Source organism: Microcebus murinus, chromosome 12 (assembly GCF_040939455.1).
Source record: "Microcebus murinus isolate Inina chromosome 12, M.murinus_Inina_mat1.0, whole genome shotgun sequence".
Classification (NCBI taxonomy): Eukaryota; Metazoa; Chordata; class Mammalia; order Primates; family Cheirogaleidae; genus Microcebus; species Microcebus murinus.
In genome coordinates this window covers 301,073-362,527 of record NC_134115.1, presented here as the reverse complement: position 1 = coordinate 362,527, position 61,455 = coordinate 301,073, and the positions used below count along the sequence as shown (strand labels likewise).

Genomic DNA, 61,455 nt, shown 5'->3' with positions numbered 1-61,455 from the left:
CAGAACACAGTGTGGATCTGGCTGTGTCCACACAGCCACGGGAGACGGGCAGTGAGGGCTCAGTGTGGATCTGGCTGTGTACACTCACTCACGGGAGACGAGCAGTGAGAGCTCAGTGTGGATCTGGCTGTGACCACTCACCTACGGTAGACGGGCAGAGAGGGTGCTGTGTGGATTTGGCTATGTCCACTGACCCACCGCAGACGGGTATGCAGGGCGCAGTGCGGATCTGGCTGTGTCCACTCACCCACGACAGACGGGCAGGCAGGGCGCAGTGCGGATCTAGCTGTGTACACTCACCCACGGGAGACGGGCAGGCAAGGCGCAGTGTGGATCTGGCTGTGTCCACTGACCCACGGCAGACGGGCAGGCAAGGCGCAGTGTGGATCTGGCTGTGTCCACTCACAAATGAGAGACGGGCAGGCAAGGAACAGTGAGGATCTGGCTGTGTCCACTCACCCACGATAGACGGGCAGAGAGGGTGCTGTGTGGACATGGCTGTGTCCACTCACCCATGGCAGACGGGCAGGCAGGGCACAGTGCGGATCTGGCTGTGTCCACTCACCAACGGGAGTGGGGCAGGCAAGGCGCAGTGTGGATCTGGCTGCGTCCACTCACCCACGGCAGACGGGCAGGCAGGGTGCTGTGCGGAACTGGCTGTGTGCACTCACCCACAGGAGACAGGCAGTCAAGGCGCAGTGTGGATCTGGCTGTGTCCAGTCACCCACGGGAGACGGCCAGAGAGGGTGCTGTGTGGATCTGGGTATGTCCACTCACCCACGGCAGATGGGCAGGCAGGGCGCAGTGCGGATCAGGCTGTGTCCACTCACCCACGGCAGACGGGCAGGAAAGGCACAGTGTGAATCTGGCTGTGTCCACTCACATACGGGAGACGGGCAGAGAGGGTCCTGTGTGGATCTGGATATGTCTACTGACCCACGGCAGATGGGCAGGCAGTTCGCAGTGCGGATCTCGCTGTGTCCACTCACCCACTTCAGACGGGCAGGCAGTTCGCAGTGCGGATCTGGCTGTGTCCACTCACCCACGGCAGACGGGCAGGCAGGGCGCATTGCGGATCTGGCTGTGTCCACTCACCAATGGGAGAGGGGCCGGCAAGGCGCAGTGCGGATCTGGCTGTGTCCACTCACCCACGGGAGACGGGCAGGCAAGGGGCAGTGTGGATCTGGCTGCGTCCACTCACCCATGGGAGACGGGAAGAGAGGGTGCTGTGTGGATCTGGCTATGCCCACTGACCCACGGCAGACGGGCAGGCAGGGCACAGTGTGGATCTGGCTGTGTCCACTCACCCACGGCAGATGATCAGTGAGGGCGCAGTGTGGATCTGAGTCCACTCACCCACGGGAGACGGGCAGTGAGGGCTCAGTGTGGATCTGGCTGTGTCCACTCACTCACGGTAGACGAGCAGTGAGAGCTCAGTGTGGATCAGGCTGTGTCCACTCCCTCTAGGGAGACGGGCAGTGAGGGCTCAGTGTGGATCTGGCTGTGTCCACTCATTCACGGGAGACGGGCAGTGAGTGCGCAGTGTGGATCTGGCTGTGTCCACTCATCCACGGGTGACAGGCAGGCAGGGCACAGTGGGAATTGGCTGTGTCCACACTCCCACGGGAGATGGGCAGTGAGTGCGCAGTGTGGATCTGGCTATGTCCACTAACCACGGGAGATGGGCAGGCAGGGCACAGTGTGGATCTGGCTGTGTCCACTCACTCACGGGAGACGGGCAGTAAGGGCGCAGTGTGGATCTGGCTGTTTCCACTCACCCAAGGGAGACGGGCAGTGAGGGCGCAGTGTGTATCTGGTTGTGTCCACTCACCCAAGGGAGACGGGCAGTAAGGGCGCCGTGTGGATCTGGCTGTGTCCACAAACCCACGGGAGACGAGCAGAGAGGGTGCTGTGTGGATCTGGCTATGTCCACTCACCCACGGGAGACGGGCAGGCAGGGCACAGTGTGGATATGGCTGTGTCCACACTCCCACGGGAGACGGGCAGTGAGGGCGCAGTGTGGATCTGGCTGTGTCCACTCACCCACGGCAGACGGGCAGACAGGGCGCCGTGAGGATCTGGCTGTGTCCACTCACCCACGGGAGACGGACAGGCAAGGCGCAGTGTGGATCTGGCTGTGTCCACTCACCCACGGGAGACGGCCAGAGAGGGTGCTGTGTGGATCTGGCTATGTCCACTCACCCACGGGAGACGGGTAGGCAGGGCACAGTGTGGATCTGGCTCTGTCCACACTCCCACGGGAGATGGGCATTTGGGCGCAGTGTCGTTCTGGCTGTGTCCACTCACCCATGGCAGACGGACAGGCAGGGCCCTGTGAGGATCTGGCTGTGTCCACTCACCCACGGGAGATGGGCAGGTAAGGCGCAGTGTGGATCTAGCTGTGTCCACTCACTCACGGGAGACGGGCAGAGAGGATGTTTTGTGGATCTGGCTATGTCCACTGACCCACGGCAGATGGGCAGGCAGGGCGCTGTGCGGATCTGGCTGTGTCCACTCACCCACGGCAGAAGGGCAGGCAGGGCACTGTGTGGATCTGGCTGGGTCCACGCACCCACGGGAGAAGGCCAGAGAGGGTGCTGTGTGGATCTGGCTATGTCCACTCACCCACGGGAGACGGGCACAGAGGGGGCTGTGTGGATCTGGCTATGTCCACTGACCCACGGCAGACGGGCAGGCAGGGCGCAGTGCGGATCTTGCTGTGTCCACTCACCCACGGCAGGCAGTCAGGCAGGGCGCAGTGCGGATCTGGCTGTGTCCACTCACCCACGGGAGACGGACAGGCAAGGCGCAGTGCGGATCTGGCTGTGTCCACTCACCCACGGGAGACGGGCAGTGAGGGCTCAGTGTGGATCTGGCTGTGTCCACTCACTCACGGGAGACGGGCAGTGAGGGATCAGTGTGGATCTGGCTGTGTCCACTCACTCACGGGAGACGGGCAGTGAGTGGACAGTGTGGATCTGGCTGTGTCCACTCATCCACGGGTGACGGGCAGGCAGGGAACAGTTTGGAATTGGCTGTGTCCACATTCCCACGGGAGACCTGAAATGAGTGAGCAGTGTGGATCCTGCTATGTCCACTCACCCACGGGAGATGGGCAGGCAGGGCACAGTGTGGATCTGGCTGTGTCCACTCACCCATAGGAGACGGATAGAGAGAATGCTGTGTGGATCTAGCTATGTCCACTGACCCACGGCAGACGAGTATGCAGGGCGCAGTGCGCATCTGGCTGTGTACACTCACCCACGGCAGACGGGCAGGCAGGGCGCAGTGCGGATCTAGCTGTGTCCACTCACCCACGGGCGACGGGCAGGCAAGGCGCAGTGTGGGTCTGACTGTGTCCATTCACCCACGGGAGACGGGCAGAGAGGGTGCTGTGTGGATATGGCTATGTCCACTGAGCCACAGCAGACGGGCAGGCAGTGCGCAGTGCGGATCTGGCTGTGTCCACTCACCCAAGGCAGACGGGCAGACAAGGCGCAGTGCGGATCTGGCTGTGTCCACTCACCCACGGGAGACGGGCAGTCAAGGCTCAGTGTGGATCTGGCTGTGTCCACTCACCCACGGGAGACGGGCAGAGAGGGTGCTATGTTGATCTGGCTATGTCCACTGACCCACGGCACAAGGCCAGGCAGGGCGCAGTGCGAATCTGGCTGTGTCCACTCACCCACAGCAGACGGGCAGGAAGGGCGCAGTGCGGATCTGGCTGTGTCCTCTCACCCACGGGAGACGTGCAGGCAACTCGCAGTGTGGATCTGGCTGTGTCCACTCACCCACGGGAGACGGGCAGGCAAGGCGCAATGCGATTCTGGCTGTGTCCACTCACCCACGGGAGACGGGCAGAGAGGATGCTATGTGGATCTTCCTATGTCCACTAACCCATGGCAGACGGGCAGGCAGGGCGCAGTGCGGATCTGGCTGTGTCCACTCACCCACGGCAGACGGGCCGGCAGGGCGCAGTGCGGATCTGGCTGTGTCCTCTCACCCACGGGAGACGGGCAGGCAGGGCGCAGTGTGGATCTGGCTGTGTCCACTCACACACGGGGGATGGGCAGGCAGGGCGCAGTGTGGATCTGGCTGTGTCCACTCACCCACGGGAGACAGGAAGGCAGGGCGCAGTGCGGATCTGGCTGTGTCCACTCACCCACGGGAGACGGGCAGGCAGGGCGCAGTGTGGATCTGGCTGTGTCCACTAACCCAGGGGAGACGGGCAGGCAAGGCGCAGTGTGGATCTAGCTGTGTCCCCTCACCCACGGGAGACGGGCAGAGAGGGTGCTGTGTGGATCTGGCTATGTCCACTGACCCACGGCAGACAGGCAGGCAGGGCGCAGTGCAGATCTGGCTGTGTCCACTCACCCACGGCAGACGGGCAGGCAGGGCGCAGTGCGGATCTGGCTGTGTCCACTCACCCACGGGAGGCAGTCAGGAAAGGCGCAGTGTGGATCTGGCTGTGTCCACTCACCCACGGGAGACGGGCAGAGAGGGTGCTGTGTGGATCTGGCTGTGTCCACTCACCCACGGGAGACGGGCAGAGAGGGTGCTGTGTGGATCTGGCTATGTCCACTGACCCACGGGAGACAGGCAGGCAGGGCGCAGTGCGGATCTGGCTGTGTCCACTCACCCACGGGAGGCGGGCAGGCAAGGCGCAGTGTGGATCTGGCTGTGTCCACTCACCCACGGGAAACGGACAGACTGGGCGCTGTTTGGATCTGGCTATATCCACTGACTCACGGCAGACGGGCAGGCAGGGCGCAGTGCGGATGTGGCTGTGTCCAATCACCCACGGCAGACGGGCAGGCAGGGCGCAGTTCGGATCTGGCTGTGTCCACTCACCCACGGCAGACGGACAGGCAGGGCGCAGTGTGGATCTTGCTGTGTCCACTCACCCACGAGAGACGGGCAGGCAGGGCGCAGTGAGGATCTGGCTGTGTCCACTCACCCATGGCAGACGGGCAGGCAGGGCGCAGTGCGGATCTGGCTGTGTCCACTCACCCACGGAAGACAGGCAGGCAAGGCGCAGTGCTGATCTGGCTGTGTCCACTCACCCTCGGGAGACGGGCAAGCAGGGCGCAGTGCGGATCTGGCTGTGTCCACTCACCCATGGGAGATGGGCAGGCAGGACGCAATGCGGATCTGGCTGTGTCCACACACCCACGGCAGACGGTCAGGCAGGGCGCAGTGCGTATCTGGCTGTGTCCACTCACCCACGGGAGACGGGTAGGCAATGCGCAGTGTGGATCTGGCTGTGTCCACTCACCCACGGGAGACGGGCAGGCAGGGCGCAGTGCGGATTTGGCTGTGTCCACTCACCCATTGGAGACGGGCAGGCAGGGCGCAGTGCGGATCTGGATGTGTCCACTCTCCCAGGGGAGACGGGCAGGCAAGGCGCACTGTGGATCTGGCTGTGTCCACTCACCCACAGGAGATGGGTAGAGAGGGTGCTGTGTGGATCTGGCTATGTCCACTGACCCACGGCAGATGGGCAGGCAGGGCGCAGTGCGGATCTGGCTGTGTCCACTCAACCACGGGAGACGGGCAGGCAGGGCGCAGTGCGGATCTGGCTGTGTCCACTCACCCACAGGAGACGGGCAGGCAGGGCGCAGTGCGGATCTGGCTGTGTCCACTCTCCCACGGGAGACGGGCAGGCAGGGCACAGTGCGGATCTGGCTGTGTCCACTCACCCACGGGCGACGGGCAGACGGTGCTGTGTGGATCTGGCTATGTCCACTGACCCACGGCACACGGGCAGGCAGGGCGCTGTACGGATCTGGCTGTTTCCACTCACCTACGGCAGGCGGTCAGGCAGGGCGCAGGGCGGATCTGGCTGTGTCCACTCACCCACGGGAGATGGGCAGGCAGGGCGCAGTGCGGATCTGGCTGTGTCTACTCACCCACGGGAGACGGGCCGGCAGGGCGCAGTGCGGATCTGGCTGTGTCCACTCACCCACGGGAGACGGGCAGAGACGGTGCTGTGTGGATCTGGCTATGTACACTGACCCACGGGAGACGGGCAGGCAAGGCGCAGTGTGGATCTGGCTGTGTCCACTCACCCACGGGAGACGGGCAGGCAGGGCGCAGTGCGGATCTGGCTGTGTCCACTCACCCATGGGAGACGGGCAGGCAGGGCGCAGTGCGGATCTGGCGGTGTCCACTCACCCAGGGAAGACGGGCAGGCAAGGCGCAGTGTGGATCTGGCTGTGTCCACTCACCCACGGGAGATGGGCAGAGAGGGTGCTGTGTGGATCTGGCTATGTCCACGGACCCACGGCAGACGGGCAGGCAGGGTGCAGTTCGTATCTGGCTGTGTCCTCACAACCACGGGAGACGGGCAGTCAAGGCGCAGTGTGGATCTGGCTGTGTCCATTCACCCACGGAGATGGGCAGAGAGGGTGCTGTGTGGATATGGCAATGTCCACTGACCCACGGCAGACGGGCAGGCAGGGCACAGTGCGGAGCTAACTGTGTCCACTCACCCACGGCAGACGGGCAGACAGGGCGCAGTGCGGATCTGGCTGTGTCCACTGACCCACGGGAGACGGTCAGGCAGGGCGCAGTGCGGATCTGGCTGTGTCCACTCACCCACGGGAGACGGGCAGAGACGGTGCTGTGTGGATCTGGCTGTGTCCACTCACCCACAGGAGACGGACAGAGAGGGTGCTGTGTGGATCTGGCTATGTCCACTGACCCACGGCAGACGGGCAGGCAGGGCGCAGTGCGGATCTGGCTGTGTCCACTCACCCACGGCAGACGGCCAGGCAAGGCGCAGTGTGGATCTGGCTGTGTCCACTCACCCACAGGAGACGGACAGAGAGGGTGCTGTGTGGATTTGGCTATGTCCACTGACCAACGGCAGACGGGCAGGCAGGGCGCAGTGCGGATCTGGCTGTGTCCACTCACACACGGCAGACGGGCAGGCAGGGCGCAGTGCGGATCTGGCTGTGTCCACTGACCCACGGGAGACGGTCAGGCAGGGCGCAGTGCGGATCTGGCTGTGTCCACTCACCCACGGGAGACGGGCAGAGACGGTGCTGTGTGGATCTGGCTGTGTCCACTCACCCACAGGAGACGGACAGAGAGGGTGCTGTGTGGATCTGGCTATGTCCACTGACCCACGGCAGACGGGCAGGCAGGGCGCAGTGCGGATCTGGCTGTGTCCACTCACCCACGGCAGACGGCCAGGCAAGGCGCAGTGTGGATCTGGCTGTGTCCACTCACCCACAGGAGACGGACAGAGAGGGTGCTGTGTGGATTTGGCTATGTCCACTGACCAACGGCAGACGGGCAGGCAGGGCGCAGTGCGGATCTGGCTGTGTCCACTCACACACGGCAGACGGGCAGGCAGGGCGCAGTGCGGATCTGGCTGTGTCCACTCACACACGGCAGACGGACAGTCAGGGCGCAGTGCGGACCTGGCTGTGACCACTCTCCCACGGGAGATGGGCAGGCCAGGCGTAGTGCGGATCTGGCTGTGTCCACTCACCCACGGGAGACGGGCAGGCAGGGCGCAGTGCGGATCTGGGTGTGTCCACTCACACACGGGAGAAGGGCAGGTAGGGCGCAGTGCGGATCTGTCTGTGTCCACTCACCCACGGCAGGCCGGCAGGCAAGGCGCAGTGTGGATCTGGCTGTGTTCACTCACCCACGGGAGACGGGCAGAGAGGGTGCTGTGTGGATCTGGCTATGTCCACTGACCCACGGCAGACGGGCAGGCAGGGCGCAGTGCGGATCTGGCTGTGTCCAATCACTCACGGCAGACAGGCAGGCAGGGCGCAGTGCGGATCTGACTGTGTCCACTCATCCACGAGAGACGGGCAGGCAAGGCGCAGTGCGGATCTGGCTGTGTCCACTCACCCACGGGAGACGGGCAGGCAAGGCGCAGTGTGGATCTGGCTGTGTCCACTCACAAACGAGAGACGGGCAGAGAGGGTGCTGTGTGGATCTGGCTATGTCCACTGACCCACGGCAGACGGGCAGGCAGGGCGCAGTACGGATCTGGCTGTGTCCACTCACCCACGGCAGACGGTCAGGCAGGGTGCAGTGTGGATCTGGCGGTGTCCACTCACCCACGGCAGACAGGTAGGCAAGGCGCAGTGTGGATCTGGCTGTGTCCACTCACCCACGGGAGACGGGCAGAGAGGGTGCTGTGTGGATCTGGCTATGTCCACTGACCCACGGCAGACGGGCTGGCAGGGCGCAGTGCGGATCTGGCTGTGTCCACTCACCCACGGCAGACGGCCAGGCAAGGCGCAGTGTGGATCTGGCTGTGTCCACTCACCCACAGGAGATGGGCAGAGAGGGTGCTGTGTAGATCTGGCTATGTCCACTGACCCACGGCACACGGGCAGGCAGGGCGCAGTGCGGATCTGGCTGTGTCCACTCACCCACGGCCGACGGGCAGGCAGGGCGCAGTGCGGATCTGGCTGTGTCCACTCACCCAAGGGAGACCGGCAGGCAAGGCGCAGTGTGGATCTAGCTGTATCCACTCACCCACGGGAGACGGGCAGAGAGGGTGCTGTGTGGATCTGGCTATGTCCACTGACCCACGGCAAACGGGCAGGCAGTGCGCAGTGTGGATCTGGCTGTGTCCACTCACCCATGGCAGACAGACAGTCAGGGCGCAGTGTGGATCTGGCTGTGATCACTCTCCCACGGGAGATGGGCAGGCAAGGCGCAGTGCGGATCTGGCTGTGTCCACTCACCCATGGGAGACGGGCAGGCAGGGTGCAGTGCGGATCTGGCTGTGTCCACTCACCCACGGGAGACGGGCAGGCAGGGCGCAGTGCGGATCTGGCTGTTTCCACTCACCCACGGGAGACGGGCAGGCAGGGCGCAGTGCGGATCTGGCTGTGTCCACTCACCCACGGCAGACGGTCAGGCAGGGCGCAGTGCGGATCTGGATGTGTCCACTCACCCACGGGAGACGGGCAGGCAAGGCGCAGTGCGAATCTGGCAGTGTCCACTCACCCACGGCAGACGGGCAGGCAGGGTGCAGTGCGGATCTGGCTGTGTCCACTCACCCACGGGAGACGGCAGAGAGGGTGCTGTGTGGATCTGGCTTTGTCCACTGATCCACGGCAGACGGGAAGGCAGGGCGCAGTGCGGATCTGGCTGTGTCCACTCACCCACGGCAGACGGGCATGCAGGGCGCAGTGCAGATCTGGCTCTGTCCACTCACCCACGGGAGACCGGCAGGCAAGGCACAGTGTGGATCTAGCTGTGTCCACTCACCCATGGGAGACGGGCAGAGAGGGTGCTGTGTGGATCTGGCTATGTCCACTGACCCACGGCAAACGGGCAGGCAGGGCACAGTGCGGATCTGGCTGTGTCCACACACCCGGGGTAGACGGGCAGTGAGGGTGCAGTGTGGATCTGTCTGTGTCCACTCACCCACCGGGGACGGGCAGTGAGGGCTCAGTGTGGATCTGGCTGTGTCCACTCACTCACGGGAGACGAGCAGTGAGAGCTCAGTGTGGATCTGGCTGTGTCCACTCACTCACGGGAGACGGGCAGTGAGTGCACAGTGTGGATCTGGCTGTGTCCACTCATCCACGGGTGAGGGGCAGGCAGGGAACAGTTTGGATTTGGCTGTGTCCACATTCCCACGGGAGACCGGCAGTGAGTGCGCAGTGTGGATCTGGCTATGTCCACTCACCCACGGGAGATGGCCAGGCAAGGCACAGTGTGGATCTGGCTGTGTCCACTCACCCAAAGGAGACGGATACAGAGAATGCTGTGTGGATCTGGCTATGTCCACTGACCCACGGCAAACGGGCAGGCAGGGCGCAGTGCGGATCTGGCTGTGTCCACTCACCCACGGCAGACGGTCAGTCAGGGCGCAGTGCGGATCTGGCTGTGACCACTCACCCACGGGAGATGGGCAGGCAAGGCGCAGTATAGATGTGGCTGTGCCCACTCACACACGGGAGACGGGCAGGAAGGGCGCAGTGTGGATCTTGCCTTATCCACACACCCACGGGAGACTGGCAGGCAGGGCGCAGTGTGGATGTGGCTGTGTCCATTCACACATCTGTGACGGGCAGGCAGGGCGCAGTTTGGAACTGGCAGTGTCCACAACCACCACCAGAGACGGGCAGGCAGGACTCTGTGTGGATGTGCCTGTCTTCACTCAGCCACGGAAGATGGGCAGGCAGGGCGCTGAGTGGATCTGGCTGTTTCCACACACCCATGTGATACGGTCAGGCAGGGCGCAGTGTGGAACTTGCTGTGTCCACACACGCACTGGAGACGGGCAGGCAGGGCACTGTGTGCAACTGGCTGTGACCACACACCCACAGTAGATGGGCAGGCAGGGCGCAGTGTAGATCTGGCTGTGTCCACTCACTCACTGGAGACGGGCAGGCTGGGTGCCATGTGCATCTGACTGTGTCCACACACCCATGGGAGACGGGCAGGCTGGGCGTCGTGTGGATCCGGCTGTGTGCACAGACCCATGTGAGACTGCCAGGCAGGGTTCTGTGTGGGACTCGCTGTGTCCACACACCCACGGGAGACGGTCATGCAGAGTGCAGTGTGGTTCTGGCCGTGTCCACATACCCATGGGAGACGGGCAGGCAGGGCGCTGCGTGTATCTGGCTGTGTCCACACACCCATGGGAGACGTGCAGGCTGGGTGCCGTGTGGATCTGGTTGTGTCGACACACTCATGAGAGACGGGCAGGCAGGGCACTGTGAGGATCTGGCTATGTCCACTACCCCATGGGAGAGGGGCAGGCAGGTCGCAGCACTGTGTGGATCTGGCTGTGTCTACTCACCCACGGGAGACGGGCAGGCAGGGCGCTGTATGGATCTGCCTGTGTCTACTCACCCACGGGGGACGGGCAGGCAGGGCACAGTGCGGATCTGGCTGTGTCCACTCAACCACAGGAGACGGGCAGGTAGGGCACAGTGTGGATCTTGCCGTGTCCACACACTCATGGGAGATGGGCAGGCAGGGCCCAGTGTTGAACTGGCTGGTTCCACTCACCCAGGGTTGTCGGGCAGACAGGGCGCAGTGTGGAACTGGTGTGTCCACACACCCACGGTAAACGGGAGGCAGGGCGCAGTGTGGATGTGGCTGTGTCCACTCACCCACGGGAGACGGGCAGGCAGAGCGCAGTGTGGAACTTGCTGTGTCCACACACCCACCGGAGACGGGCAGGTAGGGCGCTGTGTGGAACTGGCTGCATTGGACCCCGACCACCCTGGCGTGTGGACTCGCTAAAAATCGGCCATTAGATATTGGATTCCAGCTTCCTGGAGGTCATTTCACTAATGAGTGCACCGGAAAGAGTTTCCTAATCCATCTGTGAGGGTGGCAACTGAAAGAGAATTTTAAAGCTGACAGAATAGGCGAGGGAAGGCATAGGAGATTTCCACACCCAGCAAGGAAGACTTTCCCGAAATGGAAGAAAGAAACGAGCAAACAGAGACACCGGTAGCCCGCCCGGAAAAGAGTCTGCCCCTGAGAGAAAGCACCCTGACCAGGTTCACCCGTGGGTGGGTGGCGAGCTAGCGGCATTCAGAAGAGCGAGGCCCGCAGTCTGTGCGGAAGACACCTGCGCTCGGGTGTGTGTGGTGGCGCGATTCACAAGCAGCTCTAGATGTTAAACCAAGGAGAAGCCAGGGAGTTCCCAACGCCCCAGGTGTCCTCAGCCCACGACTGGCTGCTGTGGGAATGCGAAGCCCGGCTCCTTGTCTCAGAGCGGGGTTCCCAGGAGGATCAGGCTGAAGCTGGGACTTGGCCTCAAAGTGTCCCCTCGCATGGCCACCCCCTTCCCCTTCCTGCTCCTCTACTCCTGGTGCCCCTCCATCCAGGGGCCAGACCTTAAAGAGTCACCGCAAGAGAATCCTGGTCCCAAAGGAGCCTTCTGGGGGACCTATGCTGAGAGAGGTTGTGGGCATGGCCCGCTGGGGCTCTGCCCGACCCAGGGCTGAGAGATGCCACCTCCCAGCTCTGGGTCCCTGCAGGAAGTGTTGGCAAGCACAGGGCCGGTCCTCCAAAGGCCCAGGTGCAGGGAGCCCAGGCCAAGCAGCCTGTGGAAGAAGCCACTTGCCGTGCCACCCCGGGAACAGGACTGCAGGCCCCGGCCCTTCCCACCTCCTCCTCCTCCTCCTCCGCCCCGCACCCCCACCCCCCCGACATGGCACAGGGCTCAGAGACACCTCAGACTCTTGCTACCCAAAGTGCAAAGGGCATCAGTTGCTCCTCCAAACCCCCCGCCCAGCAGACCGCGTTGTCCAGCCAGCCCCCGGGCCTCCCTGGGGTGCCCAGCACAAAAGTGCAGACACCCACCGGACCCTCAGTCTCAGTTTTCGGAGGTTTTTGCCACTCTAAGGACCCGCAGGCCAGCTGGGCCTTCGGGCAGGACAGAGAGCCCCGGAATCCGACGTGGAGAGCTGCGTGTACGTCCCCATCAGGAGGCGGTCCCCACCTCCGCGGCTCTCCCCTTGCGGGGAGCGGCAGCCCAGCCGGCAGCCGCAGGGCCTCAGGGAAGACACCAGGCTGGGCCCCCGCGGCACAGCGGGGGCACGTCCCCCGCACTCACGCGACTTAGGGACGGCTGCTGGAGACTGCTGCGGCCACCCTGCTGCCGGGTTTCTGGAGGGCTTCCTGGAAGCAGCATCCACACGAAGCCCTTGGAAGGCCCAGGCGACGGAGGAGCCGGTCAGGCAGGGGCCGAGGACGGTGAGAGGCCGGGCGGGAAGGAGCGTGTCAGGCAGGGGCAGAGGACGGTGACCGGCCGGGCGGGGAGGAGCCGGTCAGGCGGGGGCCCAGGACAGTGACGGGCCTGGCCGGGGAGGAGTGCGTCAGGCAGGGGCAGAGGAGACGGGCTGGGTAAGGGTTAGGGTTACAGTTAGGGCACAATTCACAATCCCAAAGACGTGGAAGCGACCCGAGTGCCCATCCATCCAGGAGTGCATCAATAAAATGTGGCGCGTGGACACCACGGAGTGCCATTCGGCTGTGAGGAGCAGCGGTGAGAGGGCGCCTCTCGTGTTCTCCTGGCCAGAGCTGGAACCCGTTCCAGTAAGCCAAGTATCCCAAGAATGGACACACGAGCACCACGTGAGCGCGCTCACCAGCAAATTGGTACGAACGGATGGACGCCTAAGTGGACAGAGAGGAATCACCTTCATCGGGTGGGTGTCGGGCGGGTGGGGGGAGGGGAGGGGCATACACATCCATTAGGCATGGGGTGGGTGCGCACCGACTGGGGGATGGGCGCACTTGAAGCTCTGACCCGAGGGGGGAGGCTTGGAGAGGGCAAGGCACCCGACCTTAACATTGGTACCCCCACAATACGCTGGAACAACATGAGAGGTATATGAATAAGAACACAGGGGGGGCCGGGCGCGGTGGCTCACGCCTGTAATCCTAGCTCTCTGGGAGGCCGAGGCGGGCGGATTGCTCCAGGTCAGGAGTTCGAAACCAGCCTGAGCAAGAGCGAGACCCCGTCTCTACTAAAAATAGAAAGAAATTAATTGGCCAACTAATATATATAGAAAAACACAGCCGGGCGTGGTGGTGCATGCCTGTAGTCCCAACTACTCGGGAGGCTGAGGCAGCAGGATTGCTTGAGCCCGGAGATTGAGGTTGCTGTGAGCTAGGCTGACGCCATGGCACTCACTCTAGCCTGGGCAGCAAAACGAGACTCTGTCTCTAAAAAAAAAAAAAAAAGAACACAGGGGGGAGGGCGGCACGGGCAACACATGTCACCTGAATACTTGTACTCCCATCATCTGCTTGAAAAGAGAGAGAAAAGAAAATGCAATCCTAGAGGTAAGAGACACTTTTTAAAAATAATGAATCCGAAGACAAAAGTAAAAGGAGGCCTGTGGAGCAGGTCTGGGTGTGACTCCGGATCCCCCAACATCAGGTGCCACCACCAAAGATTCCTGCGTGTAGCCCATAGAACCCCAAAAGCAACGGGACGAGTTCTGGTCACATACTCCCTCAAAATGACATCCTGGCCTTCTTCTGGAACTCCCTCCCCTCTCAGACTCTCAAGGTTTCCTCCAGCGTGTCGGTTCCCACAGAGCAGACCTTTGGTCTGAGACCTGACAGTCCAGATGCCACGCATGCTGCCGCGTGGCGGCGGTGTCGCGGCTTGGGACAAGAGGAGGCCCCACGGTGCGGGCTGGGGGGCCAGGCACCGCGCGGGCGCTGAGGGTGGGGGTGACCCCCACCCCGGGCCGCCGCCTCGCTCCCAGAAAGGGGACAGAACAAGAGGCAAGAAAAAAAAAAAAAAAAGCAGCAGCCTGTGGCACCCGGTATTCCCAGGCGGTCTCCCATCCAAGTACTAACCAGGCCCGACCCTGCTTAGCTTCCGAGACCAGACGAGATCGGGGGCGTTCAGGGTGGTGTGGCCCTAGACCGCGGCGGAGGGCGCCCCTGCCCCGCTCGAGAAGCCGAGCCTCTCTGGGCTTCCCCGCCGCCGCCTCCCGCCCCAGGCCCCGCGCCGGGCCAGGCCGGGCCGGTTGAGTTCGCCGGACGGGTCCCGCTGGCTCCCAGGGACGGGGGTGATGGGCGGGGCGGGGCGGGGCGGGGCGGGGGGCTGTCTGTCTATACACACACACACACACTCACACTCACTCACACTCACACAAGATGCGCCTCCACGGCTGGACTCGCCAAGGTGGAGCCCTCCCAGCCCCCCTCGTCTCCTCGCCCGGCCTCCTTCACCTACCCGCTGCCCACCCCCAGCGCGTCGCTGCCGCTGACTGCGCACGCGCGGGACGCTCGCCCTTTGACCCCAGCCAGGGGCCGCCCTCCCCCACAACCCCTTTCAGCTGCGCCCCCCCCTCGCCCTGTGGGTGGGCTGCCGCCTATTCCCCCGGGCCAGGGCTGGGGCACAGCCAGTGTATGGGGCGTCTCTCTCTGGGGATGTGTCCCATGGGTGGGGTGGGGTGGCGTGGTTTGGGGGGCGCTGAAGAAATCAGTCCCCTCCATCCCCTACCTCTGGAAAACGCCCAAGCCCGTGGAGAACTGCCGGCACCGCTTCGTGGGGGCCGGACCCTCCTCCGTGTCCTCCTGTGGCCCAGTCCAAGGGGCCTGGGCCTGGCCGGGGCTGCATTGGACCTCGACCACCCTGGCGTGTGGACTCGCTAAAAATCGGCCATTAGATATTGGATTCCAGCTTCCTGGAGGTCATTTCACTAATGAGTGCACCGGAAAGAGTTTCCTAATCCATCTGTGAGGGTGGCAACTGAAAGAGAATTTTAAAGCTGACAGAATAGGCGAGGGAAGGCATAGGAGATTTCCACACCCAGCAAGGAAGACTTTCCCGGAATGGAAGAAAGAAACGAGCAAACAGAGACACCGGTAGCCCGCCCGGAAAAGAGTCTGCCCCTGAGAGAAAGCACCCTGACCACGTTCACCCGTGGGTGGGTGGCGAGCTAGCGGCATTCAGAAGAGCGAGGCCCGCAGTCTGTGCGGAAGACACCTGCGCTCGGGTGTGTGTGGCGGCGCGATTCACAAGCAGCTCTAGATGTTAAACCAAGGAGAAGCCAGGGAGTTCCCAACGCCCCAGGTGTCCTCAGCCCACGACTGGCTGCTGTGGGAATGCGAAGCCCGGCTCCTTGTCTCAGAGCGGGGTTCCCAGGAGGATCAGGCTGAAGCTGGGACTTGGCCTCAAAGTGTCCCCTCGCATGGCCACCCCCTTCACCTTCCTGCTCCTCTACTCCTGGTGCCCCTCCATCCAGGGGCCAGACCTTAAAGAGTCACCGCAAGAGAATCCTGGTCCCAAAGGAGCCTTCTGGGGGACCGGTGCTGAGAGAGGTTGTGGGCATGGCCCGCTGGGGCTCTGCCCGACCCAGGGCTGAGAGATGCCACCTCCCAGCTCTGGGTCCCTGCAGGAAGTGTTGGCAAGCACAGGGCCGGTCCTCCAAAGGCCCAGGTGCAGGGAGCCCAGGCCAAGCAGCCTGTGGAAGAAGCCACTTGCCGTGCCACCCCGGGAACAGGACTGCAGGCCCCGGCCCTTCCCACCTCCTCCTCCTCCTCCTCCGCCCCGCACCCCCACCCCCCCGACATGGCACAGGGCTCAGAGACACCTCAGACTCTTGCTACCCAAAGTGCAAAGGGCATCAGTTGCTCCTCCAAACCCCCCGCCCAGCAGACCACGTTGTCCAGCCAGCCCCCGGGCCTCCCTGGGGTGCCCAGCACAAAAGTGCAGACACCCACCGGACCCTCAGTCTCAGTTTTCGGAGGTTTTTGCCACTCTAAGGACCCGCAGGCCAGCTGGGCCTTCGGGCAGGACAGAGAGCCCCGGAATCCGACGTGGAGAGCTGCGTGTACGTCCCCATCAGGAGGCGGTCCCCACCTCCGCGGCTCTCCCCTTGCGGGGAGCGGCAGCCCAGCCGGCAGCCGCAGGGCCTCAGGGAAGACACCAGGCTGGGCCCCCGCGGCACAGCGGGGGCACGTCCCCCGCACTCACGCGACTTAGGGACGGCTGCTGGAGACTGCTGCGGCCACCCTGCTGCCGGGTTTCTGGAGGGCTTCCTGGAAGCAGCATCCACACGAAGCCCTTGGAAGGCCCAGGCGACAGAGGAGCCGGTCAGGCAGGGGCCCAGGACGGTGACAGGCCGGGCGGGAAGGAGCGTGTCAGGCAGGGGCAGAGGACGGTGACCGGCCGGGCGGGGAGGAGCCGGTCAGGCGGGGGCCCAGGACAGTGACGGGCCTGGCCGGGGAGGAGTGCGTCAGGCAGGGGCAGAGGAGACGGGCTGGGTAAGGGTTAGGGTTACAGTTAGGGCACAATTCACAATCCCAAAGACGTGGAAGTGACCCGAGTGCCCATCCATCCAGGAGTGCATCAATAAAATGTGGCGCGTGGACACCACGGAGTGCCATTCGGCTGTGAGGAGCAGCGGTGAGAGGGCACCTCTCGTGTTCTCCTGGCCAGAGTGGAACCCGTTCCAGGAAGCCAAGTATCCCAAGAATGGACACACGAGCACCACGTGAGCGCGCTCACCAGCAAATTGGTACGAACGGATGGACGCCTAAGTGGACAGAGAGGAATCACCTCCATCGGGTGGGTGTCGGGCGGGTGGGGGGAGGGGAGGGGCATACACATCCATTAGGCATGGGGTGGGTGCGCACCGACTGGGGGATGGGCGCACTTGAAGCTCTGACCCGAGGGGGGAGGCTTGGAGAGGGCAAGGCACCCGACCTTAACATTGGTACCCCCACAATACGCTGGAACAACATGAGAGGTATATGAATAAGAACACAGGGGGGGCCGGGCGCGGTGGCTCACGCCTGTAATCCTAGCTCTCTGGGAGGCCGAGGCGGGCGGATTGCTCCAGGTCAGGAGTTCGAAACCAGCCTGAGCAAGAGCGAGACCCCGTCTCTACTAAAAATAGAAAGAAATTAATTGGCCAACTAATATATATAGAAAAACACAGCCGGGCGTGGTGGTGCATGCCTGTAGTCCCAACTACTCGGGAGGCTGAGGCAGCAGGATTGCTTGAGCCCGGAGATTGAGGTTGCTGTGAGCTAGGCTGACGCCATGGCACTCACTCTAGCCTGGGCAGCAAAACGAGACTCTGTCTCTAAAAAAAAAAAAAAAAGAACACAGGGGGGAGGGCGGCACGGGCAACACATGTCACCTGAATACTTGTACTCCCATCATCTGCTTGAAAAGAGAGAGAAAAGAAAATGCAATCCTAGAGGTAAGAGACACTTTTTAAAAATAATGAATCCGAAGACAAAAGTAAAAGGAGGCCTGTGGAGCAGGTCTGGGTGTGACTCCGGATCCCCCAACATCAGGTGCCACCACCAAAGATTCCTGCGTGTAGCCCATAGAACCCCAAAAGCAACGGGACGAGTTCTGGTCACATACTCCCTCAAAATGACATCCTGGCCTTCTTCTGGAACTCCCTCCCCTCTCAGACTCTCAAGGTTTCCTCCAGCGTGTCGGTTCCCACAGAGCAGACCTTTGGTCTGAGACCTGACAGTCCAGATGCCACGCATGCTGCCGCGTGGCGGCGGTGTCGCGGCTTGGGACAAGAGGAGGCCCCACGGTGCGGGCTGGGGGGCCAGGCACCGCGCGGGCGCTGAGGGTGGGGGTGACCCCCACCCCGGGCCGCCGCCTCGCTCCCAGAAAGGGGACAGAACAAGAGGCAAGAAAAAAAAAAAAAAAAGCAGCAGCCTGTGGCACCCGGTATTCCCAGGCGGTCTCCCATCCAAGTACTAACCAGGCCCGACCCTGCTTAGCTTCCGAGACCAGACGAGATCGGGGGCGTTCAGGGTGGTGTGGCCCTAGACCGCGGCGGAGGGCGCCCCTGCCCCGCTCGAGAAGCCGAGCCTCTCTGGGCTTCCCCGCCGCCGCCTCCCGCCCCAGGCCCCGCGCCGGGCCAGGCCGGGCCGGTTGAGTTCGCCGGCCGGGTCCCGCTGGCTCCCAGGGACGGGGGTGATGGGCGGGGCGGGGCGGGGCGGGGCGGGGTGGGGGGCTGTCTGTCTATACACACACACACACACTCACACTCACTCACACTCACACAAGATGCGCCTCCACGGCTGGACTCGCCAAGGTGGAGCCCTCCCAGCCCCCCTCGTCTCCTCGCCCGGCCTCCTTCACCTACCCGCTGCCCACCCCCAGCGCGTCGCTGCCGCTGACTGCGCACGCGCGGGACGCTCGCCCTTTGACCCCAGCCAGGGGCCGCCCTCCCCCACAACCCCTTTCAGCTGCGCCCCCCCCTCGCCCTGTGGGTGGGCTGCCGCCTATTCCCCCGGGCCAGGGCTGGGGCACAGCCAGTGTATGGGGCGTCTCTCTCTGGGGATGTGTCCCATGGGTGGGGTGGGGTGGCGTGGTTTGGGGGGCGCTGAAGAAATCAGTCCCCTCCATCCCCTACCTCTGGAAAACGCCCAAGCCCGTGGAGAACTGCCGGCACCGCTTCGTGGGGGCCGGACCCTCCTCCGTGTCCTCCTGTGGCCCAGTCCAAGGGGCCTGGGCCTGGCCGGGGCTGCATTGGACCTCGACCACCCTGGCGTGTGGACTCGCTAAAAATCGGCCATTAGATATTGGATTCCAGCTTCCTGGAGGTCATTTCACTAATGAGTGCACCGGAAAGAGTTTCCTAATCCATCTGTGAGGGTGGCAACTGAAAGAGAATTTTAAAGCTGACAGAATAGGCGAGGGAAGGCATAGGAGATTTCCACACCCAGCAAGGAAGACTTTCCCGGAATGGAAGAAAGAAACGAGCAAACAGAGACACCGGTAGCCCGCCCGGAAAAGAGTCTGCCCCTGAGAGAAAGCACCCTGACCACGTTCACCCGTGGGTGGGTGGCGAGCTAGCGGCATTCAGAAGAGCGAGGCCCGCAGTCTGTGCGGAAGACACCTGCGCTCGGGTGTGTGTGGCGGCGCGATTCACAAGCAGCTCTAGATGTTAAACCAAGGAGAAGCCAGGGAGTTCCCAACGCCCCAGGTGTCCTCAGCCCACGACTGGCTGCTGTGGGAATGCGAAGCCCGGCTCCTTGTCTCAGAGCGGGGTTCCCAGGAGGATCAGGCTGAAGCTGGGACTTGGCCTCAAAGTGTCCCCTCGCATGGCCACCCCCTTCACCTTCCTGCTCCTCTACTCCTGGTGCCCCTCCATCCAGGGGCCAGACCTTAAAGAGTCACCGCAAGAGAATCCTGGTCCCAAAGGAGCCTTCTGGGGGACCGGTGCTGAGAGAGGTTGTGGGCATGGCCCGCTGGGGCTCTGCCCGACCCAGGGCTGAGAGATGCCACCTCCCAGCTCTGGGTCCCTGCAGGAAGTGTTGGCAAGCACAGGGCCGGTCCTCCAAAGGCCCAGGTGCAGGGAGCCCAGGCCAAGCAGCCTGTGGAAGAAGCCACTTGCCGTGCCACCCCGGGAACAGGACTGCAGGCCCCGGCCCTTCCCACCTCCTCCTCCTCCTCCTCCGCCCCGCACCCCCACCCCCCCGACATGGCACAGGGCTCAGAGACACCTCAGACTCTTGCTACCCAAAGTGCAAAGGGCATCAGTTGCTCCTCCAAACCCCCCGCCCAGCAGACCACGTTGTCCAGCCAGCCCCCGGGCCTCCCTGGGGTGCCCAGCACAAAAGTGCAGACACCCACCGGACCCTCAGTCTCAGTTTTCGGAGGTTTTTGCCACTCTAAGGACCCGCAGGCCAGCTGGGCCTTCGGGCAGGACAGAGAGCCCCGGAATCCGACGTGGAGAGCTGCGTGTACGTCCCCATCAGGAGGCGGTCCCCACCTCCGCGGCTCTCCCCTTGCGGGGAGCGGCAGCCCAGCCGGCAGCCGCAGGGCCTCAGGGAAGACACCAGGCTGGGCCCCCGCGGCACAGCGGGGGCACGTCCCCCGCACTCACGCGACTTAGGGACGGCTGCTGGAGACTGCTGCGGCCACCCTGCTGCCGGGTTTCTGGAGGGCTTCCTGGAAGCAGCATCCACACGAAGCCCTTGGAAGGCCCAGGCGACAGAGGAGCCGGTCAGGCAGGGGCCCAGGACGGTGACAGGCCGGGCGGGAAGGAGCGTGTCAGGCAGGGGCAGAGGACGGTGACCGGCCGGGCGGGGAGGAGCCGGTCAGGCGGGGGCCCAGGACAGTGACGGGCCTGGCCGGGGAGGAGTGCGTCAGGCAGGGGCAGAGGAGACGGGCTGGGTAAGGGTTAGGGTTACAGTTAGGGCACAATTCACAATCCCAAAGACGTGGAAGCGACCCGAGTGCCCATCCATCCAGGAGTGCATCAATAAAATGTGGCGCGTGGACACCACGGAGTGCCATTCGGCTGTGAGGAGCAGCGGTGAGAGGGCACCTCTCGTGTTCTCCTGGCCAGAGTGGAACCCGTTCCAGGAAGCCAAGTATCCCAAGAATGGACACACGAGCACCACGTGAGCGCGCTCACCAGCAAATTGGTACGAACGGATGGACGCCTAAGTGGACAGAGAGGAATCACCTTCATCGGGTGGGTGTCGGGCGGGTGGGGGGAGGGGAGGGGCATACACATCCATTAGGCATGGGGTGGGTGCGCACCGACTGGGGGATGGGCGCACTTGAAGCTCTGACCCGAGGGGGGAGGCTTGGAGAGGGCAAGGCACCCGACCTTAACATTGGTACCCCCACAATACGCTGGAACAACATGAGAGGTATATGAATAAGAACACAGGGGGGGCCGGGCGCGGTGGCTCACGCCTGTAATCCTAGCTCTCTGGGAGGCCGAGGCGGGCGGATTGCTCCAGGTCAGGAGTTCGAAACCAGCCTGAGCAAGAGCGAGACCCCGTCTCTACTAAAAATAGAAAGAAATTAATTGGCCAACTAATATATATAGAAAAACACAGCCGGGCGTGGTGGTGCATGCCTGTAGTCCCAACTACTCGGGAGGCTGAGGCAGCAGGATTGCTTGAGCCCGGAGATTGAGGTTGCTGTGAGCTAGGCTGACGCCATGGCACTCACTCTAGCCTGGGCAGCAAAACGAGACTCTGTCTCAAAAAAAAAAAAAAAAAAGAACACAGGGGGGAGGGCGGCACGGGCAACACATGTCACCTGAATACTTGTACTCCCATCATCTGCTTGAAAAGAGAGAGAAAAGAAAATGCAATCCTAGAGGTAAGAGACACTTTTTAAAAATAATGAATCCGAAGAGAAAAGTAAAAGGAGGCCTGTGGAGCAGGTCTGGGTGTGACTCCGGATCCCCCAACATCAGGTGCCACCACCAAAGATTCCTGCGTGTAGCCCATAGAACCCCAAAAGCAACGGGACGAGTTCTGGTCACATACTCCCTCAAAATGACATCCTGGCCTTCTTCTGGAACTCCCTCCCCTCTCAGACTCTCAAGGTTTCCTCCAGCGTGTCGGTTCCCACAGAGCAGACCTTTGGTCTGAGACCTGACAGTCCAGATGCCACGCATGCTGCCGCGTGGCGGCGGTGTCGCGGCTTGGGACAAGAGGAGGCCCCACGGTGCGGGCTGGGGCGTCAGGCACCGCGCGGGCGCTGAGGGTGGGGGTGACCCCCACCCCGGGCCGCCGCCTCGCTCCCAGAAAGGGGACAGAACAAGAGGCAAGAAAAAAAAAAAAAAAAGCAGCAGCCTGTGGCACCCAGTATTCCCAGGCGGTCTCCCATCCAAGTACTAACCAGGCCCGACCCTGCTTAGCTTCCGAGACCAGACGAGATCGGGGGCGTTCAGGGTGGTGTGGCCCTAGACCGCGGCGGAGGGCGCCCCTGCCCCGCTCGAGAAGCCGAGCCTCTCTGGGCTTCCCCGCCGCCGCCTCCCGCCCCAGGCTCCGCGCCGGGCCGGGCCGGGCCGGTTGAGTTCGCCGGCCGGGTCCCGCGGGCTCCCAGGGACGGGGGGGATGGGCGGGACGGGGCGGGGGGCTGTCTCTCTATACACACACACACACACTCACACTCACTCACACTCACACAAGATGCGCCTCCAGGGCTGGACTCGCCAAGGTGGAGCCCTCCCAGCCCCCCTCGTCTCCTCGCCCGGCCTCCTTCACCTACCCGCTGCCCACCCCCAGCGCGTCGCTGCCTGCCGCTGACTGCGCACGCGCGGGACGCTCGCCCTTTGACCCCAGCCAGGGGCCGCCCTCCCCCACAACCCCTTTCAGCTGCGCCCCCCCCCTCGCCCTGTGGGTGGGCTGCCGCCTATTCCCCCGGGCCAGGGCTGGGGCACAGCCAGTGTATGGGGCGTCTCTCTCTGGGGATGTGTCCCATGGGTGGGGTGGGGTGGCGTGGTTTGGGGGGCGCTGAAGAAATCAGTCCCCTCCATCTCCTACCTCTGGAAAACGCCCAAGCCCGTGGAGAACTGCCGGCACCGCTTCGTGGGGGCCGGGACCCTCCTCCGTGTCCTCCTGTGGCCCAGTCCAAGGGGCCTGGGCCTGGCCGGGGCTGCATTGGACCCCGACCACCCTGGCGTGTGGACTCGCTAAAAATCGGCCATTAGATATTGGATTCCAGCTTCCTGGAGGTCATTTCACTAATGAGTGCACCGGAAAGAGTTTCCTAATCCATCTGTGAGGGTGGCAACTGAAAGAGAATTTTAAAGCTGACAGAATAGGCGAGGGAAGGCATAGGAGATTTCCACACCCAGCAAGGAAGACTTTCCCGGAATGGAAGAAAGAAACGAGCAAACAGAGACACCGGTAGCCCGCCCGGAAAAGAGTCTGCCCCTTAGAGAAAGCACCCTGACCAGGTTCACCCGTGGGTGGGTGGCGAGCTAGCGGCGTTCAGAAGAGCGAGGCCCGCAGTCTGTGCGGAAGACACCTGCGCTCGGGTGTGTGTGGCGGCGCGGTTCACAAGCAGCTCTAGACGTTAAACCAAGGAGAAGCCAGGGAGTTCCCAACGCCCCAGGTGTCCTCAGCCCACGACTGGCTGCTGTGGGAATGCGAAGCCCGGCTCCTTGTCTCAGAGCGGGGTTCCCAGGAGGATCAGGCTGAAGCTGGGACTCGGCCTCAAAGTGTCCCCTCGCATGGCCACCCCCTTCCCCTTCCTGCTCCTCTACTCCTGGTGCCCCTCCATCCAGGGGCCAGACCTTAAAGAGTCACCGCAAGAGAATCCTGGTCCCAAAGGAGCCTTCTGGGGGACCGGTGCTGAGAGAGGTTGTGGGCATGGCCCGCTGGGGCTCTGCCCTACCCAGGGCTGAGAGATGCCACCTCCCAGCTCTGGGTCCCTGCAGGAAGTGTTGGCAAGCACAGGGCCGGTCCTCCAAAGGCCCAGGTGCAGGGAGCCCAGGCCAAGCAGCCTGTGGAAGAAGCCACTTGCCGTGCCACCCCGGGAACAGGACTGCAGGCCCCGGCCCTTCCCACCTCCTCCTCCTCCTCCTCCTCCCCCCCGCCCCGCCCCCACAGGGCACAGGGCTCAGAGACACCTCAGACTCTTGCTACCAAAAGTGCAAAGGGCATCAGTGGCTCCTCCAACACCCCCCCCCCCCGCCCAGCAGACCACGTTGTCTAGCCAGCCCCCGGGCCTCCCTGGGGTGCCCAGCACAAAAGTGCAGACACCCACCGGACCCTCAGTCTCAGTTTTCGGAGGTTTTTGCCACTCCAAGGACCCGCAGGCCAGCTGGGCCTTCGGGCAGGACAGAGAGCCCCGGAATTCGACGTGGAGAGCTGCGTGTACGTCCCCATCAGGAGGCGGTCCCCACCTCCGTGGCTCTCCCCTTGCTGGGAGCGGCAGCCCAGCCGGCAGCCGCAGGGCCTCAGGGAAGACACCAGGCTGGGCCCCCGCGGCACAGCGGGGGCACGTCCCCCGCACTCACGCGACTTAGGGACGGCTGCTGGAGACTGCTGCGGCCACCCTGCTGCCGGGTTTCTGGTGGGCTTCCTGGAAGCAGCGTCCATACCAAGCCCTTGGAAGGCCCAGGCGACGGAGGAGCCGGTCAGGCAGGGGCCCAGGACGGTGAGAGGCCGGGCGGGCGGGAAGGAGCATGTCAGGCAGGGGCAGAGGACGGTGACAGGCCGGGCGGGGAGGAGCCGGTCAGGCGGGGGCCCAGGACAGTGACGGGCCTGGCCGGGGAGGAGTGCGTCAGGCAGGGGCAGAGGAGACGGGCTGGGTAAGGGGTAGGGTGACAGTTAGGGCACAATTCACAATCGCAAAGACGTGGAAGCGACCCGAGTGCCCATCCATCCAGGAGTGCATCAATAAAATGTGGCGCGTGGACACCACGGAGTGCCATTCGGCTGTGAGGAGCAGCGGTGAGAGGGCGCCTCTCGTGTTCTCCTGGCCAGAGCTGGAACCCGTTCCAGTAGGCCAGGTATCCCAAGAATGGACACACGAGCACCACGTGAGCGCGCTCACCAGCAAATTGGTACGAACGGATGGACGCCTAAGTGGACAGAGAGGAATCACCTTCATCGGGTGGGTGTCGGGCGGGTGGGGGGAGGGGAGGGGCATACACATCCATTAGGCATGGGGTGGGTGCGCACCGACTGGGGGATAGGCGCACTTGAAGCTCTGACCCGAGGGGGGAGGCTTGGAGAGGGCAAGGCACCCGACCTTAACATTGGTACCCCCACAATACGCTGGAACAACATGAGAGGTATATGAATAAGAACACAGGGGGGGCCGGGCGCGGTGGCTCACGCCTGTAATCCTAGCTCTCTGGGAGGCCGAGGCGGGCGGATTGCTCCAGGTCAGGAGTTCGAAACCAGCCTGAGCAAGAGCGAGACCCCGTCTCTACTAAAAATAGAAAGAAATTAATTGGCCAACTAATATATATAGAAAAACACAGCCGGGCGTGGTGGTGCATGCCTGTAGTCCCAACTACTCGGGAGGCTGAGGCAGCAGGATTGCTTGAGCCCGGAGATTGAGGTTGCTGTGAGCTAGGCTGACGCCATGGCACTCACTCTAGCCTGGGCAGCAAAACGAGACTCTGTCTCAAAAAAAAAAAAAAAAAAAGAACGCAGGGGGGAGGGGGGCACGGGCGTCACATGTCACCTGAATACTTGTACTCCCATCATCTGCTTGAAGAGAGAGAGAAAAGAAAATGCAATCCTAGAGGTAAGAGACACTTTTTAAAAATAATGAATCCGAAGAGAAAAGTAAAAGGAGGCCTGTGGAGCAGGTCTGGGTGTGACTCCGGATCCCCCAACATCAGGTGCCACCACCAAAGATTCCTGCGTGTAGCCCATAGAACCCCAAAAGCAACGGGACGAGTTCTGGTCACATACTCCCTCAAAATGACATCCTGGCCTTCTTCTGGAACTCCCTCCCCTCTCAGACTCTCAAGGTTTCCTCCAGCGTGTCGGTTCCCACAGAGCAGACCTTTGGTCTGAGACCTGACAGTCCAGATGCCACACATGCTGCCGCGTGGCGGCGGTGTCGCGGCTTGGGACAAGAGGAGGCCCCACGGTGCGGGCTGGGGCGCCAGGCACCGCGCGGGCGCTGAGGGTGGGGGTGACCCCCACCCCGGGCCGCCGCCGCGCTCCCAGAAAGGGGACAGAACAAGAGGCAAAAAAAAAAAAAAAAAGCAGCAGCCTGTGGCACCCGGTATTCCCAGGCGGTCTCCCATCCAAGTACTAACCGGGCCCGACCCTGCTTAGCTTCCCAGACCAGACGAGATCGGGGGCGTTCAGGGTGGTGTGGCCCTAGACGGCGGCGGAGGGCGCCCCTGCCCCGCTCAAGAAGCCGAGCCTCTCTGGGCTTCCCCGCCGCCGCCTCCCGCGCCGGGCCGGGCCGGTTGAGTTCGCCGGCCGGGTCCCGCGGGCTCCCAGGGACGGGGGTGATGGGCGGGGCTGGGCGGGGCGGGGCGGGGCGGGGGGCTGTCTCTCTATACACACACACACACACTCACACTCACTCACACTCACACAAGATGCGCCTCCACGGCTGGACTCGCCAAGGTGGAGCCCTCCCAGCCCCCCTCGTCTCCTCGCCCGGCCTCCTTCACCTACCCGCTGCCCACCCCCAGCGCGTCGCTGCCTGCCGCTGACTGCGCACGCGCGGGACGCTCGCCCTTTGACCCCAGCCAGGGGCCGCCCTCCCCCACAACCCCTTTCAGCTGCGCCCCCCCCCCCCCCCGCGCCCTGTGGGTGGGCTGCCGCCTATTCCCCCGGGCCAGGGCTGGGGCACAGCCAGTGTATGGGGCGTCTCTCTCTGGGGATGTGTCCCATGGGTGGGGTGGGGTGGCGTGGTTTGGGGGGCGCTGAAGAAATCAGTCCCCTCCATCTCCTACCTCTGGAAAACGCCCAAGCCCGTGGAGAACTGCCGGCACCGCTTCGTGGGGGCCGGGACCCTCCTCCGTGTCCTCCTGTGGCCCAGTCCAAGGGGCCTGGGCCTGGCCGGGGCTGCATTGGACCCCGACCACCCTGGCGTGTGGACTCGCTAAAAATCGGCCATTAGATATTGGATTCCAGCTTCCTGGAGGTCATTTCACTAATGAGTGCACCGGAAAGAGTTTCCTAATCCATCTGTGAGGGTGGCAACTGAAAGAGAATTTTAAAGCTGACAGAATAGGCGAGGGAAGGCATAGGAGATTTCCACACCCAGCAAGGAAGACTTTCCCGGAATGGAAGAAAGAAACGAGCAAACAGAGACACCGGTAGCCCGCCCGGAAAAGAGTCTGCCCCTTAGAGAAAGCACCCTGACCAGGTTCACCCGTGGGTGGGTGGCGAGCTAGCGGCGTTCAGAAGAGCGAGGCCCGCAGTCTGTGTGGAAGACACCTGCGCTCGGGTGTGTGTGGCGGCGCGGTTCACAAGCAGCTCTAGACGTTAAACCAAGGAGAAGCCAGGGAGTTCCCAACGCCCCAGGTGTCCTCAGCCCACGACTGGCTGCTGTGGGAATGCGAAGCCCGGCTCCTTGTCTCAGAGCGGGGTTCCCAGGAGGATCAGGCTGAAGCTGGGACTCGGCCTCAAAGTGTCCCCTCGCATGGCCACCCCCTTCCCCTTCCTGCTCCTCTACTCCTGGTGCCCCTCCATCCAGGGGCCAGACCTTAAAGAGTCACCGCAAGAGAATCCTGGTCCCAAAGGAGCCTTCTGGGGGACCGGTGCTGAGAGAGGTTGTGGGCATGGCCCGCTGGGGCTCTGCCCTACCCAGGGCTGAGAGATGCCACCTCCCAGCTCTGGGTCCCTGCAGGAAGTGTTGGCAAGCACAGGGCCGGTCCTCCAAAGGCCCAGGTGCAGGGAGCCCAGGCCAAGCAGCCTGTGGAAGAAGCCACTTGCCGTGCCACCCCGGGAACAGGACTGCAGGCCCCGGCCCTTCCCACCTCCTCCTCCTCCTCCTCCTCCCCCCCGCCCCGCCCCCACAGGGCACAGGGCTCAGAGACACCTCAGACTCTTGCTACCAAAAGTGCAAAGGGCATCAGTGGCTCCTCCAACACCCCCCCCCCCCGCCCAGCAGACCACGTTGTCCAGCCAGCCCCCGGGCCTCCCTGGGGTGCCCAGCACAAAAGTGCAGACACCCACCGGACCCTCAGTCTCAGTTTTCGGAGGTTTTTGCCACTCCAAGGACCCGCAGGCCAGCTGGGCCTTCGGGCAGGACAGAGAGCCCCGGAATCCGACGTGGAGAGCTGCGTGTACGTCCCCATCAGGAGGCGGTCCCCACCTCCGCGGCTCTCCCCTTGCTGGGAGCGGCAGCCCAGCCGGCAGCCGCAGGGCCTCAGGGAAGACACCAGGCTGGGCCCCCGCGGCACAGCGGGGGCACGTCCCCCGCACTCACGCGACTTAGGGACGGCTGCTGGAGACTGCTGCGGCCACCCTGCTGCCGGGTTTCTGGTGGGCTTCCTGGAAGCAGCGTCCATACCAAGCCCTTGGAAGGCCCAGGCGACGGAGGAGCCGGTCAGGCAGGGGCCCAGGACGGTGAGAGGCCGGGCGGGCGGGAAGGAGCATGTCAGGCAGGGGCAGAGGACGGTGACAGGCCGGGCGGGGAGGAGCCGGTCAGGCGGGGGCCCAGGACAGTGACGGGCCTGGCCGGGGAGGAGTGCGTCAGGCAGGGGCAGAGGAGACGGGCTGGGTAAGGGTTAGGGTGACAGTTAGGGCACAATTCACAATCGCAAAGACGTGGAAGCGACCCGAGTGCCCATCCATCCAGGAGTGCATCAATAAAATGTGGCGCGTGGACACCACGGAGTGCCATTCGGCTGTGAGGAGCAGCGGTGAGAGGGCGCCTCTCGTGTTCTCCTGGCCAGAGCTGGAACCCGTTCCAGTAGGCCAGGTATCCCAAGAATGGACACACGAGCACCACGTGAGCGCGCTCACCAGCAAATTGGTACGAACGGATGGACGCCTAAGTGGACAGAGAGGAATCACCTTCATCGGGTGGGTGTCGGGCGGGTGGGGGGAGGGGAGGGGCATACACATCCATTAGGCATGGGGTGGGTGCGCACCGACTGGGGGATGGGCGCACTTGAAGCTCTGACCCGAGGGGGGAGGCTTGGAGAGGGCAAGGCACCCGACCTTAACATTGGTACCCCCACAATACGCTGGAACAACATGAGAGGTATATGAATAAGAACACAGGGGGGGCCGGGCGCGGTGGCTCACGCCTGTAATCCTAGCTCTCTGGGAGGCCGAGGCGGGCGGATTGCTCCAGGTCAGGAGTTCGAAACCAGCCTGAGCAAGAGCGAGACCCCGTCTCTACTAAAAATAGAAAGAAATTAATTGGCCAACTAATATATATAGAAAAACACAGCCGGGCGTGGTGGTGCATGCCTGTAGTCCCAACTACTCGGGAGGCTGAGGCAGCAGGATTGCTTGAGCCCGGAGATTGAGGTTGCTGTGAGCTAGGCTGACGCCATGGCACTCACTCTAGCCTGGGCAGCAAAACGAGACTCTGTCTCAAAAAAAAAAAAAAAAAAAGAACGCAGGGGGGAGGGGGGCACGGGCGTCACATGTCACCTGAATACTTGTACTCCCATCATCTGCTTGAAGAGAGAGAGAAAAGAAAATGCAATCCTAGAGGTAAGAGACACTTTTTAAAAATAATGAATCCGAAGAGAAAAGTAAAAGGAGGCCTGTGGAGCAGGTCTGGGTGTGACTCCGGATCCCCCAACATCAGGTGCCACCACCAAAGATTCCTGCGTGTAGCCCATAGAACCCCAAAAGCAACGGGACGAGTTCTGGTCACATACTCCCTCAAAATGACATCCTGGCCTTCTTCTGGAACTCCCTCCCCTCTCAGACTCTCAAGGTTTCCTCCAGCGTGTCGGTTCCCACAGAGCAGACCTTTGGTCTGAGACCTGACAGTCCAGATGCCACGCATGCTGCCGCGTGGCGGCGGTGTCGCGGCTTGGGACAAGAGGAGGCCCCACGGTGCGGGCTGGGGCGCCAGGCACCGCGCGGGCGCTGAGGGTGGGGGTGACCCCCACCCCGGGCCGCCGCCGCGCTCCCAGAAAGGGGACAGAACAAGAGGCAAAAAAAAAAAAAAAAAGCAGCAGCCTGTGGCACCCGGTATTCCCAGGCGGTCTCCCATCCAAGTACTAACCGGGCCCGACCCTGCTTAGCTTCCCAGACCAGACGAGATCGGGGGCGTTCAGGGTGGTGTGGCCCTAGACGGCGGCGGAGGGCGCCCCTGCCCCGCTCAAGAAGCCGAGCCTCTCTGGGCTTCCCCGCCGCCGCCTCCCGCGCCGGGCCGGGCCGGTTGAGTTCGCCGGCCGGGTCCCGCGGGCTCCCAGGGACGGGGGTGATGGGCGGGGCGGGGCGGGGCGGGGCGGGGCGGGGGGCTGTCTCTCTATACACACACACACACACTCACACTCACTCACACTCACACAAGATGCGCCTCCACGGCTGGACTCGCCAAGGTGGAGCCCTCCCAGCCCCCCTCGTCTCCTCGCCCGGCCTCCTTCACCTACCCGCTGCCCACCCCCAGCGCGTCGCTGCCTGCCGCTGACTGCGCACGCGCGGGACGCTCGCCCTTTGACCCCAGCCAGGGGCCGCCCTCCCCCACAACCCCTTTCAGCTGCGCCCCCCCCTCGCCCTGTGGGTGGGCTGCCGCCTATTCCCCCGGGCCAGGGCTGGGGCACAGCCAGTGTATGGGGCGTCTCTCTCTGGGGATGTGTCCCATGGGTGGGGTGGGGTGGCGTGGTTTGGGGGGCGCTGAAGAAATCAGTCCCCTCCATCTCCTACCTCTGGAAAACGCCCAAGCCCGTGGAGAACTGCCGGCACCGCTTCGTGGGGGCCGGGACCCTCCTCCGTGTCCTCCTGTGGCCCAGTCCAAGGGGCCTGGGCCTGGCCGGGGCTGCATTGGACCCCGACCACCCTGGCGTGTGGACTCGCTAAAAATCGGCCATTAGATATTGGATTCCAGCTTCCTGGAGGTCATTTCACTAATGAGTGCACCGGAAAGAGTTTCCTAATCCATCTGTGAGGGTGGCAACTGAAAGAGAATTTTAAAGCTGACAGAATAGGCGAGGGAAGGCATAGGAGATTTCCACACCCAGCAAGGAAGACTTTCCCGGAATGGAAGAAAGAAACGAGCAAACAGAGACACCGGTAGCCCGCCCGGAAAAGAGTCTGCCCCTTAGAGAAAGCACCCTGACCAGGTTCACCCGTGGGTGGGTGGCGAGCTAGCGGCGTTCAGAAGAGCGAGGCCCGCAGTCTGTGTGGAAGACACCTGCGCTCGGGTGTGTGTGGCGGCGCGGTTCACAAGCAGCTCTAGACGTTAAACCAAGGAGAAGCCAGGGAGTTCCCAACGCCCCAGGTGTCCTCAGCCCACGACTGGCTGCTGTGGGAATGCGAAGCCCGGCTCCTTGTCTCAGAGCGGGGTTCCCAGGAGGATCAGGCTGAAGCTGGGACTCGGCCTCAAAGTGTCCCCTCGCATGGCCACCCCCTTCCCCTTCCTGCTCCTCTACTCCTGGTGCCCCTCCATCCAGGGGCCAGACCTTAAAGAGTCACCGCAAGAGAATCCTGGTCCCAAAGGAGCCTTCTGGGGGACCGGTGCTGAGAGAGGTTGTGGGCATGGCCCGCTGGGGCTCTGCCCTACCCAGGGCTGAGAGATGCCACCTCCCAGCTCTGGGTCCCTGCAGGAAGTGTTGGCAAGCACAGGGCCGGTCCTCCAAAGGCCCAGGTGCAGGGAGCCCAGGCCAAGCAGCCTGTGGAAGAAGCCACTTGCCGTGCCACCCCGGGAACAGGACTGCAGGCCCCGGCCCTTCCCACCTCCTCCTCCTCCTCCTCCTCCCCCCCGCCCCGCCCCCACAGGGCACAGGGCTCAGAGACACCTCAGACTCTTGCTACCAAAAGTGCAAAGGGCATCAGTGGCTCCTCCAACACCCCCCCCCCCCGCCCAGCAGACCACGTTGTCCAGCCAGCCCCCGGGCCTCCCTGGGGTGCCCAGCACAAAAGTGCAGACACCCACCGGACCCTCAGTCTCAGTTTTCGGAGGTTTTTGCCACTCCAAGGACCCGCAGGCCAGCTGGGCCTTCGGGCAGGACAGAGAGCCCCGGAATCCGACGTGGAGAGCTGCGTGTACGTCCCCATCAGGAGGCGGTCCCCACCTCCGCGGCTCTCCCCTTGCTGGGAGCGGCAGCCCAGCCGGCAGCCGCAGGGCCTCAGGGAAGACACCAGGCTGGGCCCCCGCGGCACAGCGGGGGCACGTCCCCCGCACTCACGCGACTTAGGGACGGCTGCTGGAGACTGCTGCGGCCACCCTGCTGCCGGGTTTCTGGTGGGCTTCCTGGAAGCAGCGTCCATACCAAGCCCTTGGAAGGCCCAGGCGACGGAGGAGCCGGTCAGGCAGGGGCCCAGGACGGTGAGAGGCCGGGCGGGCGGGAAGGAGCATGTCAGGCAGGGGCAGAGGACGGTGACAGGCCGGGCGGGGAGGAGCCGGTCAGGCGGGGGCCCAGGACAGTGACGGGCCTGGCCGGGGAGGAGTGCGTCAGGCAGGGGCAGAGGAGACGGGCTGGGTAAGGGTTAGGGTGACAGTTAGGGCACAATTCACAATCGCAAAGACGTGGAAGCGACCCGAGTGCCCATCCATCCAGGAGTGCATCAATAAAATGTGGCGCGTGGACACCACGGAGTGCCATTCGGCTGTGAGGAGCAGCGGTGAGAGGGCGCCTCTCGTGTTCTCCTGGCCAGAGCTGGAACCCGTTCCAGTAGGCCAGGTATCCCAAGAATGGACACACGAGCACCACGTGAGCGCGCTCACCAGCAAATTGGTACGAACGGATGGACGCCTAAGTGGACAGAGAGGAATCACCTTCATCGGGTGGGTGTCGGGCGGGTGGGGGGAGGGGAGGGGCATACACATCCATTAGGCATGGGGTGGGTGCGCACCGACTGGGGGATGGGCGCACTTGAAGCTCTGACCCGAGGGGGGAGGCTTGGAGAGGGCAAGGCACCCGACCTTAACATTGGTACCCCCACAATACGCTGGAACAACATGAGAGGTATATGAATAAGAACACAGGGGGGGCCGGGCGCGGTGGCTCACGCCTGTAATCCTAGCTCTCTGGGAGGCCGAGGCGGGCGGATTGCTCCAGGTCAGGAGTTCGAAACCAGCCTGAGCAAGAGCGAGACCCCGTCTCTACTAAAAATAGAAAGAAATTAATTGGCCAACTAATATATATAGAAAAACACAGCCGGGCGTGGTGGTGCATGCCTGTAGTCCCAACTACTCGGGAGGCTGAGGCAGCAGGATTGCTTGAGCCCGGAGATTGAGGTTGCTGTGAGCTAGGCTGACGCCATGGCACTCACTCTAGCCTGGGCAGCAAAACGAGACTCTGTCTCAAAAAAAAAAAAAAAAAAAGAACGCAGGGGGGAGGGGGGCACGGGCGTCACATGTCACCTGAATACTTGTACTCCCATCATCTGCTTGAAGAGAGAGAGAAAAGAAAATGCAATCCTAGAGGTAAGAGACACTTTTTAAAAATAATGAATCCGAAGAGAAAAGTAAAAGGAGGCCTGTGGAGCAGGTCTGGGTGTGACTCCGGATCCCCCAACATCAGGTGCCACCACCAAAGATTCCTGCGTGTAGCCCATAGAACCCCAAAAGCAACGGGACGAGTTCTGGTCACATACTCCCTCAAAATGACATCCTGGCCTTCTTCTGGAACTCCCTCCCCTCTCAGACTCTCAAGGTTTCCTCCAGCGTGTCGGTTCCCACAGAGCAGACCTTTGGTCTGAGACCTGACAGTCCAGATGCCACGCATGCTGCCGCGTGGCGGCGGTGTCGCGGCTTGGGACAAGAGGAGGCCCCACGGTGCGGGCTGGGGCGCCAGGCACCGCGCGGGCGCTGAGGGTGGGGGTGACCCCCACCCCGGGCCGCCGCCGCGCTCCCAGAAAGGGGACAGAACAAGAGGCAAAAAAAAAAAAAAAAAGCAGCAGCCTGTGGCACCCGGTATTCCCAGGCGGTCTCCCATCCAAGTACTAACCGGGCCCGACCCTGCTTAGCTTCCCAGACCAGACGAGATCGGGGGCGTTCAGGGTGGTGTGGCCCTAGACGGCGGCGGAGGGCGCCCCTGCCCCGCTCAAGAAGCCGAGCCTCTCTGGGCTTCCCCGCCGCCGCCTCCCGCGCCGGGCCGGGCCGGTTGAGTTCGCCGGCCGGGTCCCGCGGGCTCCCAGGGACGGGGGTGATGGGCGGGGCGGGGCGGGGCGGGGCGGGGCGGGGGGCTGTCTCTCTATACACACACACACACACTCACACTCACTCACACTCACACAAGATGCGCCTCCACGGCTGGACTCGCCAAGGTGGAGCCCTCCCAGCCCCCCTCGTCTCCTCGCCCGGCCTCCTTCACCTACCCGCTGCCCACCCCCAGCGCGTCGCTGCCTGCCGCTGACTGCGCACGCGCGGGACGCTCGCCCTTTGACCCCAGCCAGGGGCCGCCCTCCCCCACAACCCCTTTCAGCTGCGCCCCCCCCTCGCCCTGTGGGTGGGCTGCCGCCTATTCCCCCGGGCCAGGGCTGGGGCACAGCCAGTGTATGGGGCGTCTCTCTCTGGGGATGTGTCCCATGGGTGGGGTGGGGTGGCGTGGTTTGGGGGGCGCTGAAGAAATCAGTCCCCTCCATCTCCTACCTCTGGAAAACGCCCAAGCCCGTGGAGAACTGCCGGCACCGCTTCGTGGGGGCCGGGACCCTCCTCCGTGTCCTCCTGTGGCCCAGTCCAAGGGGCCTGGGCCTGGCCGGGGCTGCATTGGACCCCGACCACCCTGGCGTGTGGACTCGCTAAAAATCGGCCATTAGATATTGGATTCCAGCTTCCTGGAGGTCATTTCACTAATGAGTGCACCGGAAAGAGTTTCCTAATCCATCTGTGAGGGTGGCAACTGAAAGAGAATTTTAAAGCTGACAGAATAGGCGAGGGAAGGCATAGGAGATTTCCACACCCAGCAAGGAAGACTTTCCCGGAATGGAAGAAAGAAACGAGCAAACAGAGACACCGGTAGCCCGCCCGGAAAAGAGTCTGCCCCTTAGAGAAAGCACCCTGACCAGGTTCACCCGTGGGTGGGTGGCGAGCTAGCGGCGTTCAGAAGAGCGAGGCCCGCAGTCTGTGCGGAAGACACCTGCGCTCGGGTGTGTGTGGCGGCGCGGTTCACAAGCAGCTCTAGACGTTAAACCAAGGAGAAGCCAGGGAGTTCCCAACGCCCCAGGTGTCCTCAGCCCACGACTGGCTGCTGTGGGAATGCGAAGCCCGGCTCCTTGTCTCAGAGCGGGGTTCCCAGGAGGATCAGGCTGAAGCTGGGACTCGGCCTCAAAGTGTCCCCTCGCATGGCCACCCCCTTCCCCTTCCTGCTCCTCTACTCCTGGTGCCCCTCCATCCAGGGGCCAGACCTTAAAGAGTCACCGCAAGAGAATCCTGGTCCCAAAGGAGCCTTCTGGGGGACCGGTGCTGAGAGAGGTTGTGGGCATGGCCCGCTGGGGCTCTGCCCTACCCAGGGCTGAGAGATGCCACCTCCCAGCTCTGGGTCCCTGCAGGAAGTGTTGGCAAGCACAGGGCCGGTCCTCCAAAGGCCCAGGTGCAGGGAGCCCAGGCCAAGCAGCCTGTGGAAGAAGCCACTTGCCGTGCCACCCCGGGAACAGGACTGCAGGCCCCGGCCCTTCCCACCTCCTCCTCCTCCTCCTCCTCCTCCCCCCCGCCCCGCCCCCACAGGGCACAGGGCTCAGAGACACCTCAGACTCTTGCTACCAAAAGTGCAAAGGGCATCAGTGGCTCCTCCAACACCCCCCCCCCCCGCCCAGCAGACCACGTTGTCCAGCCAGCCCCCGGGCCTCCCTGGGGTGCCCAGCACAAAAGTGCAGACACCCACCGGACCCTCAGTCTCAGTTTTCGGAGGTTTTTGCCACTCCAAGGACCCGCAGGCCAGCTGGGCCTTCGGGCAGGACAGAGAGCCCCGGAATCCGACGTGGAGAGCTGCGTGTACGTCCCCATCAGGAGGCGGTCCCCACCTCCGCGGCTCTCCCCTTGCTGGGAGCGGCAGCCCAGCCGGCAGCCGCAGGGCCTCAGGGAAGACACCAGGCTGGGCCCCCGCGGCACAGCGGGGGCACGTCCCCCGCACTCACGCGACTTAGGGACGGCTGCTGGAGACTGCTGCGGCCACCCTGCTGCCGGGTTTCTGGTGGGCTTCCTGGAAGCAGCGTCCATACCAAGCCCTTGGAAGGCCCAGGCGACGGAGGAGCCGGTCAGGCAGGGGCCCAGGACGGTGAGAGGCCGGGCGGGCGGGAAGGAGCATGTCAGGCAGGGGCAGAGGACGGTGACAGGCCGGGCGGGGAGGAGCCGGTCAGGCGGGGGCCCAGGACAGTGACGGGCCTGGCCGGGGAGGAGTGCGTCAGGCAGGGGCAGAGGAGACGGGCTGGGTAAGGGGTAGGGTGACAGTTAGGGCACAATTCACAATCCCAAAGACGTGGAAGCGACCCGAGTGCCCATCCATCCAGGAGTGCATCAATAAAATGTGGCGCGTGGACACCACGGAGTGCCATTCGGCTGTGAGGAGCAGCGGTGAGAGGGCGCCTCTCGTGTTCTCCTGGCCAGAGCTGGAACCCGTTCCAGTAGGCCAGGTATCCCAAGAATGGACACACGAGCACCACGTGAGCGCGCTCACCAGCAAATTGGTACGAACGGATGGACGCCTAAGTGGACAGAGAGGAATCACCTTCATCGGGTGGGTGTCGGGCGGGTGGGGGGAGGGGAGGGGCATACACATCCATTAGGCATGGGGTGGGTGCGCACCGACTGGGGGATGGGCGCACTTGAAGCTCTGACCCGAGGGGGGAGGCTTGGAGAGGGCAAGGCACCCGACCTTAACATTGGTACCCCCACAATACGCTGGAACAACATGAGAGGTATATGAATAAGAACACAGGGGGGGCCGGGCGCGGTGGCTCACGCCTGTAATCCTAGCTCTCTGGGAGGCCGAGGCGGGCGGATTGCTCCAGGTCAGGAGTTCGAAACCAGCCTGAGCAAGAGCGAGACCCCGTCTCTACTAAAAATAGAAAGAAATTAATTGGCCAACTAATATATATAGAAAAACACAGCCGGGCGTGGTGGTGCATGCCTGTAGTCCCAACTACTCGGGAGGCTGAGGCAGCAGGATTGCTTGAGCCCGGAGATTGAGGTTGCTGTGAGCTAGGCTGACGCCATGGCACTCACTCTAGCCTGGGCAGCAAAACGAGACTCTGTCTCAAAAAAAAAAAAAAAAAAGAACGCAGGGGGGAGGGGGGCACGGGCGTCACATGTCACCTGAATACTTGTACTCCCATCATCTGCTTGAAGAGAGAGAGAAAAGAAAATGCAATCCTAGAGGTAAGAGACACTTTTTAAAAATAATGAATCCGAAGAGAAAAGTAAAAGGAGGCCTGTGGAGCAGGTCTGGGTGTGACTCCGGATCCCCCAACATCAGGTGCCACCACCAAAGATTCCTGCGTGTAGCCCATAGAACCCCAAAAGCAACGGGACGAGTTCTGGTCACATACTCCCTCAAAATGACATCCTGGCCTTCTTCTGGAACTCCCTCCCCTCTCAGACTCTCAAGGTTTCCTCCAGCGTGTCGGTTCCCACAGAGCAGACCTTTGGTCTGAGACCTGACAGTCCAGATGCCACGCATGCTGCCGCGTGGCGGCGGTGTCGCGGCTTGGGACAAGAGGAGGCCCCACGGTGCGGGCTGGGGCGCCAGGCACCGCGCGGGCGCTGAGGGTGGGGGTGACCCCCACCCCGGGCCGCCGCCGCGCTCCCAGAAAGGGGACAGAACAAGAGGCAAAAAAAAAAAAAAAAAGCAGCAGCCTGTGGCACCCGGTATTCCCAGGCGGTCTCCCATCCAAGTACTAACCGGGCCCGACCCTGCTTAGCTTCCCAGACCAGACGAGATCGGGGGCGTTCAGGGTGGTGTGGCCCTAGACGGCGGCGGAGGGCGCCCCTGCCCCGCTCAAGAAGCCGAGCCTCTCTGGGCTTCCCCGCCGCCGCCTCCCGCGCCGGGCCGGGCCGGTTGAGTTCGCCGGCCGGGTCCCGCGGGCTCCCAGGGACGGGGGTGATGGGCGGGGCTGGGCGGGGCGGGGCGGGGCGGGGGGCTGTCTCTCTATACACACACACACACACTCACACTCACTCACACTCACACAAGATGCGCCTCCACGGCTGGACTCGCCAAGGTGGAGCCCTCCCAGCCCCCCTCGTCTCCTCGCCCGGCCTCCTTCACCTACCCGCTGCCCACCCCCAGCGCGTCGCTGCCTGCCGCTGACTGCGCACGCGCGGGACGCTCGCCCTTTGACCCCAGCCAGGGGCCGCCCTCCCCCACAACCCCTTTCAGCTGCGCCCCCCCCTCGCCCTGTGGGTGGGCTGCCGCCTATTCCCCCGGGCCAGGGCTGGGGCACAGCCAGTGTATGGGGCGTCTCTCTCTGGGGATGTGTCCCATGGGTGGGGTGGGGTGGCGTGGTTTGGGGGGCGCTGAAGAAATCAGTCCCCTCCATCTCCTACCTCTGGAAAACGCCCAAGCCCGTGGAGAACTGCCGGCACCGCTTCGTGGGGGCCGGGACCCTCCTCCGTGTCCTCCTGTGGCCCAGTCCAAGGGGCCTGGGCCTGGCCGGGGCTGCATTGGACCCCGACCACCCTGGCGTGTGGACTCGCTAAAAATCGGCCATTAGATATTGGATTCCAGCTTCCTGGAGGTCATTTCACTAATGAGTGCACCGGAAAGAGTTTCCTAATCCATCTGTGAGGGTGGCAACTGAAAGAGAATTTTAAAGCTGACAGAATAGGCGAGGGAAGGCATAGGAGATTTCCACACCCAGCAAGGAAGACTTTCCCGGAATGGAAGAAAGAAACGAGCAAACAGAGACACCGGTAGCCCGCCCGGAAAAGAGTCTGCCCCTTAGAGAAAGCACCCTGACCAGGTTCACCCGTGGGTGGGTGGCGAGCTAGCGGCGTTCAGAAGAGCGAGGCCCGCAGTCTGTGCGGAAGACACCTGCGCTCGGGTGTGTGTGGCGGCGCGGTTCACAAGCAGCTCTAGACGTTAAACCAAGGAGAAGCCAGGGAGTTCCCAACGCCCCAGGTGTCCTCAGCCCACGACTGGCTGCTGTGGGAATGCGAAGCCCGGCTCCTTGTCTCAGAGCGGGGTTCCCAGGAGGATCAGGCTGAAGCTGGGACTCGGCCTCAAAGTGTCCCCTCGCATGGCCACCCCCTTCCCCTTCCTGCTCCTCTACTCCTGGTGCCCCTCCATCCAGGGGCCAGACCTTAAAGAGTCACCGCAAGAGAATCCTGGTCCCAAAGGAGCCTTCTGGGGGACCGGTGCTGAGAGAGGTTGTGGGCATGGCCCGCTGGGGCTCTGCCCTACCCAGGGCTGAGAGATGCCACCTCCCAGCTCTGGGTCCCTGCAGGAAGTGTTGGCAAGCACAGGGCCGGTCCTCCAAAGGCCCAGGTGCAGGGAGCCCAGGCCAAGCAGCCTGTGGAAGAAGCCACTTGCCGTGCCACCCCGGGAACAGGACTGCAGGCCCCGGCCCTTCCCACCTCCTCCTCCTCCTCCTCCTCCTCCCCCCCCGCCCCCCCCCACAGGGCACAGGGCTCAGAGACACCTCAGACTCTTGCTACCCAAAGTGCAAAGGGCATCAGTTGCTCCTCCAACCCCGCCGCCCAGCAGACCACGTTGTCCAGCCAGCCCCCGGGCCTCCCTGGGGTGCCCAGCACAAAAGTGCAGACACCCACCGGACCCTCAATCTCAGTTTTCGGATGTTTTTGCCACTCCAAGGACCCGCAGGCCAGCTGGGCCTTCGGGCTGGACAGAGAGCCCCGGAATCCGACGTGGAGAGCTGCGTGTACGTCCCCATCAGGAGGCGGTCCCCACCTCCGCGGCTCTCCCCTTGCGGGGAGCGGCAGCCCAGCCGGCAGCCGCAGGGCCTCAGGGAAGACACCAGGCTGGGCCCCCGCGGCACAGCGGGGGCACGTCCCCCGCACTCACGCGACTTAGGGACGGCTGCTGGAGACTGCTGCGGCCACCCTGCTGCCGGGTTTCTGGTGGGCTTCCTGGAAGCAGCGTCCATACCAAGCCCTTGGAAGGCCCAGGCGACGGAGGAGCCGGTCAGGCAGGGGCCCAGGACGGTGAGAGGCCGGGCGGGCGGGAAGGAGCATGTCAGGCAGGGGCAGAGGACGGTGACAGGCCGGGCGGGGAGGAGCCGGTCAGGCGGGGGCCCAGGACAGTGACGGGCCTGGCCGGGGAGGAGTGCGTCAGGCAGGGGCAGAGGAGACGGGCTGGGTAAGGGGTAGGGTGACAGTTAGGGCACAATTCACAATCCCAAAGACGTGGAAGCGACCCGAGTGCCCATCCATCCAGGAGTGCATCAATAAAATGTGGCGCGTGGACACCACGGAGTGCCATTCGGCTGTGAGGAGCAGCGGTGAGAGGGCGCCTCTCGTGTTCTCCTGGCCAGAGCTGGAACCCGTTCCAGTAGGCCAGGTATCCCAAGAATGGACACACGAGCACCACGTGAGCGCGCTCACCAGCAAATTGGTACGAACGGATGGACGCCTAAGTGGACAGAGAGGAATCACCTTCATCGGGTGGGTGTCGGGCGGGTGGGGGGAGGGGAGGGGCATACACATCCATTAGGCATGGGGTGGGTGCGCACCGACTGGGGGATGGGCGCACTTGAAGCTCTGACCCGAGGGGGGAGGCTTGGAGAGGGCAAGGCACCCGACCTTAACATTGGTACCCCCACAATACGCTGGAACAACATGAGAGGTATATGAATAAGAACACAGGGGGGGCCGGGCGCGGTGGCTCACGCCTGTAATCCTAGCTCTCTGGGAGGCCGAGGCGGGCGGATTGCTCCAGGTCAGGAGTTCGAAACCAGCCTGAGCAAGAGCGAGACCCCGTCTCTACTAAAAATAGAAAGAAATTAATTGGCCAACTAATATATATAGAAAAACACAGCCGGGCGTGGTGGTGCATGCCTGTAGTCCCAACTACTCGGGAGGCTGAGGCAGCAGGATTGCTTGAGCCCGGAGATTGAGGTTGCTGTGAGCTAGGCTGACGCCATGGCACTCACTCTAGCCTGGGCAGCAAAACGAGACTCTGTCTCAAAAAAAAAAAAAAAAAAAAAAAGAACGCAGGGGGGAGGGGGGCACGGGCGTCACATGTCACCTGAATACTTGTACTCCCATCATCTGCTTGAAGAGAGAGAGAAAAGAAAATGCAATCCTAGAGGTAAGAGACACTTTTTAAAAATAATGAATCCGAAGAGAAAAGTAAAAGGAGGCCTGTGGAGCAGGTCTGGGTGTGACTCCGGATCCCCCAACATCAGGTGCCACCACCAAAGATTCCTGCGTGTAGCCCATAGAACCCCAAAAGCAACGGGACGAGTTCTGGTCACATACTCCCTCAAAATGACATCCTGGCCTTCTTCTGGAACTCCCTCCCCTCTCAGACTCTCAAGGTTTCCTCCAGCGTGTCGGTTCCCACAGAGCAGACCTTTGGTCTGAGACCTGACAGTCCAGATGCCACGCATGCTGCCGCGTGGCGGCGGTGTCGCGGCTTGGGACAAGAGGAGGCCCCACGGTGCGGGCTGGGGCGCCAGGCACCGCGCGGGCGCTGAGGGTGGGGGTGACCCCCACCCCGGGCCGCCGCCGCGCTCCCAGAAAGGGGACAGAACAAGAGGCAAAAAAAAAAAAAAAAAGCAGCAGCCTGTGGCACCCGGTATTCCCAGGCGGTCTCCCATCCAAGTACTAACCGGGCCCGACCCTGCTTAGCTTCCCAGACCAGACGAGATCGGGGGCGTTCAGGGTGGTGTGGCCCTAGACGGCGGCGGAGGGCGCCCCTGCCCCGCTCAAGAAGCCGAGCCTCTCTGGGCTTCCCCGCCGCCGCCTCCCGCGCCGGGCCGGGCCGGTTGAGTTCGCCGGCCGGGTCCCGCGGGCTCCCAGGGACGGGGGTGATGGGCGGGGCGGGGCGGGGCGGGGCGGGGGGCTGTCTCTCTATACACACACACACACACTCACACTCACTCACACTCACACAAGATGCGCCTCCACGGCTGGACTCGCCAAGGTGGAGCCCTCCCAGCCCCCCTCGTCTCCTCGCCCGGCCTCCTTCACCTACCCGCTGCCCACCCCCAGCGCGTCGCTGCCTGCCGCTGACTGCGCACGCGCGGGACGCTCGCCCTTTGACCCCAGCCAGGGGCCGCCCTCCCCCACAACCCCTTTCAGCTGCGCCCCCCCCCCCGCGCCCTGTGGGTGGGCTGCCGCCTATTCCCCCGGGCCAGGGCTGGGGCACAGCCAGTGTATGGGGCGTCTCTCTCTGGGGATGTGTCCCATGGGTGGGGTGGGGTGGCGTGGTTTGGGGGGCGCTGAAGAAATCAGTCCCCTCCATCTCCTACCTCTGGAAAACGCCCAAGCCCGTGGAGAACTGCCGGCACCGCTTCGTGGGGGCCGGGACCCTCCTCCGTGTCCTCCTGTGGCCCAGTCCAAGGGGCCTGGGCCTGGCCGGGGCTGCATTGGACCCCGACCACCCTGGCGTGTGGACTCGCTAAAAATCGGCCATTAGATATTGGATTCCAGCTTCCTGGAGGTCATTTCACTAATGAGTGCACCGGAAAGAGTTTCCTAATCCATCTGTGAGGGTGGCAACTGAAAGAGAATTTTAAAGCTGACAGAATAGGCGAGGGAAGGCATAGGAGATTTCCACACCCAGCAAGGAAGACTTTCCCGGAATGGAAGAAAGAAACGAGCAAACAGAGACACCGGTAGCCCGCCCGGAAAAGAGTCTGCCCCTTAGAGAAAGCACCCTGACCAGGTTCACCCGTGGGTGGGTGGCGAGCTGGCGGCGTTCAGAAGAGCGAGGCCCGCAGTCTGTGCGGAAGACACCTGCGCTCGGGTGTGTGTGGCGGCGCGGTTCACAAGCAGCTCTAGACGTTAAACCAAGGAGAAGCCAGGGAGTTCCCAACGCCCCAGGTGTCCTCAGCCCACGACTGGCTGCTGTGGGAATGCGAAGCCCGGCTCCTTGTCTCAGAGCGGGGTTCCCAGGAGGATCAGGCTGAAGCTGGGACTCGGCCTCAAAGTGTCCCCTCGCATGGCCACCCCCTTCCCCTTCCTGCTCCTCTACTCCTGGTGCCCCTCCATCCAGGGGCCAGACCTTAAAGAGTCACCGCAAGAGAATCCTGGTCCCAAAGGAGCCTTCTGGGGGACCGGTGCTGAGAGAGGTTGTGGGCATGGCCCGCTGGGGCTCTGCCCTACCCAGGGCTGAGAGATGCCACCTCCCAGCTCTGGGTCCCTGCAGGAAGTGTTGGCAAGCACAGGGCCGGTCCTCCAAAGGCCCAGGTGCAGGGAGCCCAGGCCAAGCAGCCTGTGGAAGAAGCCACTTGCCGTGCCACCCCGGGAACAGGACTGCAGGCCCCGGCCCTTCCCACCTCCTCCTCCTCCTCCTCCTCCCCCCCGCCCCGCCCCCACAGGGCACAGGGCTCAGAGACACCTCAGACTCTTGCTACCCAAAGTGCAAAGGGCATCAGTGGCTCCTCCAACACCCCCCCCCCCGCCCAGCAGACCACGTTGTCCAGCCAGCCCCCGGGCCTCCCTGGGGTGCCCAGCACAAAAGTGCAGACACCCACCGGACCCTCAGTCTCAGTTTTCGGAGGTTTTTGCCACTCCAAGGACCCGCAGGCCAGCTGGGCCTTCGGGCAGGACAGAGAGCCCCGGAATCCGACGTGGAGAGCTGCGTGTACGTCCCCATCAGGAGGCGGTCCCCACCTCCGCGGCTCTCCCCTTGCTGGGAGCGGCAGCCCAGCCGGCAGCCGCAGGGCCTCAGGGAAGACACCAGGCTGGGCCCCCGCGGCACAGCGGGGGCACGTCCCCCGCACTCACGCGACTTAGGGACGGCTGCTGGAGACTGCTGCGGCCACCCTGCTGCCGGGTTTCTGGTGGGCTTCCTGGAAGCAGCGTCCATACCAAGCCCTTGGAAGGCCCAGGCGACGGAGGAGCCGGTCAGGCAGGGGCCCAGGACGGTGAGAGGCCGGGCGGGCGGGAAGGAGCATGTCAGGCAGGGGCAGAGGACGGTGACAGGCCGGGCGGGGAGGAGCCGGTCAGGCGGGGGCCCAGGACAGTGACGGGCCTGGCCGGGGAGGAGTGCGTCAGGCAGGGGCAGAGGAGACGGGCTGGGTAAGGGGTAGGGTGACAGTTAGGGCACAATTCACAATCGCAAAGACGTGGAAGCGACCCGAGTGCCCATCCATCCAGGAGTGCATCAATAAAATGTGGCGCGTGGACACCACGGAGTGCCATTCGGCTGTGAGGAGCAGCGGTGAGAGGGCGCCTCTCGTGTTCTCCTGGCCAGAGCTGGAACCCGTTCCAGTAGGCCAGGTATCCCAAGAATGGACACACGAGCACCACGTGAGCGCGCTCACCAGCAAATTGGTACGAACGGATGGACGCCTAAGTGGACAGAGAGGAATCACCTTCATCGGGTGGGTGTCGGGCGGGTGGGGGGAGGGGAGGGGCATACACATCCATTAGGCATGGGGTGGGTGCGCACCGACTGGGGGATGGGCGCACTTGAAGCTCTGACCCGAGGGGGGAGGCTTGGAGAGGGCAAGGCACCCGACCTTAACATTGGTACCCCCACAATACGCTGGAACAACATGAGAGGTATATGAATAAGAACACAGGGGGGGCCGGGCGCGGTGGCTCACGCCTGTAATCCTAGCTCTCTGGGAGGCCGAGGCGGGCGGATTGCTCCAGGTCAGGAGTTCGAAACCAGCCTGAGCAAGAGCGAGACCCCGTCTCTACTAAAAATAGAAAGAAATTAATTGGCCAACTAATATATATAGAAAAACACAGCCGGGCGTGGTGGTGCATGCCTGTAGTCCCAACTACTCGGGAGGCTGAGGCAGCAGGATTGCTTGAGCCCGGAGATTGAGGTTGCTGTGAGCTAGGCTGACGCCATGGCACTCACTCTAGCCTGGGCAGCAAAACGAGACTCTGTCTCAAAAAAAAAAAAAAAAAAAGAACGCAGGGGGGAGGGGGGCACGGGCGTCACATGTCACCTGAATACTTGTACTCCCATCATCTGCTTGAAGAGAGAGAGAAAAGAAAATGCAATCCTAGAGGTAAGAGACACTTTTTAAAAATAATGAATCCGAAGAGAAAAGTAAAAGGAGGCCTGTGGAGCAGGTCTGGGTGTGACTCCGGATCCCCCAACATCAGGTGCCACCACCAAAGATTCCTGCGTGTAGCCCATAGAACCCCAAAAGCAACGGGACGAGTTCTGGTCACATACTCCCTCAAAATGACATCCTGGCCTTCTTCTGGAACTCCCTCCCCTCTCAGACTCTCAAGGTTTCCTCCAGCGTGTCGGTTCCCACAGAGCAGACCTTTGGTCTGAGACCTGACAGTCCAGATGCCACACATGCTGCCGCGTGGCGGCGGTGTCGCGGCTTGGGACAAGAGGAGGCCCCACGGTGCGGGCTGGGGCGCCAGGCACCGCGCGGGCGCTGAGGGTGGGGGTGACCCCCACCCCGGGCCGCCGCCGCGCTCCCAGAAAGGGGACAGAACAAGAGGCAAAAAAAAAAAAAAAAAGCAGCAGCCTGTGGCACCCGGTATTCCCAGGCGGTCTCCCATCCAAGTACTAACCGGGCCCGACCCTGCTTAGCTTCCCAGACCAGACGAGATCGGGGGCGTTCAGGGTGGTGTGGCCCTAGACGGCGGCGGAGGGCGCCCCTGCCCCGCTCAAGAAGCCGAGCCTCTCTGGGCTTCCCCGCCGCCGCCTCCCGCGCCGGGCCGGGCCGGTTGAGTTCGCCGGCCGGGTCCCGCGGGCTCCCAGGGACGGGGGTGATGGGCGGGGCTGGGCGGGGCGGGGCGGGGCGGGGGGCTGTCTCTCTATACACACACACACACACTCACACTCACTCACACTCACACAAGATGCGCCTCCACGGCTGGACTCGCCAAGGTGGAGCCCTCCCAGCCCCCCTCGTCTCCTCGCCCGGCCTCCTTCACCTACCCGCTGCCCACCCCCAGCGCGTCGCTGCCTGCCGCTGACTGCGCACGCGCGGGACGCTCGCCCTTTGACCCCAGCCAGGGGCCGCCCTCCCCCACAACCCCTTTCAGCTGCGCCCCCCCCCCCCCCCCCGCGCCCTGTGGGTGGGCTGCCGCCTATTCCCCCGGGCCAGGGCTGGGGCACAGCCAGTGTATGGGGCGTCTCTCTCTGGGGATGTGTCCCATGGGTGGGGTGGGGTGGCGTGGTTTGGGGGGCGCTGAAGAAATCAGTCCCCTCCATCTCCTACCTCTGGAAAACGCCCAAGCCCGTGGAGAACTGCCGGCACCGCTTCGTGGGGGCCGGGACCCTCCTCCGTGTCCTCCTGTGGCCCAGTCCAAGGGGCCTGGGCCTGGCCGGGGCTGCATTGGACCCCGACCACCCTGGCGTGTGGACTCGCTAAAAATCGGCCATTAGATATTGGATTCCAGCTTCCTGGAGGTCATTTCACTAATGAGTGCACCGGAAAGAGTTTCCTAATCCATCTGTGAGGGTGGCAACTGAAAGAGAATTTTAAAGCTGACAGAATAGGCGAGGGAAGGCATAGGAGATTTCCACACCCAGCAAGGAAGACTTTCCCGGAATGGAAGAAAGAAACGAGCAAACAGAGACACCGGTAGCCCGCCCGGAAAAGAGTCTGCCCCTTAGAGAAAGCACCCTGACCAGGTTCACCCGTGGGTGGGTGGCGAGCTAGCGGCGTTCAGAAGAGCGAGGCCCGCAGTCTGTGCGGAAGACACCTGCGCTCGGGTGTGTGTGGCGGCGCGGTTCACAAGCAGCTCTAGACGTTAAACCAAGGAGAAGCCAGGGAGTTCCCAACGCCCCAGGTGTCCTCAGCCCACGACTGGCTGCTGTGGGAATGCGAAGCCCGGCTCCTTGTCTCAGAGCGGGGTTCCCAGGAGGATCAGGCTGAAGCTGGGACTCGGCCTCAAAGTGTCCCCTCGCATGGCCACCCCCTTCCCCTTCCTGCTCCTCTACTCCTGGTGCCCCTCCATCCAGGGGCCAGACCTTAAAGAGTCACCGCAAGAGAATCCTGGTCCCAAAGGAGCCTTCTGGGGGACCGGTGCTGAGAGAGGTTGTGGGCATGGCCCGCTGGGGCTCTGCCCGACCCAGGGCTGAGAGATGCCACCTCCCAGCTCTGGGTCCCTGCAGGAAGTGTTGGCAAGCACAGGGCCGGTCCTCCAAAGGCCCAGGTGCAGGGAGCCCAGGCCAAGCAGCCTGTGGAAGAAGCCACTTGCCGTGCCACCCCGGGAACAGGACTGCAGGCCCCGGCCCTTCCCACCTCCTCCTCCTCCTCCTCCTCCCCCCCGCCCCGCCCCCACAGGGCACAGGGCTCAGAGACACCTCAGACTCTTGCTACCAAAAGTGCAAAGGGCATCAGTGGCTCCTCCAACACCCCCAACCCCCCGCCCAGCAGACCACGTTGTCCAGCCAGCCCCCGGGCCTCCCTGGGGTGCCCAGCACAAAAGTGCAGACACCCACCGGACCCTCAGTCTCAGTTTTCGGAGGTTTTTGCCACTCCAAGGACCCGCAGGCCAGCTGGGCCTTCGGGCAGGACAGAGAGCCCCGGAATCCGACGTGGAGAGCTGCGTGTACGTCCCCATCAGGAGGCGGTCCCCACCTCCGCGGCTCTCCCCTTGCTGGGAGCGGCAGCCCAGCCGGCAGCCGCAGGGCCTCAGGGAAGACACCAGGCTGGGCCCCCGCGGCACAGCGGGGGCACGTCCCCCGCACTCACGCGACTTAGGGACGGCTGCTGGAGACTGCTGCGGCCACCCTGCTGCCGGGTTTCTGGTGGGCTTCCTGGAAGCAGCGTCCATACCAAGCCCTTGGAAGGCCCAGGCGACGGAGGAGCCGGTCAGGCAGGGGCCCAGGACGGTGAGAGGCCGGGCGGGCGGGAAGGAGCATGTCAGGCAGGGGCAGAGGACGGTGACAGGCCGGGCGGGGAGGAGCCGGTCAGGCGGGGGCCCAGGACAGTGACGGGCCTGGCCGGGGAGGAGTGCGTCAGGCAGGGGCAGAGGAGACGGGCTGGGTAAGGGTTAGGGTGACAGTTAGGGCACAATTCACAATCGCAAAGACGTGGAAGCGACCCGAGTGCCCATCCATCCAGGAGTGCATCAATAAAATGTGGCGCGTGGACACCACGGAGTGCCATTCGGCTGTGAGGAGCAGCGGTGAGAGGGCGCCTCTCGTGTTCTCCTGGCCAGAGCTGGAACCCGTTCCAGTAGGCCAGGTATCCCAAGAATGGACACACGAGCACCACGTGAGCGCGCTCACCAGCAAATTGGTACGAACGGATGGACGCCTAAGTGGACAGAGAGGAATCACCTTCATCGGGTGGGTGTCGGGCGGGTGGGGGGAGGGGAGGGGCATACACATCCATTAGGCATGGGGTGGGTGCGCACCGACTGGGGGATGGGCGCACTTGAAGCTCTGACCCGAGGGGGGAGGCTTGGAGAGGGCAAGGCACCCGACCTTAACATTGGTACCCCCACAATACGCTGGAACAACATGAGAGGTATATGAATAAGAACACAGGGGGGGCCGGGCGCGGTGGCTCACGCCTGTAATCCTAGCTCTCTGGGAGGCCGAGGCGGGCGGATTGCTCCAGGTCAGGAGTTCGAAACCAGCCTGAGCAAGAGCGAGACCCCGTCTCTACTAAAAATAGAAAGAAATTAATTGGCCAACTAATATATATAGAAAAACACAGCCGGGCGTGGTGGTGCATGCCTGTAGTCCCAACTACTCGGGAGGCTGAGGCAGCAGGATTGCTTGAGCCCGGAGATTGAGGTTGCTGTGAGCTAGGCTGACGCCATGGCACTCACTCTAGCCTGGGCAGCAAAACGAGACTCTGTCTCAAAAAAAAAAAAAAAAAAAGAACGCAGGGGGGAGGGGGGCACGGGCGTCACATGTCACCTGAATACTTGTACTCCCATCATCTGCTTGAAGAGAGAGAGAAAAGAAAATGCAATCCTAGAGGTAAGAGACACTTTTTAAAAATAATGAATCCGAAGAGAAAAGTAAAAGGAGGCCTGTGGAGCAGGTCTGGGTGTGACTCCGGATCCCCCAACATCAGGTGCCACCACCAAAGATTCCTGCGTGTAGCCCATAGAACCCCAAAAGCAACGGGACGAGTTCTGGTCACATACTCCCTCAAAATGACATCCTGGCCTTCTTCTGGAACTCCCTCCCCTCTCAGACTCTCAAGGTTTCCTCCAGCGTGTCGGTTCCCACAGAGCAGACCTTTGGTCTGAGACCTGACAGTCCAGATGCCACGCATGCTGCCGCGTGGCGGCGGTGTCGCGGCTTGGGACAAGAGGAGGCCCCACGGTGCGGGCTGGGGCGCCAGGCACCGCGCGGGCGCTGAGGGTGGGGGTGACCCCCACCCCGGGCCGCCGCCGCGCTCCCAGAAAGGGGACAGAACAAGAGGCAAAAAAAAAAAAAAAAAGCAGCAGCCTGTGGCACCCGGTATTCCCAGGCGGTCTCCCATCCAAGTACTAACCGGGCCCGACCCTGCTTAGCTTCCCAGACCAGACGAGATCGGGGGCGTTCAGGGTGGTGTGGCCCTAGACGGCGGCGGAGGGCGCCCCTGCCCCGCTCAAGAAGCCGAGCCTCTCTGGGCTTCCCCGCCGCCGCCTCCCGCGCCGGGCCGGGCCGGTTGAGTTCGCCGGCCGGGTCCCGCGGGCTCCCAGGGACGGGGGTGATGGGCGGGGCGGGGCGGGGCGGGGCGGGGCGGGGGGCTGTCTCTCTATACACACACACACACACTCACACTCACTCACACTCACACAAGATGCGCCTCCACGGCTGGACTCGCCAAGGTGGAGCCCTCCCAGCCCCCCTCGTCTCCTCGCCCGGCCTCCTTCACCTACCCGCTGCCCACCCCCAGCGCGTCGCTGCCTGCCGCTGACTGCGCACGCGCGGGACGCTCGCCCTTTGACCCCAGCCAGGGGCCGCCCTCCCCCACAACCCCTTTCAGCTGCGCCCCCCCCTCGCCCTGTGGGTGGGCTGCCGCCTATTCCCCCGGGCCAGGGCTGGGGCACAGCCAGTGTATGGGGCGTCTCTCTCTGGGGATGTGTCCCATGGGTGGGGTGGGGTGGCGTGGTTTGGGGGGCGCTGAAGAAATCAGTCCCCTCCATCTCCTACCTCTGGAAAACGCCCAAGCCCGTGGAGAACTGCCGGCACCGCTTCGTGGGGGCCGGGACCCTCCTCCGTGTCCTCCTGTGGCCCAGTCCAAGGGGCCTGGGCCTGGCCGGGGCTGCATTGGACCCCGACCACCCTGGCGTGTGGACTCGCTAAAAATCGGCCATTAGATATTGGATTCCAGCTTCCTGGAGGTCATTTCACTAATGAGTGCACCGGAAAGAGTTTCCTAATCCATCTGTGAGGGTGGCAACTGAAAGAGAATTTTAAAGCTGACAGAATAGGCGAGGGAAGGCATAGGAGATTTCCACACCCAGCAAGGAAGACTTTCCCGGAATGGAAGAAAGAAACGAGCAAACAGAGACACCGGTAGCCCGCCCGGAAAAGAGTCTGCCCCTTAGAGAAAGCACCCTGACCAGGTTCACCCGTGGGTGGGTGGCGAGCTAGCGGCGTTCAGAAGAGCGAGGCCCGCAGTCTGTGCGGAAGACACCTGCGCTCGGGTGTGTGTGGCGGCGCGGTTCACAAGCAGCTCTAGACGTTAAACCAAGGAGAAGCCAGGGAGTTCCCAACGCCCCAGGTGTCCTCAGCCCACGACTGGCTGCTGTGGGAATGCGAAGCCCGGCTCCTTGTCTCAGAGCGGGGTTCCCAGGAGGATCAGGCTGAAGCTGGGACTCGGCCTCAAAGTGTCCCCTCGCATGGCCACCCCCTTCCCCTTCCTGCTCCTCTACTCCTGGTGCCCCTCCATCCAGGGGCCAGACCTTAAAGAGTCACCGCAAGAGAATCCTGGTCCCAAAGGAGCCTTCTGGGGGACCGGTGCTGAGAGAGGTTGTGGGCATGGCCCGCTGGGGCTCTGCCCTACCCAGGGCTGAGAGATGCCACCTCCCAGCTCTGGGTCCCTGCAGGAAGTGTTGGCAAGCACAGGGCCGGTCCTCCAAAGGCCCAGGTGCAGGGAGCCCAGGCCAAGCAGCCTGTGGAAGAAGCCACTTGCCGTGCCACCCCGGGAACAGGACTGCAGGCCCCGGCCCTTCCCACCTCCTCCTCCTCCTCCTCCTCCTCCCCCCCGCCCCGCCCCCACAGGGCACAGGGCTCAGAGACACCTCAGACTCTTGCTACCAAAAGTGCAAAGGGCATCAGTGGCTCCTCCAACACCCCCCCCCCCCGCCCAGCAGACCACGTTGTCCAGCCAGCCCCCGGGCCTCCCTGGGGTGCCCAGCACAAAAGTGCAGACACCCACCGGACCCTCAGTCTCAGTTTTCGGAGGTTTTTGCCACTCCAAGGACCCGCAGGCCAGCTGGGCCTTCGGGCAGGACAGAGAGCCCCGGAATCCGACGTGGAGAGCTGCGTGTACGTCCCCATCAGGAGGCGGTCCCCACCTCCGCGGCTCTCCCCTTGCTGGGAGCGGCAGCCCAGCCGGCAGCCGCAGGGCCTCAGGGAAGACACCAGGCTGGGCCCCCGCGGCACAGCGGGGGCACGTCCCCCGCACTCACGCGACTTAGGGACGGCTGCTGGAGACTGCTGCGGCCACCCTGCTGCCGGGTTTCTGGTGGGCTTCCTGGAAGCAGCGTCCATACCAAGCCCTTGGAAGGCCCAGGCGACGGAGGAGCCGGTCAGGCAGGGGCCCAGGACGGTGAGAGGCCGGGCGGGCGGGAAGGAGCATGTCAGGCAGGGGCAGAGGACGGTGACAGGCCGGGCGGGGAGGAGCCGGTCAGGCGGGGGCCCAGGACAGTGACGGGCCTGGCCGGGGAGGAGTGCGTCAGGCAGGGGCAGAGGAGACGGGCTGGGTAAGGGGTAGGGTGACAGTTAGGGCACAATTCACAATCCCAAAGACGTGGAAGCGACCCGAGTGCCCATCCATCCAGGAGTGCATCAATAAAATGTGGCGCGTGGACACCACGGAGTGCCATTCGGCTGTGAGGAGCAGCGGTGAGAGGGCGCCTCTCGTGTTCTCCTGGCCAGAGCTGGAACCCGTTCCAGTAGGCCAGGTATCCCAAGAATGGACACACGAGCACCACGTGAGCGCGCTCACCAGCAAATTGGTACGAACGGATGGACGCCTAAGTGGACAGAGAGGAATCACCTTCATCGGGTGGGTGTCGGGCGGGTGGGGGGAGGGGAGGGGCATACACATCCATTAGGCATGGGGTGGGTGCGCACCGGCTGGGGGATGGGCGCACTTGAAGCTCTGACCCGAGGGGGGAGGCTTGGAGAGGGCAAGGCACCCGACCTTAACATTGGTACCCCCACAATACGCTGGAACAACATGAGAGGTATATGAATAAGAACACAGGGGGGGCCGGGCGCGGTGGCTCACGCCTGTAATCCTAGCTCTCTGGGAGGCCGAGGCGGGCGGATTGCTCCAGGTCAGGAGTTCGAAACCAGCCTGAGCAAGAGCGAGACCCCGTCTCTACTAAAAATAGAAAGAAATTAATTGGCCAACTAATATATATAGAAAAACACAGCCGGGCGTGGTGGTGCATGCCTGTAGTCCCAACTACTCGGGAGGCTGAGGCAGCAGGATTGCTTGAGCCCGGAGATTGAGGTTGCTGTGAGCTAGGCTGACGCCATGGCACTCACTCTAGCCTGGGCAGCAAAACGAGACTCTGTCTCAAAAAAAAAAAAAAAAAAGAACGCAGGGGGGAGGGGGGCACGGGCGTCACATGTCACCTGAATACTTGTACTCCCATCATCTGCTTGAAGAGAGAGAGAAAAGAAAATGCAATCCTAGAGGTAAGAGACACTTTTTAAAAATAATGAATCCGAAGAGAAAAGTAAAAGGAGGCCTGTGGAGCAGGTCTGGGTGTGACTCCGGATCCCCCAACATCAGGTGCCACCACCAAAGATTCCTGCGTGTAGCCCATAGAACCCCAAAAGCAACGGGACGAGTTCTGGTCACATACTCCCTCAAAATGACATCCTGGCCTTCTTCTGGAACTCCCTCCCCTCTCAGACTCTCAAGGTTTCCTCCAGCGTGTCGGTTCCCACAGAGCAGACCTTTGGTCTGAGACCTGACAGTCCAGATGCCACGCATGCTGCCGCGTGGCGGCGGTGTCGCGGCTTGGGACAAGAGGAGGCCCCACGGTGCGGGCTGGGGCGCCAGGCACCGCGCGGGCGCTGAGGGTGGGGGTGACCCCCACCCCGGGCCGCCGCCGCGCTCCCAGAAAGGGGACAGAACAAGAGGCAAAAAAAAAAAAAAAAAGCAGCAGCCTGTGGCACCCGGTATTCCCAGGCGGTCTCCCATCCAAGTACTAACCGGGCCCGACCCTGCTTAGCTTCCCAGACCAGACGAGATCGGGGGCGTTCAGGGTGGTGTGGCCCTAGACGGCGGCGGAGGGCGCCCCTGCCCCGCTCAAGAAGCCGAGCCTCTCTGGGCTTCCCCGCCGCCGCCTCCCGCGCCGGGCCGGGCCGGTTGAGTTCGCCGGCCGGGTCCCGCGGGCTCCCAGGGACGGGGGTGATGGGCGGGGCTGGGCGGGGCGGGGCGGGGCGGGGGGCTGTCTCTCTATACACACACACACACACTCACACTCACTCACACTCACACAAGATGCGCCTCCACGGCTGGACTCGCCAAGGTGGAGCCCTCCCAGCCCCCCTCGTCTCCTCGCCCGGCCTCCTTCACCTACCCGCTGCCCACCCCCAGCGCGTCGCTGCCTGCCGCTGACTGCGCACGCGCGGGACGCTCGCCCTTTGACCCCAGCCAGGGGCCGCCCTCCCCCACAACCCCTTTCAGCTGCGCCCCCCCCTCGCCCTGTGGGTGGGCTGCCGCCTATTCCCCCGGGCCAGGGCTGGGGCACAGCCAGTGTATGGGGCGTCTCTCTCTGGGGATGTGTCCCATGGGTGGGGTGGGGTGGCGTGGTTTGGGGGGCGCTGAAGAAATCAGTCCCCTCCATCTCCTACCTCTGGAAAACGCCCAAGCCCGTGGAGAACTGCCGGCACCGCTTCGTGGGGGCCGGGACCCTCCTCCGTGTCCTCCTGTGGCCCAGTCCAAGGGGCCTGGGCCTGGCCGGGGCTGCATTGGACCCCGACCACCCTGGCGTGTGGACTCGCTAAAAATCGGCCATTAGATATTGGATTCCAGCTTCCTGGAGGTCATTTCACTAATGAGTGCACCGGAAAGAGTTTCCTAATCCATCTGTGAGGGTGGCAACTGAAAGAGAATTTTAAAGCTGACAGAATAGGCGAGGGAAGGCATAGGAGATTTCCACACCCAGCAAGGAAGACTTTCCCGGAATGGAAGAAAGAAACGAGCAAACAGAGACACCGGTAGCCCGCCCGGAAAAGAGTCTGCCCCTTAGAGAAAGCACCCTGACCAGGTTCACCCGTGGGTGGGTGGCGAGCTAGCGGCGTTCAGAAGAGCGAGGCCCGCAGTCTGTGCGGAAGACACCTGCGCTCGGGTGTGTGTGGCGGCGCGGTTCACAAGCAGCTCTAGACGTTAAACCAAGGAGAAGCCAGGGAGTTCCCAACGCCCCAGGTGTCCTCAGCCCACGACTGGCTGCTGTGGGAATGCGAAGCCCGGCTCCTTGTCTCAGAGCGGGGTTCCCAGGAGGATCAGGCTGAAGCTGGGACTCGGCCTCAAAGTGTCCCCTCGCATGGCCACCCCCTTCCCCTTCCTGCTCCTCTACTCCTGGTGCCCCTCCATCCAGGGGCCAGACCTTAAAGAGTCACCGCAAGAGAATCCTGGTCCCAAAGGAGCCTTCTGGGGGACCGGTGCTGAGAGAGGTTGTGGGCATGGCCCGCTGGGGCTCTGCCCTACCCAGGGCTGAGAGATGCCACCTCCCAGCTCTGGGTCCCTGCAGGAAGTGTTGGCAAGCACAGGGCCGGTCCTCCAAAGGCCCAGGTGCAGGGAGCCCAGGCCAAGCAGCCTGTGGAAGAAGCCACTTGCCGTGCCACCCCGGGAACAGGACTGCAGGCCCCGGCCCTTCCCACCTCCTCCTCCTCCTCCTCCTCCTCCCCCCCCGCCCCCCCCCCACAGGGCACAGGGCTCAGAGACACCTCAGACTCTTGCTACCCAAAGTGCAAAGGGCATCAGTTGCTCCTCCAACCCCGCCGCCCAGCAGACCACGTTGTCCAGCCAGCCCCCGGGCCTCCCTGGGGTGCCCAGCACAAAAGTGCAGACACCCACCGGACCCTCAATCTCAGTTTTCGGATGTTTTTGCCACTCCAAGGACCCGCAGGCCAGCTGGGCCTTCGGGCTGGACAGAGAGCCCCGGAATCCGACGTGGAGAGCTGCGTGTACGTCCCCATCAGGAGGCGGTCCCCACCTCCGCGGCTCTCCCCTTGCGGGGAGCGGCAGCCCAGCCGGCAGCCGCAGGGCCTCAGGGAAGACACCAGGCTGGGCCCCCGCGGCACAGCGGGGGCACGTCCCCCGCACTCACGCGACTTAGGGACGGCTGCTGGAGACTGCTGCGGCCACCCTGCTGCCGGGTTTCTGGTGGGCTTCCTGGAAGCAGCGTCCATACCAAGCCCTTGGAAGGCCCAGGCGACGGAGGAGCCGGTCAGGCAGGGGCCCAGGACGGTGAGAGGCCGGGCGGGCGGGAAGGAGCATGTCAGGCAGGGGCAGAGGACGGTGACAGGCCGGGCGGGGAGGAGCCGGTCAGGCGGGGGCCCAGGACAGTGACGGGCCTGGCCGGGGAGGAGTGCGTCAGGCAGGGGCAGAGGAGACGGGCTGGGTAAGGGGTAGGGTGACAGTTAGGGCACAATTCACAATCCCAAAGACGTGGAAGCGACCCGAGTGCCCATCCATCCAGGAGTGCATCAATAAAATGTGGCGCGTGGACACCACGGAGTGCCATTCGGCTGTGAGGAGCAGCGGTGAGAGGGCGCCTCTCGTGTTCTCCTGGCCAGAGCTGGAACCCGTTCCAGTAGGCCAGGTATCCCAAGAATGGACACACGAGCACCACGTGAGCGCGCTCACCAGCAAATTGGTACGAACGGATGGACGCCTAAGTGGACAGAGAGGAATCACCTTCATCGGGTGGGTGTCGGGCGGGTGGGGGGAGGGGAGGGGCATACACATCCATTAGGCATGGGGTGGGTGCGCACCGACTGGGGGATGGGCGCACTTGAAGCTCTGACCCGAGGGGGGAGGCTTGGAGAGGGCAAGGCACCCGACCTTAACATTGGTACCCCCACAATACGCTGGAACAACATGAGAGGTATATGAATAAGAACACAGGGGGGGCCGGGCGCGGTGGCTCACGCCTGTAATCCTAGCTCTCTGGGAGGCCGAGGCGGGCGGATTGCTCCAGGTCAGGAGTTCGAAACCAGCCTGAGCAAGAGCGAGACCCCGTCTCTACTAAAAATAGAAAGAAATTAATTGGCCAACTAATATATATAGAAAAACACAGCCGGGCGTGGTGGTGCATGCCTGTAGTCCCAACTACTCGGGAGGCTGAGGCAGCAGGATTGCTTGAGCCCGGAGATTGAGGTTGCTGTGAGCTAGGCTGACGCCATGGCACTCACTCTAGCCTGGGCAGCAAAACGAGACTCTGTCTCAAAAAAAAAAAAAAAAAAAAAAAAGAACGCAGGGGGGAGGGGGGCACGGGCGTCACATGTCACCTGAATACTTGTACTCCCATCATCTGCTTGAAGAGAGAGAGAAAAGAAAATGCAATCCTAGAGGTAAGAGACACTTTTTAAAAATAATGAATCCGAAGAGAAAAGTAAAAGGAGGCCTGTGGAGCAGGTCTGGGTGTGACTCCGGATCCCCCAACATCAGGTGCCACCACCAAAGATTCCTGCGTGTAGCCCATAGAACCCCAAAAGCAACGGGACGAGTTCTGGTCACATACTCCCTCAAAATGACATCCTGGCCTTCTTCTGGAACTCCCTCCCCTCTCAGACTCTCAAGGTTTCCTCCAGCGTGTCGGTTCCCACAGAGCAGACCTTTGGTCTGAGACCTGACAGTCCAGATGCCACGCATGCTGCCGCGTGGCGGCGGTGTCGCGGCTTGGGACAAGAGGAGGCCCCACGGTGCGGGCTGGGGCGCCAGGCACCGCGCGGGCGCTGAGGGTGGGGGTGACCCCCACCCCGGGCCGCCGCCGCGCTCCCAGAAAGGGGACAGAACAAGAGGCAAAAAAAAAAAAAAAAAGCAGCAGCCTGTGGCACCCGGTATTCCCAGGCGGTCTCCCATCCAAGTACTAACCGGGCCCGACCCTGCTTAGCTTCCCAGACCAGACGAGATCGGGGGCGTTCAGGGTGGTGTGGCCCTAGACGGCGGCGGAGGGCGCCCCTGCCCCGCTCAAGAAGCCGAGCCTCTCTGGGCTTCCCCGCCGCCGCCTCCCGCGCCGGGCCGGGCCGGTTGAGTTCGCCGGCCGGGTCCCGCGGGCTCCCAGGGACGGGGGTGATGGGCGGGGCGGGGCGGGGCGGGGCGGGGGGCTGTCTCTCTATACACACACACACACACTCACACTCACTCACACTCACACAAGATGCGCCTCCACGGCTGGACTCGCCAAGGTGGAGCCCTCCCAGCCCCCCTCGTCTCCTCGCCCGGCCTCCTTCACCTACCCGCTGCCCACCCCCAGCGCGTCGCTGCCTGCCGCTGACTGCGCACGCGCGGGACGCTCGCCCTTTGACCCCAGCCAGGGGCCGCCCTCCCCCACAACCCCTTTCAGCTGCGCCCCCCCCCCCCGCGCCCTGTGGGTGGGCTGCCGCCTATTCCCCCGGGCCAGGGCTGGGGCACAGCCAGTGTATGGGGCGTCTCTCTCTGGGGATGTGTCCCATGGGTGGGGTGGGGTGGCGTGGTTTGGGGGGCGCTGAAGAAATCAGTCCCCTCCATCTCCTACCTCTGGAAAACGCCCAAGCCCGTGGAGAACTGCCGGCACCGCTTCGTGGGGGCCGGGACCCTCCTCCGTGTCCTCCTGTGGCCCAGTCCAAGGGGCCTGGGCCTGGCCGGGGCTGCATTGGACCCCGACCACCCTGGCGTGTGGACTCGCTAAAAATCGGCCATTAGATATTGGATTCCAGCTTCCTGGAGGTCATTTCACTAATGAGTGCACCGGAAAGAGTTTCCTAATCCATCTGTGAGGGTGGCAACTGAAAGAGAATTTTAAAGCTGACAGAATAGGCGAGGGAAGGCATAGGAGATTTCCACACCCAGCAAGGAAGACTTTCCCGGAATGGAAGAAAGAAACGAGCAAACAGAGACACCGGTAGCCCGCCCGGAAAAGAGTCTGCCCCTTAGAGAAAGCACCCTGACCAGGTTCACCCGTGGGTGGGTGGCGAGCTGGCGGCGTTCAGAAGAGCGAGGCCCGCAGTCTGTGCGGAAGACACCTGCGCTCGGGTGTGTGTGGCGGCGCGGTTCACAAGCAGCTCTAGACGTTAAACCAAGGAGAAGCCAGGGAGTTCCCAACGCCCCAGGTGTCCTCAGCCCACGACTGGCTGCTGTGGGAATGCGAAGCCCGGCTCCTTGTCTCAGAGCGGGGTTCCCAGGAGGATCAGGCTGAAGCTGGGACTCGGCCTCAAAGTGTCCCCTCGCATGGCCACCCCCTTCCCCTTCCTGCTCCTCTACTCCTGGTGCCCCTCCATCCAGGGGCCAGACCTTAAAGAGTCACCGCAAGAGAATCCTGGTCCCAAAGGAGCCTTCTGGGGGACCGGTGCTGAGAGAGGTTGTGGGCATGGCCCGCTGGGGCTCTGCCCGACCCAGGGCTGAGAGATGCCACCTCCCAGCTCTGGGTCCCTGCAGGAAGTGTTGGCAAGCACAGGGCCGGTCCTCCAAAGGCCCAGGTGCAGGGAGCCCAGGCCAAGCAGCCTGTGGAAGAAGCCACTTGCCGTGCCACCCCGGGAACAGGACTGCAGGCCCCGGCCCTTCCCACCTCCTCCTCCTCCTCCTCCTCCCCCCCGCCCCGCCCCCACAGGGCACAGGGCTCAGAGACACCTCAGACTCTTGCTACCCAAAGTGCAAAGGGCATCAGTGGCTCCTCCAACACCCCCCCCCCCGCCCAGCAGACCACGTTGTCCAGCCAGCCCCCGGGCCTCCCTGGGGTGCCCAGCACAAAAGTGCAGACACCCACCGGACCCTCAGTCTCAGTTTTCGGAGGTTTTTGCCACTCCAAGGACCCGCAGGCCAGCTGGGCCTTCGGGCAGGACAGAGAGCCCCGGAATCCGACGTGGAGAGCTGCGTGTACGTCCCCATCAGGAGGCGGTCCCCACCTCCGCGGCTCTCCCCTTGCTGGGAGCGGCAGCCCAGCCGGCAGCCGCAGGGCCTCAGGGAAGACACCAGGCTGGGCCCCCGCGGCACAGCGGGGGCACGTCCCCCGCACTCACGCGACTTAGGGACGGCTGCTGGAGACTGCTGCGGCCACCCTGCTGCCGGGTTTCTGGTGGGCTTCCTGGAAGCAGCGTCCATACCAAGCCCTTGGAAGGCCCAGGCGACGGAGGAGCCGGTCAGGCAGGGGCCCAGGACGGTGAGAGGCCGGGCGGGCGGGAAGGAGCATGTCAGGCAGGGGCAGAGGACGGTGACAGGCCGGGCGGGGAGGAGCCGGTCAGGCGGGGGCCCAGGACAGTGACGGGCCTGGCCGGGGAGGAGTGCGTCAGGCAGGGGCAGAGGAGACGGGCTGGGTAAGGGGTAGGGTGACAGTTAGGGCACAATTCACAATCGCAAAGACGTGGAAGCGACCCGAGTGCCCATCCATCCAGGAGTGCATCAATAAAATGTGGCGCGTGGACACCACGGAGTGCCATTCGGCTGTGAGGAGCAGCGGTGAGAGGGCGCCTCTCGTGTTCTCCTGGCCAGAGCTGGAACCCGTTCCAGTAGGCCAGGTATCCCAAGAATGGACACACGAGCACCACGTGAGCGCGCTCACCAGCAAATTGGTACGAACGGATGGACGCCTAAGTGGACAGAGAGGAATCACCTTCATCGGGTGGGTGTCGGGCGGGTGGGGGGAGGGGAGGGGCATACACATCCATTAGGCATGGGGTGGGTGCGCACCGACTGGGGGATGGGCGCACTTGAAGCTCTGACCCGAGGGGGGAGGCTTGGAGAGGGCAAGGCACCCGACCTTAACATTGGTACCCCCACAATACGCTGGAACAACATGAGAGGTATATGAATAAGAACACAGGGGGGGCCGGGCGCGGTGGCTCACGCCTGTAATCCTAGCTCTCTGGGAGGCCGAGGCGGGCGGATTGCTCCAGGTCAGGAGTTCGAAACCAGCCTGAGCAAGAGCGAGACCCCGTCTCTACTAAAAATAGAAAGAAATTAATTGGCCAACTAATATATATAGAAAAACACAGCCGGGCGTGGTGGTGCATGCCTGTAGTCCCAACTACTCGGGAGGCTGAGGCAGCAGGATTGCTTGAGCCCGGAGATTGAGGTTGCTGTGAGCTAGGCTGACGCCATGGCACTCACTCTAGCCTGGGCAGCAAAACGAGACTCTGTCTCAAAAAAAAAAAAAAAAAAAGAACGCAGGGGGGAGGGGGGCACGGGCGTCACATGTCACCTGAATACTTGTACTCCCATCATCTGCTTGAAGAGAGAGAGAAAAGAAAATGCAATCCTAGAGGTAAGAGACACTTTTTAAAAATAATGAATCCGAAGACAAAAGTAAAAGGAGGCCTGTGGAGCAGGTCTGGGTGTGACTCCGGATCCCCCAACATCAGGTGCCACCACCAAAGATTCCTGCGTGTAGCCCATAGAACCCCAAAAGCAACGGGACGAGTTCTGGTCACATACTCCCTCAAAATGACATCCTGGCCTTCTTCTGGAACTCCCTCCCCTCTCAGACTCTCAAGGTTTCCTCCAGCGTGTCGGTTCCCACAGAGCAGACCTTTGGTCTGAGACCTGACAGTCCAGATGCCACGCATGCTGCCGCGTGGCGGCGGTGTCGCGGCTTGGGACAAGAGGAGGCCCCACGGTGCGGGCTGGGGCGCCAGGCACCGCGCGGGCGCTGAGGGTGGGGGTGACCCCCACCCCGGGCCGCCGCCGCGCTCCCAGAAAGGGGACAGAACAAGAGGCAAAAAAAAAAAAAAAAAGCAGCAGCCTGTGGCACCCGGTATTCCCAGGCGGTCTCCCATCCAAGTACTAACCGGGCCCGACCCTGCTTAGCTTCCCAGACCAGACGAGATCGGGGGCGTTCAGGGTGGTGTGGCCCTAGACGGTGGCGGAGGGCGCCCCTGCCCCGCTCAAGAAGCCGAGCCTCTCTGGGCTTCCCCGCCGCCGCCTCCCGCGCCGGGCCGGGCCGGTTGAGTTCGCCGGCCGGGTCCCGCGGGCTCCCAGGGACGGGGGTGATGGGCGGGGCTGGGCGGGGCGGGGCGGGGCGGGGGGCTGTCTCTCTATACACACACACACACACTCACACTCACTCACACTCACACAAGATGCGCCTCCACGGCTGGACTCGCCAAGGTGGAGCCCTCCCAGCCCCCCTCGTCTCCTCGCCCGGCCTCCTTCACCTACCCGCTGCCCACCCCCAGCGCGTCGCTGCCTGCCGCTGACTGCGCACGCGCGGGACGCTCGCCCTTTGACCCC

The 61,455-nt window shown here is 63.2% G+C and overlaps 2 non-coding genes and 11 pseudogenes across 2 annotated transcripts; all 13 read right to left on the bottom strand.

Moving 5' to 3' along the window:
- Window positions 1-14,273: 14,273 nt before the first annotated feature.
- Window positions 14,274-14,392, bottom strand: LOC142874435 (5S ribosomal RNA). The gene has a single exon (XR_012922252.1). It is a non-coding gene; the product is annotated as a 5S ribosomal RNA (ribosomal RNA).
- Window positions 14,393-18,160: 3,768 nt separating this feature from the next.
- On the bottom strand, window positions 18,161-18,279 carry LOC142874434 (5S ribosomal RNA). The gene has a single exon (XR_012922251.1). It is a non-coding gene; the product is annotated as a 5S ribosomal RNA (ribosomal RNA).
- Window positions 18,280-22,053: 3,774 nt separating this feature from the next.
- On the bottom strand, window positions 22,054-22,172 carry LOC142874507 (uncharacterized; annotated as a pseudogene).
- Window positions 22,173-25,945: 3,773 nt separating this feature from the next.
- LOC142874543 (uncharacterized) lies at window positions 25,946-26,064 on the bottom strand (annotated as a pseudogene).
- Window positions 26,065-29,841: 3,777 nt separating this feature from the next.
- Window positions 29,842-29,960, bottom strand: LOC142874542 (uncharacterized; annotated as a pseudogene).
- Window positions 29,961-33,730: 3,770 nt separating this feature from the next.
- Window positions 33,731-33,849, bottom strand: LOC142874541 (uncharacterized; annotated as a pseudogene).
- Window positions 33,850-37,621: 3,772 nt separating this feature from the next.
- On the bottom strand, window positions 37,622-37,740 carry LOC142874540 (uncharacterized; annotated as a pseudogene).
- A 3,770-nt stretch (window positions 37,741-41,510) lies between these two features.
- On the bottom strand, window positions 41,511-41,629 carry LOC142874539 (uncharacterized; annotated as a pseudogene).
- A 3,767-nt stretch (window positions 41,630-45,396) lies between these two features.
- Window positions 45,397-45,515, bottom strand: LOC142874538 (uncharacterized; annotated as a pseudogene).
- A 3,780-nt stretch (window positions 45,516-49,295) lies between these two features.
- Window positions 49,296-49,414, bottom strand: LOC142874537 (uncharacterized; annotated as a pseudogene).
- Window positions 49,415-53,186: 3,772 nt separating this feature from the next.
- Window positions 53,187-53,305, bottom strand: LOC142874536 (uncharacterized; annotated as a pseudogene).
- A 3,772-nt stretch (window positions 53,306-57,077) lies between these two features.
- Window positions 57,078-57,196, bottom strand: LOC142874534 (uncharacterized; annotated as a pseudogene).
- Window positions 57,197-60,964: 3,768 nt separating this feature from the next.
- Window positions 60,965-61,083, bottom strand: LOC142874532 (uncharacterized; annotated as a pseudogene).
- Window positions 61,084-61,455: the final 372 nt, after the last annotated feature.